This window comes from Lemur catta, chromosome 10, assembly GCF_020740605.2.
Source record: "Lemur catta isolate mLemCat1 chromosome 10, mLemCat1.pri, whole genome shotgun sequence".
Taxonomy (NCBI): domain Eukaryota; kingdom Metazoa; phylum Chordata; class Mammalia; order Primates; family Lemuridae; genus Lemur; species Lemur catta.
Genome location: NC_059137.1, coordinates 28,760,229 through 28,832,317, shown reverse-complemented (window position 1 = coordinate 28,832,317; position 72,089 = coordinate 28,760,229). Strand labels below are relative to the sequence as shown.

Sequence of the window (72,089 nt, the reverse complement as noted above, 5' to 3'; positions counted from 1 at the left end):
TTAAATAATAAACATGCCTAAGTACTTTTTCTTTTCAATGGAGCCATATAAGTAAAGCAAATTAAATATCAGAATAGGAGGTCATCTTGTTAGTATGGAAACAGACAGTGATGTAAATTGTATGATTTTAATTGCCCATGGGACCAAATAATGCTAGCCTGATGCATCTAAGTTTCCTCAAAATGAGAAACACAAATAGACATTTGTGCTGGTTCACCAGGGAAACTTCTTATAGGCAGAATATTGTAAATGTGCTGTGATTTTTCTATTGTTTGGACCCTGCTTTACAACTTGCTTCAGACCATCACCCTGTTATCACAAAACCTTGCTTAGTTTGACATTGCAGTCATGCATTATAAGGTATGCAGACAGTATACCCTTCATTAAATTTTTAGTATTTTCTAAAGTCTTTGATAATAGACAGCCTCATAGATTATGTAATTTCTGCAACAGGATGATCTCATCCATTGCATTTGCATTCTCCCTAATTTCATTTTTAGGGAGTAATCTTTCAATTGGGAAAGACAACATTGCATTAATATTCTGATAACATTTAGCTACATTAAAGGGCTGATTTGAAGGTCAGATCATCTAAGCGTAAGTGCTCTAAAAAATTATTATCTAAAAATAAGAAGGCATTTTTATTTTTGATTAGTACCACACCCATCTTCTATGAGAGAAAGTTTATGGCCACAATATTAATTAGCAAATGCTTTGTGATCTTGATTCATTTGGTTATTCTATACCATCTATTTCAATATCTTCAGTAAATAAAATTAAATTACAATGTTTATCACTTGGAGAAAATTGTTAAATTTCAAAGATAAGAAATAGTTTGTGTCAAACAACATTTAATCTTACAAAAGTCTCTGCATATGATATTAACCTAGTACTTTTCTGAGCAGATGAATTACCATTAATAGCTCTTAAATTTTCACTTTTTTAACCCAAGAGCTGTCCATAATATTTTTAATTCCTATTTACTGAAAAAAAATTCAAGAAATTCTCCTTGTATTTTAATTTTTTTACACTGTGTATTTCTTCCCATTGTGCTATTCTGACATCAGATCTTAGCTAACCTATATGATGATTTAGAATTCAAATACGTAAAGAACAGAATATAAATTTAATAGGGTTAGGCATGAGTGCAAGAATAACTGCAGTTCATATGTAAAGTTATGAATCAACTTTTCATAGATAATAAAGATTTAAAATGATAAAAACTTGCAGTGACAAAATGGAGAACTTTTTTCTTACTTAGAAAACTGGATTCCCCAGGCTTTCTGAAGCAAGAATATTGAAAAGTTGCCAAATAGTTAAAAAGTAACTTCAGAAATCAAGAATCATTTATGAAGTTGAATGGTAAGATCTTTATCTAAACTAGGAGAAATGATGGAAGCACAGGAGCACTCCAAAACTGGAAATATGGTAAAATGATCAAAAATATTTAGCAAATAATTTTTGCAATATTAACTGTGGACCTCAGTAGCAACCTGAGATATAAAAAGTGCTATGAGCAATATCATCTGTACCTCAGTGAATAAAGCTGACATCAAAGATGTCTCTAAGGTTTTGATCCCTTACTGAAAGCAGTAAGCTTAACTACTGTGCTGTGCTGTTGCTTTAGGTCAGAAAGCTTGAACTTCTTGATTTCAGATATTCTGAATGTGAAGTCATATTAATAAAAATGTAGAAAGTTATTCTTGTCATGTTTCCTATCAAACCTCATGAGAAATATTATGCACAAATATAAATGCTTCCTCCTAGTAAAGTGAAGCTGTGGAAATAACTTTTCCTATTATCATATTGTATTATAGCTGGCTTCACATATGGGATTATATGCCTGTGGGCACATCTATACACAAAGTGTCAGAAGAGCCTGATCCAAGTTCTTAGAGCTACATGAGGCCATTATTTCTAACCTGAGCAGAGTGGTAGGAAGTAAAGCGCAGTTAATAAAAAACCAATTTAACTCCCTTTTATTGCCTTCCAGATAAATTGAAACCTAGACTGCTGAGCATGAATGTCTTATAAGTCTCTTCTAAAAATTGTAAATAATATTCTGCACTTGAATAGGACAAACTTGAAACATGTAGTTGCATTTATGGAATGTGTAGCTTTAAACACACAGGAACAAATTGTATGTGATTATATGTGACTAGGTCAAGGGATTATTTAAACTCAAATTTCCAAGATATATGCATATTTTTGGTCACATAACTGAAACTTTTTTCTTGGTCTTTTGGTGTGATTTGTTCCCATATATTTGCAGTCTTAAATTTGAAGAAAAGAAATACATTTCCCTGTTGATAAAGAGTAATATTAGGTCAAGGAATTAGAAATAAGACATAATCAAGTCCAGTAAATAGAACTTAGGCTAAAAGTCTGGAGAACTGGACTTAAATACCACTCCTACAATAAGTAGTTGTTTGAAAAATAATTTACTGAAATAAACTTCACTAATCATCACATGTGTTAAATTAAGATAAAGTGTGAAAATATTTTGAAACTCAAGTATAAGATTTTTTTTATTCCTCAAACCCTTAGCATTTCAGTGCTCATAACCTTTTCTTTTAATTTTTTTCCTATTACCAACACAGGTAAATATACATTGATATTCAATTCATTAAAATGTTTTATAATATGTAATGTATTGTTTAAAAAGAAGACTACCAAACCAAAAAGTACTATTAATATATGTATTTCTGACAACTGCAACATAATGCAAATAGTTTTTCTGAAAGGATAAGAATCCATTTTTAAGAAAATAAATCTTCTTTTCCTCTTCCAGGCTAGCCCCATTGTTTATAAGTTACCCTGGGCCTTCTGAGTAAATGTGAGAAGACACAGGAAAACAGAGGGAATCCAATAAGAAAGAGCTAGCAGAAAACAAGGTGGCCGCAGTGGCATTCTGCAGAGATTTACACTTTCTAAGAGGTTAGGGAATGAAATTAATCTGTTGAAAAACAAATCCATTTGCCAATGCCCCTCGAGTTCTGCTGCCCAAAGAAAAGGAAATAAGATGTGTCGAGATGTGAACCGCCATATTGATGCTACATTCTATATAAAAATGTATAGTAATTTTAAAATTAGTTAACATTTCATAACAGAAGGAGTGTATGGAGATTGAGTCAGAAAGACTTGTGTTGTGTTTATGTCCCAGATCAGTCTCTTAGCAGTTGTCACTTAACCGTTCTGTCTCCACAGCTTCATCTTTAAAATGTGGATATTAACACAAATAATTTTTAAGACTGTGAGACCCTAGAATGAGGGCAAATCAAAAAGTTTTGTAAATGGTTATATTATTTTGAAATACTACTTGTTTGATTACATATAGCTCATTTTTAAAATATTGATTAATTCACAGATATTACATAGCATTATATGTCAAATGCATCATTTTTAATTTAAAGATTGATCCAAACACAGCCAACTAAAACACCCATTATTTCAAACTATGTGAGGAAGGTGTTTCCACATCTCACAACTGGTGAAGATAAGGCTTGAATCCTCCAGGTCTTCTACAGCAAAGATTATTTCTCCACTTAGAGCATCGCACTTCCCCAGAGGTGCTGTTTTACTAGCTGTTTCAGACAGGTGTGGAACAAAAACAAAGCCAGTGATGAGGCCCGGGGCCTGCCAGTCTCTCCAGGTCCAGAATTAGGCAAAAGTAGTCAGGAACTCTAGCTCTATGGAATGATAAGAATGGCAGATACTCCATGTCTAATAGGAAACTACAACCAGTCTCATTACAGTTAGCCAAGAGAATGGGCAAAATTCACCCATGTGGGCTTATAGAAAACCGGAAGAAGCAAAAATGACTTTATATCTGTACAAGAGCCAAGCCAACCACAGCCCACTGACTCCTAAACTGAGCCAATAACATTAATTTTGGTTTTGATTTAGTGGCCTTAAGAGGCAATGTCAAAACCCAGAAATCACTAGAAAGAGTAGTTCCACTTCCATAGGCAACACAGAAAGCCAAAAATTATGTTGCTTACACTGTAACAACAAGAAAAAGCCAGATAATCTACAAAATTATAAGTATTCTTGAACTCGTCAGATTGCTGAGGTCTCAAGACAACCAAGTGGCTTGAAATCTAGGGAAAGACTGCTCACTCCAAACAGACTATAAGCATTAGGTGCCCTGAAGCAAACCACAAGGAAGAGATGTCACATGTCAGACAAATAGAGAAGATTTCAGCTAAAATATTTAACAAATTGCTAAATGTCTAATGTTGGATAGGGAAATTGAACCCTACCCCAGGAACCTAACCTCTACCTCAAAGCACAAGATAACCCTATAGGAATTAAAGCTGATGCTACACTGAAGGTATTTATAGTAACAATAATAACAACAACAGAAAATAGCTCAATTCCTGACTAACTACACTCACCAAACACACAAAAGACCTAGCAAAAGAACAAGTGTGCCTATTTCCAGGCATAAATACTATATATGCCAATATCTACTATTCTATACTCAGTGGCAAGTGTTTGATAAAAAATTATGCAAAAAAGAAGAAAATAACTCACTGTCAAAAGACAAAACAGTCGATAGAACAGTACTGAAAAAATGACTCCATTATAGAAACTATCAGAGAGGAAATTCAAATCAGCTATGGGAAATACGGAAAAGGTGAATGTCATGTGAACACATGGAGAGTTTCAGCAGAGAAAGTAAACCCATAAGAAAGACATGATTGATCTCCTGGAAATAAAAAGTGTGCTAACAGAGATTTTTAAAATGCCCTTGATGGGCTTAACAGTAGACCAGACACGGCCTAGCATCTACGACTATTTCAAGTTCAATATGTTGGGGAGCCCTAAATGATACATACCCGCTGCAGTTTCCCATCCATCACCTTTGCCATTGTGAATTTATATGATTCCTATCCTGTTGTTGTTGCTGTTGAATTGGAGTCTCAGGAAGGAGAAAGATTACTGTACATTTTTAGCCATTTTTCTATTGTACTTAATATGTACATGTAGAAATATATGTATATAATATTATATGTAGTATATTTTATATGTTATTAATAGGGCAGCATTTGTAGTAAGAATTATTTTATGGAATTCAGGTGCAGGAGGGTTGAAATGAGCTAGGTCTTTATTCATCCTACAAATTAAAAAACCTTACCTTGGTTAATATATCTTGGCTGGTTAGTCTTATGTATTCATTACCATTTTTTTAATCTTTCTTTTTGATTATGTTTTGTTTCTTCCGTATAGAATTGATATTGCTTCCTTACTTTATGAAATTCTAGTATCATAAATTATCAAACTTTGATAGTAATTCCATCTCTTTACTGTGAATTTGTGAATGCTGCTAATTAAGTCAAAACTTAAAATTGTTGAGGTCAGTAAATAGCATGAGAGATTATCAACATCTGGATTGAAAATCTAAGACCTTTGAATCGAAGTGTTTAGTTTTTAACTTGATGTAAATCTTAGTAAATAAAAACCCTAGGCCATTTGCACAAGTGACATGTCTCAGAACAAATTGATGGCATATGTATGATAAACTGTTTGTATGCATAAAAGTGCCTGATATTTACTGGAATTAGGTATAGCATATGTCACATTAGCATTTGGCAAGTAAAAGACCACGTGAATTATGGTAGAAAATAAATAGTCTACAGGGTTTTAATAGAATATGTGTATACACCAGAGACTTCAGAAAACTATTAAATATTGAAATGTATATACTGACATTGTACCTGGCGGATATATTCAGAATGAATGGGCCAAAGTAAAAATCAATGATTCATAGAGATGGGATTTTTCTTCTTTGTAAATCCCAGAAATGTGTGCTTCGCCAAAAGTATATGGACCAATGTTTCTTAAGGATTTGCAGAACATGTTAGAAAAAAATACAGCTATCTATATAAATTTAAAAAGAACTTCATTAATTATCTGATGTAAAGACTCATAATACACACAAATACCCCATTCTCTTTATCATCAGAAATTTAAAATTCACCGAGTATCAACAATGTTCTCCATACGGCTGAAGTAAGTTAATGTCAAATTGGGATAACATAAAGGTTAGATTAGCTGCAGGGAGATAATATAGTAGTTGAAAGAATGCAGAATACAGACTACAGAAAATAGAGGCTTTTATCTAAATTTCATCACTATATAATTGAGCACATTCATACAAATCTCTTAGCTTCTTTGATATTCACTCAAACAATCAAAGTACATATATAATGGCTATTTATACAATTATAGCAACATTTGTATCAGTAATGGTCAGAGATATATGGAATTGGAAAAAGAAAATAGAAGTAAATTCACTATAGAAAATTACACTAAGATCTTGGATTCTGACCTGTCTAAAGAATGGATCTGGTTGTCGGTAAAAGGGATAACAAGCATAGTACCAACCACCCCCTCCAACTCTTTGAAGCAGCTGTGTAAATAAATTGCACTTTCCACCTTAGCTCTAGCTCATTTGCCAGAGTTGAAACCTGAGCAAAGAAAACCAGTACACTTGGCAAAATACAGAGCCCTCTGGCAAGGTGGGGGAATAGTTAAGCTGAACCAAGCAGATCCTTGCTTTAGGAAACATGAATTAAAAGATCAGAGTTACGTGAGGGGTAGGGAACTGAACTGAGCAGCAAAAACATTATGAAAAATCAATATTCTCAGCTTTGTTAGACAATGAGCACAGTACATAATCAAAGTAAATGAGAACAAGATAAAAAATACAAAGAATTATTCTTTAAAAAGAAAGAAAATATATAGAATATATGAGAGAAGAAATCCCATACACTGCTGCTGGAAATGTAAAATGATAAAATCATTTTGAAAAATTGACAGTTTCTGCAAAGTTGAATATCTGCTTTCCCTATAAGCCAGCAATTTCACAATTAGTATGTATGTGTGTGTGTGTGTATATATTGTATATACATGAGAAACGAGTGCATTTGGCCACAAAAAGACACGTACAAGAATGGTCATAGCAGCTTTATTCAAAGTAGTTAATACTGGATGCCTTTCAAGAGGAAAATAGATAAATTGTGGTATATTCATAAAGTGAAATACTATACATAAATTTAAAAAAATAATGAATTACTTTTTGTATATACAAAAACATAGGTAAATCTTATAGATAATACATTCTATGGAAAAAAGCCAGAGACATATAAGTATAACTTCAGTATGATTCCATTTATATTAAGTTCAAAAACAGACAAAATGAATTAATGATTATAAAAGTAAAAAATGGTATATTCTGGAAAGAGACACAAATACATCTAATAAATGTTGAAAATATCCTTTATATGTTCTAGGGAGTGGGTACACGGGTTTAAATATATGTTAAAATTATCATAATTAACATTTGAGATCAGTGTACTTTATGTGCCAATTGAAAAAAAAGTTCCAAAATAGCAAATAAATAACTCAGTCTAACCCTCCCTTTGATACCAACCAGAAAAATTAGAAAAAATACATGAAAGAACACCTATTTGAAGGTATGGGAGAACTAGCAAGCCACTGAAGAATTTGGAGGCCAAGATCCAAGAGAAAAAGGAAAACTAGGATCTGTGATCCTGCCAATTAAGATTGCTTTTCTCCTAGATCTATCTGGCTAGTCAGGTATAAGTTATTATCTGCTGCACAAATTCTTATAGCAACTGCTGAAAATATGAGATACTGAACAGAGTTTTGACAGGCTAAGTTAACAAAAATTGGAATTCAGGATTTAAATAATCAAAGAGGTACGTGTTAGAAATAAAACACTCTCATGGAACTGTGGAATTGAAGGTTCTATATCACACAGTGTGGAAACTCCTAAATATTCTCAAAAGAATGTGAAATTCACTTATCATAAATCCTCGAACCTGAGATCCTGTTGGTTGTCATATATTACTCAGCTAACTGGAACCTACAGGGAAAGGAAGGCTAATGGCCTCAAATTTATTTCTGCATAACAAAAATTCTCAAATATACTATTTGATTTAGGAATTGAATGTCTGTTAGAAAATACCCTGCCCTCAGGAAAATGTAAGAAACAAGTATTTAATCTCTAAGGGAGACTTTGAAAGTAGAGTCCTTTTTAAAATTCCTCACTGTGAAAATATTTTTTTCTTCAGGTTTACCAAAACAGCCAAGGAAGCTACAGAAAACTTACTCTATGGGAATGGTGAATTTCACCATAAAGCTACATTTAAATTTCAACTGTATCTATCTATTCCCTTTTGTGATTCAGCATGAGAAATGCTAGTATATTTCTTTATACACATCCCAGCTCATTAAATAATGTAAGGCCTTTTCTAAGATCATCTAAAATAAAAGTACAAATGTAGAAAAAGTTAAAGAGAGATAATTAGAAGATACACAGTATATAAAGCAAGAGGTAAAGAACTATACACTTGCTATAAATAAATTTGAAACCATTTACTCAGAATAAAAATAGGATATTATTGCTAAAAAATGGATGTTATAATGAAAGACATCATGCAAAGAAACTGAAGAGTGTATAATGAGCAAGCCCAATATATTTTAATTAAGATGCATTAAATCAGTGATTTAGTTCCTTGGTCTTAATATGTGTGGGGAAAAAATTTTATTCTTGGGTAATCATCTACCAGGTGAAGTTTTTGCTAGCACATATGATGATAGGAAACTGTCTGTAATACCAAGAGACAAGGCAAATTCCAATTGTATAGCTTTTCATGTGATACATGTAGGAAAAATAACATCTCATCTAGAAAAATGCCTGGCACATTCTAGACATTCAATAATTTTTATTTCTATAAAGAGATAAATGTCATGGAATTCTTAGTTTAGTTATTATAAAGGGGCTTACATATTTTAAAATTGACACCTTTTCTTTACCTGTTGATGGATACACACAACAAATAATGTAAAACTGAAATGTAATATTGAATGTTGGATCCAAGTAGACTTTGGAAATGTCCTACAATGATAGGAATGATTAATGTATATTCTCTGTATTTGCTTAATTTTTTTCTGCCTTTCTTGGTACAAATTCTTGTATTTCACAAAAGAATTAATTCTGAAGATATTGAGGGAAACATAGAAAGTAAAGAGAATTCAGTATTAAGTGGAGGCTATGTCAAGTATTAAATAAAATTGCGTCTTCTAGTTCCAGATATCTATGCTGACTAATCATCTCCAAAACTTAAGTGTTTACAGCAATAAGAATCATCGATTTTGCTCACAAATCTGCAATTGGGGCATGACCCATTGAAGATGATTGATTCATTTGGATTGTCACCATTTCTTGGGCCACAGCTGGGATAATTTCAATGGCTAGGTGTTAGAACAGCTGGCAGCTGGCAAACATCTTTCCTTCACATAATTACAGGGCCACTTCACATGATCTCTCCAAGTGGTTTTTCCAGCATGGTAATCTCATGAGTTATTACATAGTGGTTCTGAGAGACAAGAGTTATTGTCACAAGAGGCCTCACAAAAAACTGCATATCTTCTAATAATCTACTTCAGAAGCCCTAGAACATCACCCCCACCCAAGTTTATGACCAAGTTGCTAAGGCCAGCCTGTATTCAAGGGAAGAGATATTAGCCTCCACCTCTCAATGGGAGAAGATGCAAATAATTTTTAGCCATCTTTAATCTATCGCATCTCTTAATGGGTTATTTGTACAGTCCTCAGTCTCTCATTTTCTGGAAATTGCTCCATTCTTGTCCTAAATGTTAGTCCCCCATTTCAAATGCCCTGAAGGTAACATTAACTCTCCCAACACCCCTTCACACATTATTCTTCTGGCCACAGTCACTTAGACCAAGACTAGACCCTTGACCCCAGCTGAAGCAATTAGAGATATTTCTCTGAAAATATAAAATTTTAAAATAAAGAGGTTAATCCCTCTCCAGGAGGCTCCAATCTCTTAAGTGACTGAGAAACAATCAGCATCTGAGTACTTCTTTCTGGTAACTCCTTGGATGTCACCATCATTTTTGGATTGTGTGAGACACCAAGTAATATTTGTAATAAATTCTAATTAGTGACTTACAGCTAATTTTAATGGATTTGTTTCTTTAAAAAGAGTCTGCCTAGCTGACAAAATATCTATATAGAAAAACAAAACTGGTAAAACTGAAGTAAAATTTAAAAATCAGTCAATAGATACCTAGCAGTCCAAATAAATTTATTTTTACAAATTGAGAGACCTGGTGTTTTTATTACCTTTAAATAATGATGCTACCTTTTAGTGACTACAGGTTGATCTTGTGGTTTCAAGTCTCTTAAGAAACAAACTCTTTGTCCTTATGCTTAGATTTTATGCTTTTATAACCTTAACCACAGAAGCAATATAATGTTTTGTTGTAATAGGTGACATAAGTCTTGAATCCAGAAATAATAAAGATGACTGAGTATACAGTGGCCTATGCTATTAAATAAGACTTACAAAAGTTCCTTTGAGTTTGAATGTGTTATTTCAATAATAGAGGTCTGTTGTAGGTCTGATGCGAGGAAAAGGAAAAGGAGAAAAGGTAACTGATTTGGAAACAATAATGAAAACAAACAAACAAAAAAAGGAAAAGCACACAACATGGCCAGTGAGAGTAAGCATGAAAGAATCTTAGCTATAAATATGAATGTTAATTAACATTTTCCACTAGCCTTTATTAAGAATGCTTATAAAGATTTAAAGACAACATCATCTTTTCATCATATATATTTTTCCAGATGTTCCGGGTAGAAAAGGAATATTTCCAAGTGACTGGTCCCTTTATGTTAGAAAAAAGAAAGATCTCCTCCACCCTAAATAACTAGTAGAACATAGTCAGACATCAGACTAAAAGTACTTGATGGCCACAGTAGTATGTGGCTTATCATTATGCTGTATTTTTCCTCCTACTCATCCTGATAGTCAAAAACCCTAGATCATATTCAGGCAAGAAATTAAAACACAAAAGCAACAATGAAAATAAAAATTGGACATCTAGACTTGGGTATGGGAGGAAGATAATTTCAGTGGAATCCAGATTTATCCCAAACACACTCTTTTCTAGTGTAAATGTTCTCAAAATGTTAACTATCTCCTAGAAGTCTTATGGCTATATTGATTTTAAAAAGAGAGCCACTCAAAAGCACAAATAACAAGGGCGAAATAAAGTAAGCTAAAACTATGTCTTTATTTCTTCATGCCCTTCAGTCTTAAAACTACCTAATCAGAATCCCTTGACAGGAACATTTTAACAGTAAACTAGGGAAAGTATAGGCTAGATATCACAAGAAAAAAAAAAAGCAATACAGAAGCTAAGAGCTAACTTTTCTGATAAATTACAGAGACTGTACTCTGTTTTATTATATTCAGACTTACAAATTAAAACCTTAGGTCATATTTCTCATTTTCACCTTTTCTATATTTCCAGGAGGACTATCTGGCATTTCCCTTCATTTTGTCTTATTAATAGTAATGAGTCAAAGTGAAAGAATTGGATTTTGAATTTCTTATTACTGTTAATGGTAACACTGGGGGAGAGCATTTTCTATGTCTAATGATGTCAGCTTGTTTAGTTTTTGGAAGACATGGTTCCAATGTTCCAATGAAATCAAAAAAGCATCTTTGAAAAATAATTTTGTCAGGTTAATGTGAAACTTTCTCACACAGTAAACTACTGTATTTCCTCCAGCTCTCCAAATCAAATTTAACTGCTGTATACCCTGTAGCATTTTGGTCTTACTTCTCAGAGCACTTTTTGTTCTTTATTACAGTTTCTCATGAACATGAACACTTCACTCACAAGATTATAAACCACTGACAGCTACAAAAAGTCTTATTCATCTTTGTCCACCACACTACAGTAAGTACACAAAATAAATATTTTTGAAAGGCATAAAATAATGTTAACAATAATTATGTAGTATTTTAAAATTCCTTGTGGGGAAAAATACAGTAATCTATACAGCTTATTTGCTAGCATCTAACATATTACATACTTAGTTATAGCATATGATTCAGTACACTGTGGAACTGGGAGAAGATATTGACCCTCAGAGACATGTAAAAGAGTTATTGCACACTGAAATATTAAAGATCAGATCACGAATCTTATTTTTTCCAAGTAAATATGAATCAAACCACCCAGAGAAGATAACAAAAACACTAAACATAATGATGTTGAGGAACAAGAGCATATGAAATAAAGTCATAGGTAATTGCTTTAGACTGGAAACTTTGCAGTCTTATTTTAACTAAAAATCAGCAAATGAGTACCCAGGGGAGAAAGCTTTGTGATCATGGGGTACCTACTAGAGGGCCCAGAGCCCATGAGTAAGTCAAATGCTGAGATTGGACCAATGTGATCATAGTTCAGCAGAGAATGAAGACCTAACTTACTCAAGAAATTGGGAATAACACCAATTGGGTATTGGACAGATGTGGGGGGTGGGGGAGGGGATGGGTGTATACCTACATAATGAGTGCGATGTGCATTGTCTGGGGAATGGACACGCTTGAAGCTCTGACTTGGGGGGATGTAGGGGGCATGGGCAATATACATAACCTGAAATTTTGTACCCCCATAATAAGCTGAAATAAAAAAAAAAAGAAATTGGGGCTAGAAGATAAAAAGGGGGTAAAACATCACAATGCATATGGGAGAGAATGTAACCTCCATTTCCTGTGAAGATGTCTCTAAATTAAAAGGGCCTTCAAAAACCAAAACAAAACAAAATACTTAACTGTCTTTTTAATATGCATTATTATGACTAGAGATAATTAGATTGGGAAAAATGCCAAAATATGACCTGCAAGTTCTAGTCTTTTTCCACTGGTGCATAGAGATAGGAAAATTAAGGACCATCTTTTAACAAGATCATATGAATTCTTTGTCTGTTGCATATGTGGGTATAGTGAAACTGGACTGAAAACTTGTGTTGTTATTACTTGATACTTTTTAGAAGAACAAATTAGCAATAATATCCTCACTAATTAGCCCAATTAAGGAATGATTATTCAAGTTTGAAGATAAAATCTTCCCCACTGCATAAAATTTGAAAAATCTGTTTTTCACACAATATTAGTTGGATGACTTTTGCAATGCATTTGCACTTGTAGTTGATATACAAGGTCCACCCCATTTTACCTCCCACGAACATGAAAGTAACATTGTCCCATAAGAATAAAATATAAAATCAAAACAATTAATCAGAGCACAACTATGCAAAGTATACCTCAAAAGAAAATGGCACTAAAGCCAACTAAACTTGGTAGGAAATTGACTTAAAGATTTGTGGTAGAAAATGAATGGACGTTAACACTGAAAGCATAAATAAAGAAAGCACTATACAGACAAATTCTGACATTGTCCATCCATTCTTTTTCCAAATTTCCACACTAATATGCTGACAACTTTCAAAATTATTACAATTACGAGATGGACATATCTGGATATCAAGACTGATGCCATTAAACTTAACATCCCAAAAAGGCAACCTGATTTGACCTAACAACATGTATTTGGCACATGCAGTTTCTAAAATTAAACCTAAGTTCACAAAAAAATTTTTTTTTCACATAAATCTAAATTTTGGACTTCTCTTAAAAATCAGATCTGGCAACACTGATACAGTATTTCTGCATGACATGACTTAGGAGTATCTGTAGAGTGGCCGACTCCTTTAGATGGGTGTATAGGTCATACACCCTACAGTTTGTCAGTCCCATCCCAGCATTCATATACGAAGCTAACTTCACTAATTTACTTTATCTGTTTGGCCCATTAGACATTGAATTTCAAATATTTTAAACCAATCTGAGCTACTAGAGGCTTTTGTATAGTTCCTATGAACAAGGACAAATTACCAGCAATTATTTCAATTTAAGTCTTGATAAGACAGGGGCATAGTGGATAGCCATGGTCAATAACCTTTTTGTAGGCCCTTGAGTAATTTATGAGAAAGCCAACAAACACATAGATATGTGTTCAAACAGTGTCCCTTAAATGAAAAATTTAATCTTTATGGTAACTCAAGGATGTTGAGGTATAAAATAGTTGATAGACAATAATTCTAAGTGATTTCTCTTTTAATAATAACTTCCTATTTTATGTATCATGATCTCTCTTTGTAATAGATGTGTTTAACAAGGAAGTGATGTGAGAAGAAAATAAAGATTCCTTTTTATTCTCTTTATAATCAGAACAGATTTTTCACAGAAAATTATATGAAAAACTAATTTTGATTAAATAGAATATGAAAGCATTCAAAAATATTTTACTAATGAGTGTGGAGGGACAAATGACAGATTTACTTTATTTTGGGGGGCTGGAAGTGAGTTTGGGGATATGAGATTCTTAGACAATCCATAGTGAAGATTTGTTTTACTAATAGTAGGAATTGTTTCAACTTATTGAGAAAAGATAGGACTAAATAGTGAAGGAAAGGATATTTTAATGTTCTGAATAGGGATTCCAAATCATTACTTTGATTTTCTTCTGGTCATACAGTCTGTCTTAGTCAGCTTAGAGTGCTACAACAAAATATCATAGACTGGATGGCTTAAACAACAGACATTTATTTCTCACAATTCCAGAGGCTGGAAAATCCAAGATAAAGGTGCTAGCAGATTCAACTCTTGGTAAGAGCCCTCTTCCTGGCTTGCGGACGGCTCCCTTCTCACTGTCATCTTCACAAGACACAGGAAGACAGACCTGGTGTCTCTTCATCTTCCTATAAAGGCACTAATCACCTCATGGGGGCTTCCCCCTCATGATCTCATCTAAACCTAATTACCTTCCAAAAGCCCCACCTCCTAATACTATCACATTGGGGGTTTGGGCTTCAACTTATGAATTTTGGGGGGGCCACAAACATTCAGTCCATAACACAGTCTTATAGAAGCCCTACCCCTGAGGTAAGTAGAGTACTCAATAGTTGTGATTCTTAGTCCTCATAATATAATCATTTATTTGCAGGAGGGGCACTTTTACACACCCTGTCACTTTTACATTTTACCTGGGCAGAAATGAGAATGTGGGTTGAGTTTTACGGCAACTATATATTTAGCTATCAACCAATCCACTAAGAGTGGCACAGCAAGTTTAACTACACCATTCCACCATGAAGCACACAAATATGCTCTGTAGTGTTAATGTCTAAGTTCTTGTATTGATTCTATCTAATAGCTCTGTAGATTCTCACTACCTTGGACTCGGGAGTCTCCATTCCAAAAATGACAAAATTAAGTACAGTTCTGTCCCAGATATCAGAGTTTTGTCTTGGCAGAATTGCCAGAAATGTAAAAGAACAAAAATAAGAGAACATAAATGTATCAGCATTCTAAAAGAAACTCATATTCCTCATAACTTGAATCCAAAAAGTTCATTCAATTTATAACTTAAATATTTCTGGTAAAATCATTATTAAATATAGCTTTTGGGGGAAAATATTTTCACTTAGATTCCATAAAGTATTAACTAGTTTATTTTTTTAAGTTCCTATTTAAAATGGTACTACATAGCATTTAACTATGATCAATCTTCCAAGAGTACTCCACAGTTCATATATTACATTATTTGGAAACTTATCCAATATCTATTGAGCTGAGTAAGCCAATCAATGCAGTCTTATTCTCACAACCAACTTCCATGGAATTTTGCCTTGCTCAAGGAAGCAGCCACTTTGTAAACTACATTACCCTGCTTCCTCGGCTTACATGATTCCACCAGTGGGAAGGCACCTGGCTCCAAAGTCACCAATCCGTGTAGTTTGAACAAAACTCAAAAGCAAATGAGTTGACCTAGAACAAGACCATGTCCAAAAAAAGATGATGATGCTAAAATTGTCCCATAAGATTCTCTTTCTGGAATGCAAACGTAAAACAAAAATAGAATCATGGAACTGTTAGCTAAAGACAAATGGAAAAGGTACAGAGAGACTGTGAAACAGTAAGGCCCATGAGGGTCCCTGAAAGAGTCATTCTGACTAAGCTCTTTGTACTTGTGTCTTTATCTGTAAAAACTAAATGGATTTATTAAAAATAATGTCTACTTTATGGGTCTGTTTTGATAATGAAATAATACTTGCAAAGCTCTTAGCAAAGAATCTGTCATATTGTAAGTTCTCATAAAAGTTCAGTGCTGCTCCCATCAAGTTATATTGTAATTGTTTTTAACTGTCTGTTTCCACCACTAGGCCATGGGCTTCTTGAGGGCAGAAACTGCCTTATTCATTTTTGTATCCTGATTTACTAGCATAGCATCTAGCACAATGCTTAGCACAGTGCACATATTTCAGTAATTGTTAATTAGATGAGTGAAATAGATTTTTTTCTCCTTTCATCAATCTTCCTTTTTCCCTTCACACCCACCCATTCATTTCATCACATTTGAGGACCTTAAGAAAACCGGCATATTCCAGTAACAAATTGAGGTTTAGTTCATTTTTAAATGGTGTAAGAATCACCCTGACTCTGACTTATTTTCTATAACAAAAATTACATAAATTTTAAGTATTCCCAATCTGATTTCACAATTAATGTAACTGAGTCATCCAGCTACCCAGAATAGAGTATAGAGGACAAATAAGGTATAGGCAAGCATAGTATTAATGAGAAGGGAAAGAATACCTCTACCTATCGTTTAGATTCCCAGTAAGGATTTGGCAAACCACAAAATTTTATAATTTTAGTTCTAGAAAGACTTTTAGAGTTTATCAGTTCATAACTTTGGCTTTATAGATGAGGAAACTGAGATTCAGATAGGAGAAATAATTTACAATTCATCAGAGAGCTCGGTAGTGACAGAGCTGGGACTTAAATATGTAATTCCTAATAGCTGTAATGGTCCTTCTTCTATACCACACCGAACAGTACTATATTATTCATGCTTATAACATAAACTAATGTAGGATATTTACACTATTTTAACAGTAAGAAAGTGAAGACTCATGGCATTAGATTTAACTTTATTAGAGGTAAGCAGCTGTCTAATATATCCTTTGGGAGGAAACAATCCCAGCAGTAATGATGTTGTCTTCATCACTGTCTATAAATGTATTAAATTATTAATGAATATCACGGATGCCAACCAGAATGAAAAACTAATAGCTTATAGTGCTATCATTTATTTGATTTACACATATTGTCAAAGACCACCTTTATGGAGAAACCTATAGTAATTAAGCACTTGTCAGAATAGCTAAATGTCACTATAAAATAAACTAGCAATTCAAACCCCTTGGGACAATTTTCGTATGTCACCAGTTCTCCTGGGAAGGGAAATTTTTGAAGCACCATTTTGCAAAATGTAGCCAATGTTGCAGGTTAATAGAATCAATAGATTTTGCTTATAGAGCTAAGATTAATGGGCTAGGCAAAAACCCAAGCTATAATAGGAAATAGCAAGTAACTAAATTTTAGGGATAGTATGATTAAGAATGGATTATATTAGTGGAGGGTCAAAGTCATAATTAAATACCTAATCTAAAACCCTTTCCTTTCTTTTCTTCCTCTTCCAATTCCCTCTCTATCATCTCCTTTTTCTTTTTTCTTTTCTCTTTGTCTTTATTTTTGATTAAAAAAAAAAACTCAAGCATTACTTAACTACTTGTGGTGCTTTGTGCACTCTCTGTGTCCCTTCCCTTTCTACATCTCACAACCAACCCTACTAAAAGATCATTAATTTTATGAAATAAAAATGTTTCTTTTAGTCATTTTTATCATTTTATAATTTATTTCATATTTTAGCCCATTTGAGAGTTTTGTTTAATGAGCCTTCGTAGCTAATTTCCTCTAGTTCTAAAGCTATTTTTATAAATTTCCAGAAATACTGATTTTGTTGAAATTTAAAATAATACAATATTATTAACTATGGCCACCATATTGTACATTAGATCTCTAAAACTCATTCATCTTATAACTGAAAGTTCATATCTTCTGACCAACATTTCACCATTTCCTCCACCCCTCAGCCCCTGGCAACCACTCTTATATTCTCTGCTTCTATGATTTCAATGTTTTTAAATTCTGTATGTAAGTGAGATCAAACCATATTTGTATTTCTATGTCTGGCTTATTTTCCTTAGCATAACATCCTCCAGGTTCATTTACATTATTGCAAATTTCAGAATTTCCTTCATCTTTAAGGCTAAATAATATGCCATTTTATATATATATATATATATATATATATATACACACATACACACACATATATATGCACACATACACACAATTTTCTTTATCCATTAATCCATCAGTGGACATTTAGGTTGTTTTCATATCTTGGTTATTGTGAAAAATATTGCAGTGAACATGGGGTGCAGATATCTCTTTGAGATACTGATTTCATTTCCTTTGTATATATACTGTGAAGTGGAATTGCTTATCACATGGTTCTATTTTTAATTTTTTGAGGAACTTCCATACTGTTTTCCATAATGGCTATAGCAATCTACATTCCCATCAACAGTGTACAATGGTTCCCTTTTCTCCACACTCTCACCAACATTTAGCTCTTTTCTTTTTGATAATACCAGTCCTAACAGATGTGAGATGATATCTCATTGTGATTTTGATTTACATTTCCCTGATGATTAGTGATGTTGAGCATCTTTTCATATACCTGTTAGCCATCTGTATGCCTTTTTTGGAGAAATGTCTATTCCAAGTCCATTGCCTATTTTTAGCTGGTTATTTTTATGTTTTTGTTTGTTTTCTACTGAAAATTCCTTGTATATTTTGGACATTAACCCCTTATAAAATACATGATTTACAATTGAACAAAAAAGTTAACAATCTTCCTTTGAATAATGTCTATCTCTATTAAAATATAACAATGATGTCATGCTACTATGTTTCATACTACAATTAAATGTTTCTTTTTAAATGCATGTAGGTCTTACAATTTAAGCTTTATTCTGCCTCTAAATGTTTAATTACTTAACAGATGAGTCAAAGGGATCCTGCTTCTTGCCATGATGGAGTAACTGGTAGTTGATTACCGTCCTGCCAGAAACAACTATAAAACAATACAAAGTATGTGAAACAATGGTTTCTAAACACTGGACAACAGTGAAAGGAGGGTAACACATGAAATAAACTCCAGCTTTGTCTTCTTTTTCTGCATGGGGCATATTTCCAAACCATAATGCAGGGAGTCAAGTCCAACTGTATCATTGAAAATACAAAAATTGAAATAGCTGGAATTTGCAGAACAGAAAGCCACAGATGAGTCTGAATGGGGATTTTCTAAAGGTCTTTGGCCAATGGCTGGACTGTCTAGGCATGGGAATAGGCTCCATGAGGCTTATCAGAGGACCGCTAGCTCTGGGGCTGAGAAGTAAATGGAGATGCACAGAGGTTGTGTGTTCTAAGACACATTGAAGTTGCAGTCCAGTCATAGTGAGGTAACGTCACTGAAAACCTCAGACTTTCAGTTCAGATTGAAGAAACCCCTTACTTTAAAAATAAGTAGCATATTACAGAAAAATGGCCATAAGATAAAGGGCAAAACTAAAACATGCCTGCTATAATAAAGAACAAAGCCAACCCTGCCAGATCAAGAGGATCCATTAGGAATCTTATTTCCCTACCAGAAAAATTCATTACCTATTTAAATTAGTCAATGAAATCCAAACTCCAAGCAACATATTACTTATAATAGTCAGTATATAATAGAACATTAATAGACATGAAAACAAGCCAAAAACATAAGTCAGTCAGAAAAAAGAGCATGCAATAGAAACTGATCCTATGATGATTCCAGAAGTTATAATTAGCAGAAAATAACCTTAAAACAGCTTTTATAAACATATTCAAATATTTAAAGGAAAAGAGCATAATGAATGAACAAGTACAGGATATCATATTATAAATGGAAACAATATAAACTAATCAAATGGAAATTTAAGAACAGTGCAACATCTGAAAACCAACATCTATCACTGTCCTTAATATAAAATATTGAATGTTTTTCTACTAAAACCATTATCAAGAAAAGGATACTTATGATCATATCTTCTATTAACCTTATGAGGGAAATCCTAGCCATTACAATAAGAAAAGTAAAAGAAATAAAAAATCATAAAATTTGAGAAATAAGACGTGCAATTATATATTTTAGCAGATGCCATCATCATTTACATTGCAAATACTATGGAATCTAAAAGAAAAGCCTATTAGAATAAGTCAATTAAAAAAGGCTAAGGAACACAATAATAATATATAAAAATTAAATATATTTCCACATTTAGAACAATTAGAAATTGAAATTTTCAAAGACAATATCATTTACGGTAGCATCTAAAACATTGGGCACAAGACAATCCTAACAAAAGATGCACAGTATCTATTCACTAAACTACAGAAATTCTGAGAGACCCTAAAAAAATCAAACAATGTAGAAAGGTACCATGCTCATGGAATAAAAGTCTTAATATTGTTAAAATATAAATTCTTCCAAAATGAAATTACAGAGTCAATGCTCTCCCAAACAAAGTTTCAGTAAGCTTTTTGAAGAAACTGACAAGACCATTCTAAAATGTGTACAGGAATTCAAAATGAATACATTTCTATATCTACTATAAGGCTGCAGAAATCTAGAAATCTAATGTGCTATTGATAATAGGATAAATATATAAATGAAAAAGAATAGAAAAATAGACCTACTTATATTATCAGTTTGTTTCTATTTACTTAAATTGGTATGTTTAATTACTTTTGATGTTTTAAAAATATAAAGAAACATATTTCTATATTTCTTTCTGATATAGAGAAAAATAAAGAAACTATTTTAATCTTTAGACTAAGGCCATTCTTAAGACAATTTTGCATTTTTCTCCTTCATAACATCATTTTTCAAAAATCAATTTCTTTTCAAATCACCAAAAGAAATTAAATATCTTAAAAAGTATCTAAGTATCCTATCAAAATTCCTTCTATAAAGTTTAGATAAACATTAAAACATACTAGAGTATGGAAAAATATTAATAACATGACAAGTGTGGTACCACATACACAATTGGTTAAGTCAAACATTAGATAGAAATTTAGTTCAAGTCAAACACTCCGTACCTTCTGATAAATTTCATTATTAGGAGAATTTTGATCACTCTATAATGTAAAATTTCAAAACAAGCTAAACTCCCCTAACATAGTTCAACCTAGAAGGTTGAGCTTCAGGCATGAATCTCCACTAACACCATGTCTAAAATCTAATTTCTACTCTCAGAGAAAATAAAGCATCCCAGTGTGATACTGAGTCCTATCAAACATTCATCACCACCCAGTATCAGATACAGTCATCCAAAGCCAGAATATTCTTCCCACACTAGCACATGTATCATACCCACCACCAGATGAAATTGGCAGGCTTATATTGTTGGCTGCTGCATTCAGCTTCTGGTCCAGTATTGGAGCAGAGATTTTCCATTTCACACAGTGATTTTTCCTTGTGCATTAGAATGAGCACATCTCTGTCTGCAATTTTTATTTATCACTTTATTTCAAACAAAGAAAATTCTGGCTCAATGTGACTTCTTGAGGATATTGCATAGGGAGTGAGAAACAAGCCCTCTTCAAGAGAAAGCCGAAGAAAAATAATAGATAACTAAACTGGAGTTCTCTAACCAAGTCCTTTGCCAATTTCAGAAGACCAAATGCAGCAGAGATGCTGGCTAATTAAATTCTAACACCTCATGGTCTGTGAGAAAGTCCAAGAAGCTCCAAAGGGTGAAGTAATTTTATAAAGCTGCCAAAAACAAAGCCTAGATCCTAAGGCCTGGTTATATTCATACAGTGTGGTTGAGGTATTTTTCTTGTAGGTCACGTAGGCAAAATGTTACTACATATTAATTTTTTAACCTCCTTTGAGACTTCCTCTTTGACTCATGATTATTTTAAAGTATGATGCTTGGTTTCCAAGTATTTGGAGATTTTCCTGTTGTCCTTATCTTATTGATTTCTAATTTGATTTCATTATGGGCAGAGGACATATTCCACGTGATTTCAATTCTTTTAAATTTAGAAAGGTTTGCTTTACAGTCCAGAATATGGTTTATATTGGTAAATGTCCCATGGATGCTTGAATATACATATGCACACATGTGTACATATATATATATATACAAAAAACATTATAATATATATGTGTGTGTATGTGCATATATATATGTAATCCAATTGTATCTTATTGGTAATACTATCTTCACTGATTTTGTCTAAAAGTTTTATTGATTCCATAGAGTGGTTGGAGTGTGAAGTCACCAACTATAATTGTAGATTTGTCTATTTCTCCTTTCAGCTGCATCAGTTTTTGCTTCACAAACTTAACATCTTTATGTATCCTTGTGGACTGATCCTTCTGTAATTAGGTAACAATCCTCTTTGTCTCTAGCAATTTTTTGCCCTGAAGTTTAATTTATCTGATATTAATGTAAATACTTTGTTTCTTAAAACTAATTTTTGCATAGTATACACTTCCATCTTTTTTACTTTCAAACTGTTCATATTGTTATATTTCAAATCAGTTTCTTGTATACAAAAGATTGTTGGGCCGGGCACGGTGGCTCACGCCTGTAATCCTAGCACTCTGGGAGGCCAAGGCGGGTGGGTTGCTCGAGGTCAGGAGTTCGAGACCAGCCTGAGCAAGAGCAAGACCCCATCTCTACTAAAAATAGAAAGAAATTATCTGACCAACTAAAATATATATGGAAAAAAATTAGCCGGGCATGGTGGTGCATTCCTGTAGTCCCAGCTACTCGGGAGGCTGAGGCAGTAGGATTGCTTAAGCCCAGGAGTTTAAGGTTGCTGTGGGCTAGGCTGACGCCACAGCACTCACTCTAGCCAGGGCAACAAAGTTACACACTGTCTCAAAAAAAAAAAAAAAAAGATTGTTGGATTATGATTATCATCCACTGTCTTTAAGCCATTTAAAATTAAAGGTAATTATTTACATTTTAGTACTGAAGTCTCCATTTTATTAACTGTTTTATTTGTTTCCTCTGTGTATCATTCCACTGTTTTTCTTACCTTAACTGAACACTTTTTAGGATTTTATCTTGATTTATTTATAGTGTTTTTTGATATATAACTTTGTATAGTTTTCTTAGTGGTTGCTCTAGACATTACAATAGGCACACATAACAAAGTCTACTTATATCAATGTTTTACCACTTTGAGTGAAGTGCAGAAACTTTACTTCCATTTAGGTCTCTTTAACACTCTCATTTTTTAATATGATAAACCCACACCCAACATCATACTGAACGGGGAAAAGCTGAAAGCATTCTCCCTAAGCACTGGAACAAGATAAGAGTGCCCACTGTCACCTCTCCTATTCAACATAGTACTGGAAGTCCTAGCCATAGCAATCAGGCAAGAGAAGGAAATAAAGGGCATCCAAATCAGGAAAGAGGATGGCACACCATCCATGTTTGCCAATGACATAATCTTGTATCTAGAAAACCCTAAAGACTCTACCAAAAGACCCCCCAAATTGACGAATAAATTCAATAAAGGCTCAGGTTACAAAATCAATGTACACAAATCAATAGCATTTATATATGCTAATAACAATCAAGCTGAGAGTCAACTCAAGAACTTAATACCATTTTTAAACATAATTGTCTTAAGTACTTACATGCATTGAGCACCACATCATATTGTGTTGTAATTCCTGCATCAACCATCACAAATGGCTTAAGTAACTCATGAGAAGAAGGAAAATCTATTATAATTACCAGCATCTTTACCCATTCTGATGTACTTTTTTAAAGTTCCAAGCCTTCTTCTGTTATCACTTCCTTTCTATTGAGAGAACTTGCCGTAGCTATTCTTTAAGCATAGGTCTGCTAGTAGCAAATTCTCTTAGTTCCCCTTTATCTGAGAATATTTCTATTTCCATTTCATCCCTGAAGAATATTTTCACCAGATACAAAGTTTGTGCTTAGCAGTTCTTATCTCCCAACTCCAATATGTGAAATGTTGTTCCACTGCTTTTTGACTTCAATCGATTCCAATGACAAACATGCTGTCATGTGAATTGTCCTCCTAAAAGTAATGTGTTTTTTTCTGTTTGGCTGCTTTCAAGGATTTTTCTTTGTCTTAATTAGAATTTTAATTACTATGTGTATTGGCATAGATTTATTTGGATTTGTTTTATTTGTCGCACAATTATCTTCTGTTATTCGAGGGTTTATGTCTTATGTGAGTTTTCTATTGGTTCTGTAACAAATTACCACAAACTTAATAGCTTAAAATGATACAAATTTATTATCACACAGCTCTTTATATTAGAAGTCTGATATGGGTGTCACTGGGCTAATGTCATAGTGTTCTTCCTTCCTTTCTGAAAGCTCTAGAGGAGAATCCATTTTCTTGCCTTTTCCAGCTTGCAGAGGCTGTCCATATTCCACAGCTTGTGACTCCCTCGTCCACCTTCAAAGCCAACAATTTTGCATTCCTCTGACCATTCTTTCATAGTCTCACCTCCCCTTGACTCTGAACTCAGCTAGAAAAGGGTCTCTGATTTTGAGGACTCATGTGATTTGATTGATCCCACCTGGATAAACCAGTATAATTTTTCCATCTTAAGGCTCTTAATCATATTTGCATAGTGCTTTTTGCCACATAAAATAACACGTAAGGAACAGTTTCCAGGGATTAGGACATGGGCATCCTCTGTGAGGTTGCAGACATTATTTTGCCTACCAAGAGGCTTTTTTTCAAATGTAGGCAGTTTTCAGGCATTATTTCTTCAAATACTTTTTTAGAATCACTTTCTCCCCTCCTTTGATTCCAATGATACAAATGTTTGCTTTCATTATTGTACCAAAGAACTCTGACACTCTTGGTTTTTTTAAGTCTATTTTCTCTCCCTTGTTCAGATTAGACATATTCTATTGATCTGTCCTCATTGCCACTGATTTTATCATCTGTCACCTCCGTTTTGCTACTGATCCCATCAAGTGAGGTTTTATTTTTGTTTTTGTAGTTTTCAGGCCTATAATTTCCATTTGGTTCCTTTTCATAAATTCTATTTATTTCTTGAGATTTTCTTATTTTTCATTTTTGGCAAGAGAATTTTAATTTTTTTTGAACCATTTTTATGATGGCACTCAGTAGAGAGTTATACTCACACGTGTAAAGGAAGAATATGTCAACAAAAAGACAAAAAAGAACATGATTTATTTCACCTTACTACTTTTCCCACTAAACTGCTATCTCTTTCTTCCTGGGTGAACAGTGCCAGCCAGAACTATAAGTAGAAGCATATCAAAGTGTTAATATATCTGTCAGCCGACCTTAGGAACCCTTTGTTATCCTGACTAAGTGTAGCTCTAGTCTATGACCTCATCTTCATCACCCAAGCTGGCAGTCAAAAGTTAGATTTCAGACCCTCTGCTCACACAATAGTTTATCCTTTGGGCTATTAATCTCAAACATTATCATTTATTATTTATTCTATCCAATTTCAAGAAATAGATTGCCTTTCTACAGAGGGGAAACAGAACATTTAAAATAAAAATATCATGGGCAGCATTCCACAATACAATTGTAGTAGTTGTTTATAGTAATAAATCCTGTGTAAAGCCAGTCACTATAATAAATCCAGATATTGGAGATATAATTGCTGTCATAATTACAGAATTGATGGGTAAAGGGTATTTTGAGCTATCATAAGAAAATCATCCTTGTACAAATAACAGCAGCTGTTCAAACTTCTATGCTCCTAAAGTCTTTAAGCCATACCTCACCAGTATTTATATAAACATAAACACTTTGTTTTGATTATTTTTTTCAGCATGACTGATAATTTACTAAATTTACAAATTCAGGCACACAAATGACCATAATTGGGAAACTATATATTGCAGAGGAAGCCAAAAAATATTTCATTACAATTCAAAACGTAGCACTAAAGAAAAATCTAGACTTTGATCCTCATTCTGTCTGGATAGAGAGCTTCAAGTACAAGTTGTAATCTGATTCTCCCTGTAAGCACATTCAGCATGAATTCTGTAGGCATACTGGGCTTACTGAATGTATTACCTGCTTTGATGGTTAATTTTGGGTGTCAACTTGAGTGGATAAAGGAACGCCTAAAAAACTGGTAAAGCATTACTTTTGCGTGTGTCTGTGAGGGTGTTTCCAGAGGAAACTGGCATGTGAATCAGTGGACTGATAGAGGAAGATCCACCCTCAATGTGAGTGGGCACCATCTAATCAGTTGTAGGTCCGGATAGAACTGAGAGAGAGAGAGAAAAAAAATTTCTCCTTCTTCTCTTGGACATGAGGGACACAGGATTCAACCTGAAAGAGCTCCTAATGGCCAAATCTGGAACAATTTGAGCACTAATGTAAATAATATTGAATTACAACCCAAAATATAAAATAAATATCCACAAGTTTATACTCATATAAACATATGATTGAATAACTAAATAAGCGAAGAACAGACTAATCATCCCTACAGAAGAATTCCAAACACTATATGGAAATACTCGTCCTCCAGGAGTGAAGTTTAATCCCACCATAAACCCAAGGATGGGCTAGATAGATTTAATGACTCTGTTCCAAGGAATGGAGGAGAGAAAGAGGAAAATAGCAACTTTACAGTGGAGAAAACTGGCAAACACTACCTTACCGTATGATCAAGCAATATCATCAGTAATGTCATGTAGATACCATGTACTCCCTGTCATTATGCGATGAGAAGGACATTTTACATCCTCAAGATTATAAAGTCATGAAAACAAGGAGGACTAAGATACTGTCACAGACCAGAGAAAACTGAAAAAGCATGCAACATAGTACCTTTGTTGAATCCTAGAACATAAAGTGGACATTAATGGAGTATCTGGTGAAATTCAAATAAAGTCTGGAGTTTAGTTAATAATGATGTAGCAATTTTGGTCATTTCAACCAGAAAGACTCAGAGGCTTCAGTCTAAATATTTCAGTTATTTCCAACCACAAATGTGCCTGAATAGAAGCAGGAAAAAGACTTTGATATTAGCTTTCTCTTCTCATCACCTTCTTTTTCTCCCTACTTTCACCAATTTTTTACTCATTTCTCTAGACAGAAGAAATAAGGATAGCATTGTTCAAAGAAGGCAGTTCAAGCTTTCTCAGTGAAAAAGTATATGGAGGAGGGAAACACTTATTCCAATTAAATGTAGTGAAAATTGAACAGTTTCTTCACCACTGGCTCCTTCCTCAACATCTATTCATGGGTAGATGGACATTCATGTACAGATAAATTAATTGCATAAATTGTTTGAAAATGGCCACACTGTACTTTTAAGAATCAAGTCACACCCACACCAATAGCTATTTCTGTAGGAACCATTTAAGTACATGGAATAACATGATATACTTTTTACAATAAATAAATAAAAAGCTCAAAAACAGAAAGCCAATGAGGAGTTTATACTTAAAGAAATTTAGTTCTCTTGAAAGAGAATTATTAAAGTACTGAAAATTCTACATTAAGCTCATGTTACATGTAGAAAGCAATCTCTGGTGCTCCCAATATACTGTTAAAGATAAAACTAATGAAATTTTCATTTAAGGCTTAGCCTCATTATGCTTGAAATATCATACTTTCCTCAACTATTAATATTCCATTTATGAAAAAGTAAATTAAAATACTTCAATCTACTGATATATTTTATATAACCTTTTTCTTGAATTATTATGTATTTAAAAGCATAATTACAGCCAAGTTAATGCAAGCCTAACTATCTCTGAAACTTTGTTAATATGTTTGCTTACCTCAAATAACTCACTCTCATTAGTGACTATAACCATAATGCAGCTATAAACATTCATATGAATGTGTTTGTACCTTCAATAAATTATAGTTCTGTGCACATACATAGCCAATACACTTTCATTTTTACACATAAGTGGTTTCTTAAAAAGTAATATTATTTTCTTTTTCTTTGTCTCAGCGTTTCTGCTCTAAAATTCAGTCATGGATGATAAAATGATAACTAACACAAGTCCCTTTTTTTCTCTCCTGAAAACAAATCTTCAAGCTGAATGGAGAGAGAAATTAATGGATGTAAGGAACTGAGAAAAAAAAAGGAGAAACAAAAACAACAATACCTGACAGCTGACAACCGACAGCTGGCTTGGCAGCCAACAGGTAAGTTGTGTGTTTTGCTGAACATAAGCAATTTCACAGAATATCAACATCAGGTAAGATTGAACAAGACAAAAACAAGGACACTATGCCACCACATTCCCTTGCCAGAGCCAGTATGAGTGAGTAATGCTCCCTGACCAATGACAGCCCTACGTTATTTGTCCCACTTCTTAAATTAACATTATTAATATATTCAATCCCCAAATAGCCCCCATTTCTGACAACGCAATGAAGTGCAGATATGCAAATCATCCAGTGCATATCCAGATCCTATAACAAAACCATCTTCACTCCATCTCACTGAGATTATTTTCACCAGAGGATGCAGTTTTCCTTGCTGCAACAAGTTAAGAAAACTTAGTTTGCTTGACTACAAGTGTATTTTTGGTGGTCTTTGGGCATTGGGCTTTAATAGGTGAAACTTAAAAGCTGTGGCAGTGTCATTGGAAGGTAGAAGTTCTTGTTATATTTTGTTGGTGGTGGGGTGGGGGCGGCATGGAGGCTGACATGTGTATGTTGACCATGTTAGGAGGAAGACCAAAAGAGAATTATGTACGTGGATAAAGTATAGGTTGTATGACAGACTGCTCTTTTCCCTATATTGCCCTAACTTTCATATCGCTCTTATTACCAACATTTTCCTCTGCCTTCACCTTTCTGAGAACCAAAAAAACAATGACATCAGCATCATTATTGTTTAGTCCATTAATGACACCCCCCCTGTTTGCCTTCTAAGAGTGAGACATATGATGTCCAAATAAAAATTTTAAAAAATAGGAGTTTTTGTTTGTTTGTTTTTGTTTTGTTTTTACTGATAAAGGCTAGATTAAAGGTTGTGATTAAAGCATATGATCAGATTGGCTTGCTAATGCTCTCTGTTCACTCTCCAAGATTTGACTTTAGGGCAGCTTAACTGAGGAAAAGTTTGATTTTTAGTATACATATAATGATTTATGATTTCTTCCTTGTACTGGGGCAAAATAAAGAATAAAAAACAGAGGACAGGCCGGGCGCGGTGGCTCACGCCTGTAATCCTAGCTCTGGGAGGCCGAGGTGGGTGGATCGCTCGAGGTCAGGAGTTCGAGACCAGCCTGAGCAAGAGTGAGACCCCGTCTCTACTAAAAATAGAAAGAAATTATCTGGCCAACTGAAAAATATATATACAAAAAAATTAGCCGGGCATGGTGGCTCATGCCTGTAGTCCCAGCTACTAGGGAGGCTGAGGCAGGAGGATCGCTTAAGCCCAGGAGTCTGAGGTTGCTGTGAGCTAGGCTGATGCCACGGCACTCACTCTAGTCCGGGCAACAAAGTGACACTCTGTCTCAAAAAAAAAAAAAAAAAAACAGAGGACATATTCCTTGTGCTGACAAATGTTCTAGTAGATTATTATATCATCACTCAGTTCAGAAATGTAGACCTATAACATCACACAATAATCTAATAGCTTATTCCAGAAGAGCTTCTTTAATGGCGAGCTCTGTATATGAAAACATGTGTAGTACATTTTAGTAGATCCTTTTAATACTCTCCATTGAATTTTATCCATCTAATCCACTGAGCTTATTCATTAAACCTATGATCATACACAACTGTACTACCTCCTCAGCAGGGATAAGGGAAGTCTCATTTCTGTCTTCATGTAGCAGCTCCACAATATCAACTACTGTTCTTTTGTGGATACTCTTTACACCTCTGATGGTCAGAATTGATTTTGTCCATCAGAAGGCACTGAAATGGATAAGAACAATGTACTTAATTAATTAACTCCAGTGTCACACTATTTGAAGCTGAAAATTCATTCCCTTTTCTAATTACATCCAGCCACATTGTTTTACACAGGTCACCAGAGGCTCTGCAATGATATAAAATGACAATATTAATATGCTCCAGTAATAAAGTACAACAACATCAAGATGTCCCAGGATTGAATATAAACTCCTCCCATGATTAAATTTCTGGGAAAATTTAAATTCAAATATACTGCCTTTGTGGTTAAGTGCACAGACTCCAAACCATACCACCTGATTTCAAATCCTAGTTTTTATATGTACTAGGTTTGCGATACTGGATGAGTTAATTAAGCTCTCTGTGCTTCAGTTTCCTAATCTGACAAATGAGAATAACAGATTTACAGGGCTGTTGTGAGAACTAAATGAATTAATATATGTGTAGCTCTTAAAAACATGGCAAGCAGATAAGAAGTGCTTTATTAAAATTATTGTTTTTATTATTGTACATGTTATTTAAACTCAAACATTCTTAAAGTCCAGAAATTAGATTTTAGTGGAAAAAATCACTTCTTGTCACCCCCAATTTCTTATTCTGTTGAGTGTCAGCTAATGTGGTTCTCCATCTCCAGATGCTTGAGGAAGCCAGTTCAGTGGCCTCATCCTGGATGTTTTTATTGGAAAGGCTATTGTTTACTTAGCACCTCTGAAGTTAACTCATTCCCACCCAAAGTTTCTGATGTGGCTATAATTTATAAACAGTACAATTAGCAATTTTGAATATGATTTGTTGAGTTCTGAGAATTGTTCAGTTTTATAGTCACCACCATGATCATGATATAGAACATTTCCATCACCCCCAAAAGTCTCTTTATGCCCCATTTTAGTCAATATTCTCAGCTCAAACTCTGGATTCTGGTGACTACCAGTCTGCTTTCTATCACTATGGTTTTGCATTTTCTGCAATTTCATGTAAATGTAATCACACATTCTGTCAGTCTTCTCTCTCTGGCTTCTTTCACTTAGCAAAATGCTTTTGAGACTCACCTATTTTCTTGAATGCCTCAGTAGTTCATTTCTTCATATTACTAAGTAGTAGTTTATTGTATGGACACACCAATCTTTTTCATTTCATGAAAAAAATGGAAAATGACAGATATTCTGGAATAAGAGGACGAAGCTACTCAAACTTTTTGTCTGGCTCTTCGGAGGGCTGAGGGGATCAATGTCTTATATCTGTAACCCTTCTTTGAATACAAATTTCTTGCTCAGAACAACTACATTTCTGCCAGCATTAAAACAAACCCTGATCCTGTACTGTATGCTCATCTTCTACAACTTACTCAAAGGTGTTCTGCATTTTATCCTCACTGCACTAACTACAAGTGCCTCCAAACCTCCTTGTTTTTATGGATGTAGTTCCCTTTGTCAGGAATTCCCTCCCCTTCCTTGTCAGTCTACCAAATTCCTCCCTGCTTATTATCCTGTATAGCTCAGCTGAGACAGCACCTCTCCTGTCATGTCCTTCCTGATCTCTTCAAGCAGAATTAATTACTTCTTTCTTAGTGTCCCCAAAGCACCATAAATATGACTCCATTATATCTCCCTTTTTTTTTTTTGAGATAGGATCTCAGTCTGTCTCCCAGGCTAGGGTACAGTGGCTTGATCATAGCTCACTGCAACCTCCAACTCCAGGGCTCAAGTGATCCTCCTCCCTCAACATCCTGAGTAGCTGGGATTACAGGCACACACTACCACACCTTGCTAATTTTTGTTTATTATTTTTTATAGAGACGGGATCTCACCATATTGCCCAGTCTCAAACTCCTGGGCTCTAGCGATCATCCCACTCTGCCTCCCAAAGTGCTAGGATTACAGGCATGAGCCACTGCACCCAGGCTATATCACTCATTTAATGATAATTTATGACCAGATTCAAGTTTGTCTCTTATGGAAAAGACAGTGTTGTTCTACCTTTTTTCCCCAACTATAAGTTCAAGGAAGTAAATATTCCATAAATGTTAAGAAATAAAATTAATAAATGAATACATGAAAGCATCCTCCTGTATATATACAACTGTCATAGATAATGAAAGTACATGAACACAATTCACTGCTTTAATTGCCTGGAAATCTCCTTCTTTGCACCCCATCAGTTTTCAGTGTGACAAGAAGTCTGTTAATGCTCTGATAAATCTTGCTGAATTTTAAAGAAACAACTACTGTCCACTGAAAAGTGTACTTAATTATTCACAGTGCACAGGAGTTCCTGTGACATGACTAGCAACAAGCTCCTGGCCCTTCAGATGGGAAAGATGCATTCGTAATTAAAATGTGACCCATGCTGTATCTTGCTGCCAGATTTCCTTGATTAGTCACTGGAGATGAAATTCTAATTATGACATTTGAAGAAATAAAATTCTCTAGGGAAAGCAGCCTCCAAAGGCAGACTGTATGTCGACAGCTGTTGTGGAAATTACTTATTTTAACCTTTGCCATAAAAATTGTAAAACAGAACCAGCTTTAGCAGACGTTTTGGGAGATGGATTTGTAGGTGTGTTTGGGGGATTAGCCTAAAGCCAAGACAGCATCATTTTGCAACAGAAGTTCCATTAAAGTTTCTTAAATTTCAGTGAACTTCTGTTCAGGAAGTCCTTTTAAATTCTGATGAGCTGACATTTGAATGTTTCTGTAGCAGATGGCTATCAGCTAAAAGAAGTACACAATATTTTATTCTTACTAACTGAAACCAAATTTAGAAGTCAGGATAGATTTTTTTTTAATTAAAACTCTTAGAAGCTTGGGTCATACATTTCCTATGTTAAAAAATGGAAATTTAAACTGACTTGGACTGAAACTCAAGTTTCCAGGTGTAGTGTTTCTGTGGGTTTCAAGACCGCCAATAGATGCAAGCTTCTCCAAGCTACCTACGATTAGAATATATTTAAGGATCATTATATTTAATTAAATACTATTTACTAATACTCTACAAAACACCAGCATGATAAACTATCTGACAGTTGGTTTATCTATCAATTATTCTTCTAGAAATCTCCACTTAAGAACTTTCTTTTTTTTTTTTTTTTTTTTTTAGTAGATAGCTAGTCTGTGCTGAATCTTCTATATCTGAAGGAGATTTAGGAGAAGAATTGGTCAAGGTTCCTAACCCAAAGGGGATTTCACAAACCTGGTGGAAAGATAAAGTCAATGGAGAATCACATATTTAACAGAAAAGAAACATTTAAAAAGAAACATTACAAAGAAAGAAAAAATACCTTGCTAAATCTCAGTATTTATAGATGATGACTGAGGATGGAGACATTAAGTCCTTTACTCAAAGATTTACATCTTAATTAGGAGCAGAGTTTAAAATGTGTTTCTATTAGTTATTCTCATAGTATTATTTTGATTTATATATTCTAGTGGTTCTTTCTGATTGAATCATTACTGATACAAAATCAAATTTTTATAACATCACAGCCTACATTCCTTCTGAAAAATACTTTTCCCTATTTTTGGTGGTGTTTTACCATATTAATGAAAAGCTAGATTAGGATGTACTGAAGACTTTATAATTTTCTCTTTCAAAATGACCTTCTCTCCAAAACAGAGTCAAGAAGCCTCATAAGCTTTTGCCTCACTCAACTGTGTCATCATCAACCACTAGTAAATAACTCCAGACAAGTAAAGTGCTAGCTGTTTCAGAGCTTGATGAATAGCTTTATGGGCTCCTTTTCACAGCTGTCATTGTTCTGACAAAGTGATTGAATACAATTCTTGCACCATACCAATGGGAGCTGCCCACAAAGGACGCCACGTATTTCAGAGTGCTTCTGGTAGCATGCTTCCAAGACAACGCTGCAGTGTTGAAACCAGCAACCAGTTACTCTAAGGGGAAAGTAAACTGACCTCCTAGAACCACACTTTTCAAAAGAGGCATAGATCAAAACTCATCTCTTCAAATGGCATGCATATATCTCCATAGAATTAGATAATATATGACCTCTGAAATGTAATCACACCAAATGGTTGTTGAGCAATGTTTTAATTCATTCCAATTAAGAACTTAAAAATTTAAGAAGGGGAGTGCAGCATTAAACAACATCTTCCTTTCCATTCAAAAGGTTATCTGTCAATCTTGTCTTGTTTTTCTCTGCAGCTGGGTTAGGTCTGTATAGCTCAATCTATCAGTTCCCCCAGTTAACTGTAAACTTTTTCCTGTTGCAGTTTCTGTGCTCATCCTGACATATATGCAAGTAGATCAGTATCCTCAAGCTCTCACCACCCCCTTCCTGGTTTGGCCTAGTACAGCTTAAATCAAACCCTCCAAGAGGAAGACTACATTGTGCCAGCCACGGTTGCTGGCTCACCACATTGCTCTTTGAGATCTCTTCACTAACAATGAAATTCAGGTTTAATGTCTCAGCAGATAATCCCTGAGAATCTAATTGCTCTCTTGGTCATAACTTTCTCCTTTACCTTTTGTTGTTTCAATTCATAAGACTAAAGTTCTGCCCTGGTCCTTCCTCCTAAACTCCAGCTAAGTATTGCTTAGTACTCTAGTTCCCTCTCCAGGACTATATGCTCTGCCTTGCCAGGTGCTGCCCAATTCAGTGGCCCATCTTTCAAAGTGGGTCATGGTAAGCATGGACTCATGGACATAAACTTCTTAAATCTTAAGTACTGATTCTACCTATATTTCCTGTTTTGTTGCTTTCTCCCTCCAGCACCACAGGTGCTAGATTCATGCCTGAGAATTTTATGCCACAATAGAGACCCACAATCACCTGACCAATTCTTCCAATCACTGTCCCTGTCTTACTATGTATACATATCTTGAATGGACTCAATCCATGACTTTACAACTAAATAACTAAACTACTTTGAAAAGACATGTAGAGAAGATGAATATTAAGAAATACACAATTTTGAGGTGGATACAATCTATAATATAATTCAGTACTATATTCCTTTTATTGAGCATCCATGCACAGACTCACATCTGAAATAGTAGACAGTCACATAGCTTATAACTATACCAAGTCAGTATTTCCCAGGCCATACCAACCTAAAGTATAAATAAGGGCATTTTACCAATCTATTTGGCTTCATCACCATGTGCTCTGCAGCAATTTAATCCACATTCAGATACTTCCCCTGTGGTTCAGAGTTCCCAGTAACCTTGTTTACTACAATAGCACATACTGTTTTCCTCTTCCTCTGCTCTAGCTCACTATGGTGCTATATCTTGTCAATAACTATTTAAAAGCTTTAGTCCTATATTGATGTCTGCTGGTACCCACTAATGCCAGTGCCAACAAAAGCCCTAGGTGTTCGTGTTAAGGCAGCCAATGACAGAGGTTAAGAGTATCTGCATCCATGCTAATGGTGACAAAGCCTGCTATATGCTTGCTTTAGTAAAAGTCAGTTCTCATGTTTACCTGTCAATCTTTTCTTTTCTTTTGGAAACACTGCCTCTCTCCTGAAAAGAAATGCTTCTATTCTAGCACTAAACATGAGTTCTGAAAGGTTGTACATTCTTAAAAGCATCCCCAACTCCCTATTCTGTGGCTACATGATTTTCTTGGTGGTGGTTACCTAACTCAAACTAACCCTCTATTTGGATTCTGTAATTTGACACTAGATTAAGCAAGGTTCAGTTTTTCCTGAGAAACAGGTGATGAGGCCCTGGAGATTTCAACAGCCACACTGTCTGTCATGTAGAACACTCCCAATTTGCATCATGGGAGAATGAAGTATAATAGGAAGAGAGAAAGAAGAAGACAGAAGAGGCCTAGAGAGATACTGGCCTCATTAATTTCCTTGGTAAGAGCTGTACCCAATGTCCAGTTTCACTTCTGCCTTCCCTGCAGTTACTTAACCATTCACTGAGATACCTTGGGCACCTTTCTGATAAATTCCCCCAATTTCCTAAGCTAACTCAAATAGGTTTCTGTCAGGTTCATCAGAGAAGAGAGAGAGAAACAGAGACAGAGGGAGAAAAAGGAGAAGAGCGTGGAAAGAGGTAAGGAGGGGAAGGGAGGTGCTATAGTTGCATGTTTGTTCCCCAAACCTCATGTTGAAATTTAATTTCCAGTGTTAGACCTAACAGGAGGTGTCTGGCTCATGAGGGTGGATCCTTCATTAATATATTAACACCTTCCCTGGTGGGGGCGGGAAGCTTAGTGAGTTTTCAATCTATTAGTTCCTGGGAAAATTCCTCAGAGAGCTAGTTGTTAAATAGAGCCTGGCACCACCCCTTTCTCTCTTGCCATGTGATCTCAGTACATGTGCTTCTTGTATAGCCTGCAAAACCATGAGCCAAATAAACCTCTTTTCTTTATAAATTACTTAGCCTTAAATACTCCTTGATAGCAACACTAAATGGACTAAGACAGGAAGAAAGAAGGAAGGATGGGAAGGAAGGAAAAAGAGAGAGAGAATGAAAAAAAGAGAGGAAAGAAAAGGAAGGGAGGGAGGGAGGAGGAAAAGCATGCAAAGGGTTCCCTGTTTCTACTAATGGCAGGAGGAGGCTTTACTGTCTATTAGTATCAGCTCTGAGCCCCCTTGTTGCTAGATGTAGGACATACCTAAAATCTGAACTATGAGCTTTTTTTCCTGATTTTTTTTCATTATTAAAGCCTCAATATTAATACCGTTAAACACTGGACTCTCATTTTCCAGCTAACTCTTTTTCTTAAATGTTCTTATGCAGGTATTTTAATTTTCCTCACTTTAGGTTTCAATTATGAATCCATGCAAGCTGTGATATATTCAGAATCATGTACTTTGTTTTCTACCGTCCCAAACTAGCCCAATGACCACACCAAATTTCTGTGCCTTCATGCTCTCTTACCTTAGAATGAGTTGCCTCCCAAAAGGCTTTTAAGCTTCTAATAAAAATTCCTAGAATCTCTGTCCAGTCAATAAATCTGGGTTACCTGGTCAGCCATACAGAACTACATGGAATAGAATAGAACCAAGCACAGCCGTACAGAAGAGGTGGTAGTGGAGATGAGTCATGAAGAATGAATTTTATTTTGAACCTGCAGATAAAATCTGTGATTTACTAGTTTCAAAGAAGTGTTAAGAATGTGTAACACTCCTTCAGTGAGTCTCAGAATCACCTCCTAGAAAAACAACAAAAAAGTATATTTTAAACCTGCCTAGCTAGAAAAAATTCAATAAAACTTTCTGCATTGTTTTATTCACTTCATTTGAGGTTTATCCTAGTTTCACAATAAATAATTTGTTTTGCCAGGAAAAATAATAAAATAAAAACTCTCAATTGGCTGATTTCTGCTAAACCTAGAAGTTTTATCAGCATTATAGATTTCCTGTAACATTCTTCGCATATGCTGTTTCACTGCATCTTTATTTCATTTGCTAGAGCAGAAAGTGGAATATAGATCTACCTGTAGCTCTAGGAATGGATGGACAAGTGAAAATAATCTGTCATTGTGTCTTTTGTGAATGAAACATTGATATAAAACAGGACAGGCAAAGCCCTGAAAAGAACCGTGCAAATTGGGTCAGATTATAAAATTTATTGCAAAACATACATCCAATGGCTTTTCAGGAAAAAAGTCAAGAAATGGAAGTAAGAATTTCACCTTCCTAGCTGAGTGTAGACAATTGTAATCAGCCATTTCTCCAATGTCTTCTTCATCTTCTCACTTGGTGTCATCCAGTTTTTTCTCTGCTTTTCAGTTCCCCAATGCACTTTGCTCTTTTATATTTCCATGATTTTGCACTCTTTGTTTCTTATCCCCAGAATGCCTTTCCCCATTTTTCTTCAGAGAAATCCTCACTCATGGAGTCCTTCCTCTGTGTAGTCTTCCTGATGTTCCTACCCAGTAGGTAAAGTGTAACAACACTTTTTCTGTCTGTGTTCACAGGGCATGTTGATCATACTTCCATCGCAGAATTTATTAAACTGCCTATGGGCATCTCTCAATCATTAGCCTTCAAGCTCTTTCAAGGCAGAGACAATATTCTCAGTTCAATTAATTCTGAACATTTCTAACCCCTATTTCAATACATGCAATATCCTCAAATCCTCCAGTTTGTTGGAATCAACTTGTCCTTGTTAACAAATAAAATTGGTTCCATCCTACATGAAAAGAGAAAATCAGCATCTCCTGCCAAGGATTTTTAGAGTAGGGGAGGAACTTGTTTGTCTTATTAGTACGTCCTGCTCTGATTTTTTTCTTCCAATCAATTCTTCATCTCTTTTCTTCCTTTTTCCTCCCATGTGTGCTGCCCATTTGCAGCACTATATCCTGCTGGACGATGCTCTTACACATTTACTCCCCAAAATGCACTGTTTCAAGTCTAGATGTAGCTACTCTATTAAACAATTGAGGTAGGGGAATGTTAAACGACTTCACTTCAAATATCAACACACGGATGATTTATATTAATATAACTAATTCTTCCTAGTGCCTGGACCATTCCCACTACCCCCATGGAAATTCCACTAGTCATCTCTTCCAGTTAGGTCCAGCCTCCTACTTTACTTTTGAATGTCATCTGTTCCTTGGTTTAATTATTTCTCCTCCCTAGTTTAAGCATCCTCCACCCCCAAAATTTTTGTTCACTTTTAGCAGAGAATACTGTATTCTGGGCTCTTTGGCTTCCTCCTGGCTCTATCTTTAGAAGTACCAACCCACTGTCACAGTTGCCTACTGAGATATTTTACTTTACAAAGACAGTTTCTCTTCCAAGGGGCATTCTAAAACCAGATTCTATTATGAATCAGCTTCATTACCCTCCAACAACACAAACAATGTTTATCTGATTCTCAGACCCTGTGCTAGGCTCAAGGAATACAATAGCAAATAAAACATAGTCCTGCTTACAATGATTTGATAACTTTGCAGGGTTCTATCCATTTTTGATGACCACAGTAAGTGGCACATAGGAGGAGTATTAATATAATAAAAGGCAATATAGGAAATAAGAAAACATTGGAGTCCTCTTTTCAGGTGGTTAAAATTAATGTAGATTTTATCTAGGATTATGTGAAATGTGATTAAAAGCAGAATAGTATTGTTGATGAACTTTACAGTTCATCAACAACTTTAACCTAACCTCTAATTCACTAATTCTTTTTTCCACCAATCCTTCTAGACAAAAATATAACTTCATGAATATATAGTAGCTTTGGAATTTGAAATATTTTTAGTAGTGAGTTACACATCAATGAATGGAACTACAGAAAAGACAGTATTCTTGAGAGGTATTTAAAACCCTTATTAAACAATTAACTGAAATCATTTTAAAAGTTTCTTAGGAAGGAATTAAGAAGCATAGACTAAATGTCCTTGTAACAAAAAGAGTCTGAAAGCTGGCCACATAAAACGTAAGCTGATACTTGTATTTTTAATAATAGTGTAAATCACTTCCCAAAAGTCTTTATTTTTTTGAAAAGAGACTGTACTGAAAATGAATGAAGTTATAAATGAACTAAATAGATTTAAAATGTTTAATGATATCCAGTGTAACTATATTTTTGAGAAAAGACACATAGATTTCTATTACATGTATTTCATTAAGAGTTTTCATTATCACTGCCATCATACTAATTGGTTTTTTAGTATCTGTCACCCTTAACAGTAATTTGGAATTCTTACTTGAAAACTGCAGGCATGCCTTTGTCCTAGCTGTACTGTTCATCCAAAGGATACAGCATCGAGCTTTCTTAATTCTCCTTTTTTCTAAAACATGATTACAGGACATGGAGGTCTATTTACCAAAAAGCTAATGAAGCTTAAGCCTCAGGTCCCCTCAACTGAAGGAGCCCTTTCCAAGGCCATTGGAGGGGCCCTAGCATTGGATTCACACGGTCATATGTTTTTAATAAAGTTTTCAAAAGTAGGATATTCTAGCTATAGGTAAGAATTCCACTCCTATTGTCTTTTCCTTCATTACAACCTTTCTACCTCTGGAATAACCAGAACATTTTTGGAGTCTGGATAAAAGGATTTTGTATTAGTTTGGGTTTGGTGTTATGTATGTGTGTATGCAGGTGTATACACATGCATACACACATACACACACACACACACACACACATATATATATATATATGTATGTACTTCATAATGTAGAGCCACTTCTGTTCATAGTTAAGATATTAATAACTGTCCATTGGTATAGAAATGGATTCCAGAATATTGCTACTGCCCAGTGTGCCAACTTACCCTGATTGTGTCACGAAGATCCAGAAGCAGAATGATATTATAATATGAATATGATCCATGATACCCAGCACCGGAAGCATAACAGTGTGGAGAGCAAAAAATGAACTGAAATATCTGGAGCCAGAATTGAGTCTGTAGAAAACTCTTCCAGTCATAATTTATGTAAAATTTTAAACAGAAGATTAATTGTCATCAAAGCCCATTTCAAACAGAAGTTCTCTCTTACTGTGAATGAACTTTATATAAAATAAATTCTATATAAAAATTTTAAATAAAATTTATATAAAATTATATAAACTTTCAGTTTATATAATTATGAACACATTAATTGTTTATTTATTGATGGAAATCATGCAAAATACAATTTTTTAGAAGCCCCATGTTTGTAAAGCACAAATCTGCAGTAATACAGGAAACAATGAGTACATTATAAGAGTTCATATATGAAAGAAACTCAATAAAGGTTTTCCAAACTTTGACAACAACAAAATCTTTAGAGCATCATCAATGATAAGTTTTGAAGCTGAAACTTTCTAAATTTTATTAATAATAAAGACATTTTTGAATGACCATGCTAGAAGAAAGGCTTATTGTCTATTCTCCCAAGAGAAGATATTGTTATAAAATTATTGTGATCAAAGAAGATACAGACAAAAACATTCAGAAAAAGACATGGTAAAGGTGCAGAGGTAGTTAACTCATAATTTTTTTATTTTGTGGAGGATTTATTATTTTAAGCCTTTGAAAATTTGTCAATTATTGTGATTTCTTTGCTCTTTCAAAATAAATTTTAACTTTCTTATTTAATTTCATATGTAGTCATAATTTATATTCTTTTATTTAAAGAGGGCCCCTAAATTTTATAAGTTGCAGGGCCCACAAAATCTTGATTTGCTGCAAGGACAGTGTAAGGAACTACAAATATCTCCTCTTTGCTAAATCCCAATTTTCTTCCCACATTCAGACTAGGTCCACACATACTTAGTTCTCCCTTCTTTTGTAATGTAAAGCAGCTGCCACCAATTCTGTCCCTATCCTTTTGTAATCCTATTCCCAGAAACTTTCAATCAAGTGAGACATTCAACCATGACTGGTCCCAATGTTGTATTTTAGCTAAAGAAACCCTCAAGCACATATCCAGGCCAATAAAATTACACATATCTCATTAAATCTAAGATGCTTCTATGACATAGGCATAATAAAAACACCTGAAAGAGCTACAAAGCTTTTATGTAGGAGCAGCTATGTACACGTTACTCTCTGCTGCACAAAACTTCACAGCTCTTGAGTGAGAGAAGAAAGTAAAAATCAGGATTGATTTGTCCCATCTTAAAGGTTCACCTTTGTGTCCTTTTAACATTCTTGTCTCCTAAAACACCAGAAAGATAAGTATACAGCTTGCTCACATTAAAAGGGAAAATCATGGCAAACTTATAGAGGAAAATAAAAATAGGAACTGTAAGGAGTCTGTTTAAGAAATTTTATATAGTTCTTAAAGTCACTTAGTCCTGATCAAAATAACCAGACACCCATACTAGATATAAACTGAAACTCAGTGTTTATCTGCTCCTCTGTTCAACCTAAACCAGATATGAAAACATTCCTTCCTTCTTTTTTCTTGGTTCATGCCCCATTTTATACATCAAAGCTCTTTATTAATACCATCCTCATCCTGCCTGAAACCCACCTCAACAAGACCCCAAAAGAAGCCACTAGAGGTCAGAAAATAGTTATGACTAATATTAAATGCCTATTTTTACTTTTTTTCTCATTTGATTTCTTACTGCAAAACAAATTTTGGCTCATTATAGATAACTTTTAAAATATGGAAAAAACAGATCCAGAATACAGACATAATCTCAACACTTAAATTTAACTACTTTTCATATTTTAAATCTCCTTTTTGACTCTTACATCTATCTACATTTTTGACAAAACTCGAATAAGGTATATAATTTTATAATCTAAATTAATGTTACATAAACATTTTCTTATGTCATTGTTTTTGAAAACCACAATTTTATAGGAAGCATTAATTCCATATTGATATTTATCTAACTCTCCCCTTATTAACATTGGTCTATGTTTTCCATTATTATAATCATATTATTATAATATTAATTTTCTTTTAATTAAATATTTGACCAAATTTTTTAGAATTAACTTATAAAAGTGAAATAACTTAGTCAAATTTTTAAGATCTTCAACCTTTAATATTAAAAATTATATATTATGAACATCTATAAGATTGCTCTAACTTAGAGTAGCACTTGCTGTGGATGAATGTACCTGTCATTATCTTCTCTCCCACAAATGGTATATTTTTTAGCCAATTTGCCAATTTGATGGCAACTTTGTACTTGGTTCTCATTTTGTTGATTATTACATTGTCTATGTGTGAGACTGAGCATTTTCCTAATATTTTTTGCCCAATTTATATTTCTTCTTGAATTGCTAGTTTATGCTGTGATCCTATTTTTTTCTATTAAATATTCACTGGAATTTTAAAAATTGATTTAAAACACTTCTAAAATGATTACAAATATCAGCTCTGTCAGGTTTCATCAATATTTGTGTGAGATGATGAGAAATTAGGATAATAGGCTCAGGGATGGACAGTGGGATGCCATTTTAATTCGGAACTTCTATTTTATAGGATTATTTGCTTCTCCACATTCTTTTGATGAGATAATACCTATGCCAATGGAAATTGGCTTTTTTTTCCATTCATAGGATGAGTTCCTTTTGGTATTTCCTCACTCTATTTTCCTACAGAGTCACAGGTAGTGAGAAATTTTAAAATAAGAACAAAACAGACTAAATCAATCTCAACTAAACACTTTTCCGAAAGGACTATATTTACCCTTTTCAATAAGCCAAACATAAACAGACTTTCACCTAGAAAATAAATTACTTATTTTTTCTTATACTTCAACTGCATCAGTTCCTTGGAATTCTTTTGGGGGATTATTCACACTTTCTGTAGATAGGAATAAAGGTTCTTGAAAATCACAAAGAAACAATTCTTATTAGAGAATCATGTTAAAAGAATCAAGTAGACTTCAATTATCAAATTATGTTCATATTATTTCAGAAGGGTTCTAAGTACTGTTAATAAATTATTGTTTATCTCATAGTAAACAGAGTTGTCCATAATTAGAATTGTAGCTTCTAAAAGTGTCACCTGTCCAGCAGGTATCTAAAGTGTCCATTGGGGGAAGCTGACAAGATTCAGGAGTTGTAAGTTTTTGTTTTCAAGATAGCCTATTGCACTCTGGAGCACAGAGGACAAAAATGTAGCACACACAGACATCAGTCTCCTGGGATGTTGCACTTAAAAAACTGCATGGCTGGAAGAACACTCCTCTCTCTTCTGCATGGCAAGGAGCATGAGTCCAAGATTTTCATTTTTAACTATATGATATGGTTATATTTTGTCCACCTCCAGGTCTATTCTGCCATCTCAGCATTCTATCAAAAAAGTTAAATGAACACTAAGCTGTAGCAAAAATGTATGCGTGGTGGGTTTAATTACCAAATTTATCCTGTTTTAGAGAAGACTATCTACTTTTTAAGGTAGTAGTCTACAGAAGATAAGTCTCAAAAAATTTCTTCACCTCTTAGTAAACACTCATTCTAAAGTATATCCTACGGCTTTACACAGTCCTTCTTAACCATTTCTACCATTTCAAACCATACGGACTGTATGGCTACTTGTGACATTATTTGGAGATACTAAAGACCAGTTACGACAGTCCACAAGTAGCACTAGAACTCCTCCCCTAAATCAGGGCTTGAGAGAGCCATGTCCTAGGGTGCTGACTAAAATACTGAGAACCATTCTGCCTGCCCCATTATGTGAGAAATAGATTGTTCTACCTTGTATGGCCTCACATCATATTACCATGACACTAATGCCATCTTGGCTGCCCAACACAGTTGAGAATGATTCTGTAGTCTCAAACTAACCTGACCCACCTACACTAAGAATAACCTACATTAATGAGCTGAAAACTCTTAATCTGGTGCAGTTTCACTGGCTTTTTGATCTAATGTGGTTGATACATTCTGTATCTTTATTGTTAGCTTAATTCTCACCCCTCCATTGCCCTAAGTGTGAATAAGTTGCAGGCAAAGTTGTAGAATACAGTCTACTACTAATAATTCCCCCTCAACCTGGCAAGTTTGTTCCTTTGTTATCATACCATGGAGTGCTTGTAACAAAGAATCCTGAAAAACCTCAGAGGCCAGGTGAACACTCCCTAGATATAGGTCATATGGAGACAAAGTATAATAGAACACAAAAGGCCAGCTGTTCACATAAGAAGGAAGATGGGACACTTTGTCCAGTCTGGAAAAGAAAAATGTCATGGATTGTTCCAAGGTATACCAGTCAGTGCTTATCTTCCCCATCGGTGGGCACAGGAGTCATGAAGCTGAACAAGACACACATTTACAGCTGCAGCAAGGAAGCAGACAAAAGTTTAACCAGCCTGCAGCATTGTTTCCAAGTTTCCTTGAGTAACCAGAGAGACCTTTAATTGGCAAAAGGAAATATCCTGCTAAGCAGCTTGTCTTCAAATTAGTTGACTGTTTCGTCAGCTGGTACTGGGTGGTGTTAAAAGACTGGGAATTGTCAAGCAGATTGTTAGGAGATGCTAGAATGGCTCCCAGCTCTCCTTTTGTTGCATCCAGAAGCCTGACTGGTTATAGAAAGAGGGTAAATTAGTGAGATATACCTCAAAGAAACTGTGGCAGCCTTAATGGCAATTCTGCACTATCCTCTCCTCAAACCTAGCATCTTATGATTTCCGGAGTTCTTTTACCAGGTGAGGAGGTATCAAGTGCCCATCACCACCATACTTTCCCATCTCCACAGTCCTAGAGCAGTCAAAAAATACTTATTTTCTTCCTAACCAGGGTGAGGACAACCAGCAAAGTGCCATTAGACAAGACCCAACATTTCATTAAATAGGATGGAGGTAATGATTATGACCACCAATGCCAACCAGATGATACAGCAATGACCACCTCTTGGCACATAATGAATTCCAATCTTCCTAATCATTCAAAAGAATCAGAGAAGAGGATAAAAAAAACAACAATGTGGGAAGGAACTGGAGTAGTCCAGGCATCATCCCACCCTTCCTACACCCGGAAGGACACAGATGTACTCTTGTAGAAAATGGCTGTGTACAAAGCCATGTATAGCATTAGACAAGTAGAATGCACAGCTCACTAGTAACATTTGAACTTTCTATTAATAAGGGGCCTAGAGTAACCCTCAGATCCAATGTTCAGTGGTCAAGCACTGGGTTGCTTTGGTGTAAAGGGTGTTCTGTTTTATGACTGGATGAAGTTTGAGTATCCCAATATTAAAAAGGAATAATTCCTTAAATATGTGAATCATGAGTGGGATTTCTGTATCAGGAATCATATGGCAAAGCTGTAACAAGAATGCATTACAGTAGAAATCAGTATATATGTTAGGCCATACTGGATGTTAATGACCCAATGACTTCAATATGCCAATTTGGGGCTAGGCCAACCCCAGAGGATGCCACCTCAGACTTCCATTCATCTCCACAGCTAGGGGGTAAACTGGTTTTGTTTGTTTGTTTGATGTTAGTCAATTCTTCATTGATGTATAATCTGTCTCAGGCAAACAGAGTATGTATGATACACTTACTGAGTTTTATGTTTGGTACACACATGCATCCATTGGGCAACAGGGGTAGCCCCAAATTGATTGGCCTATTCATTCTAGATTACAATGACTACTCAGGAAATATTTGTTATATGAATAACCTTTTCATTGGAATGAGCCCCTCCCAAAGTCTCAAAGTTAAATAATCTCAGAAGAGAACACCCAAAGACCTCCTTGAATAAATTCCAAGTTTCAACCATCACTTTTGTTGTCTGACTTAGACTGAGAAGTTGAGAGTTATAGGAAAATACAGTTGAATTATAATAAGGAATATCAGGAGACAATGTACATAATTAAGGACTCAGTAATATGTTGAGGAGGACAATATTTGGGGACATATGGACCTTAGGGTAGCTCTCAAATCACATGCTGCCTAATGCAGAGGTAAATACTTCCTCATACTTAAAGTTATCTTTAAAAAACACATGATTTTCCAGAACCTTCTAGTAAGCCATAAGAAGGAGAATACAAATAGGGGGTCATTCAAAGAAGATAAATATGCTTATAGTAAATCTCATTTTGCTTACTGAGTACTTTATGTCTTTCTGGACTGTTGACACTGCAGTATTTTGTCTGGTGCATGCCCTTCGGGGAAAAGAAAAAATAGAGTTCAACCAGTTAGGCTATAAATTCAAAATTAATATAAAAATGAATTATTCATCCATATTTATAGCTTGGGTATAAGTATCTGGCCTCTGCCATCATAGCTGTTTTTCCTATATGAATTAATAACGGATAAGAATCTAGTTGCTTTCAAATGCCAAGCCTTTTTGCTTGTTTTTTTTTTAAACCTCAAATTAAAACTTAAAAAAAACTATTGCAAGGCCAGTGTATCATACATCATTTCTGATACCCTGGGGCTGTAAGATCTCAAAATTCATCATCTCTAATGCCATTAGGCTGCAATGTTATTAATGTCTGTGAAGGAGATAACAATTAGCTTTGATGCAGTGTCTTTCTCCTGACTAGAAGTGGTCACTGAATATGAGATTTATAAGAATATACAACATATACAGGCAAAAACTCTCTGAATGTTAGTCCTAAAAATGAAAATAAACAACTTTAGAATTGTCATTTGTAATACTGTATAACTGAGAACTTTGTACAGTGAGGTAACTCATGATTCATAAACACCTTATCCTCAGGAATTTAAATCACAGTCATTTTCAAAGAGTAAAATAGTTATAAAATTCTGGTTAATTGTATCTGCTTCCTTATTTACCTAATGGACAAAGTGTAATGGCAAGAATTTGTGCTTTGGATCCAGCTAGACCTCTATTTAATCAGATCTCTCACCAACTAGATGTATTGTTATGGTCAAGTGATATCATCTCTAATACAATTTTTATCAAATGAAAAAAATTGACTCTAATGATTAACTTTAAGATAATTTATGCAGATTATATATAACATAGCAATTAAATGTGCTTATTATAGCCACAGCTCAGTTTCCCATTTTGCAAGAACCTACTCTGTTCTTTCTATTTCTACTTCCACAAAATAGGGATATGTGCATTTTCTCAGTCTCCTAAAAGGTATTAACTTCATCTTCAAATCTTTCTATTTCCAAGCTTTAAGTCTTATCTATGGCTTAAATAATATCACCTTGCATTACTTCCTTAGTTTTAATCATCCTAAATACTTTTCATAGGAAGGTAGAATATAAAAAATAAATTAATAAACATGGTCTTGCTTAGCTCAAGGAAAGTTGCTATCAGGAATACGAGATAGTACATTTTTTGACTTCATGTTTTGTCACTTGCCAAAACTTAAAATATCAGTACTAGATAACTGAATAATCTTAGAGTTTTCATATACATTTCTCAACTCATTCTTTAACTTTGCACATTTGCTTGTTTTATTTGTTCCAGAAGTTCTGTCTGATACAGACTCAGTGACTATTTAGCCCTTCTTGGAAATTAACATATTTATATAATTTTATTTTTTACCCAGTTTATTAAGATATAATTGACAAATAATTTATAGTTGTATATATTTATGGTGTACAATGTCAAGTTCTGCTACATTGTGAAATAATTAAATAAAGCTAATTAACATATCCATCACCTCATATTCTTGTCATTTTCTTCTGGTGAGAACATTTAAGATCTACTTTCTTAGAAATTTCTAAGTATAACATAAGTTATTATTAACTATAGTCACCATGCTATGCAACAGATCTCTGGAATTTATTAATCCCAACTGAAACTTTGTGCCTTTTGACCGACACCTCCCCATTTCTCATCCCACCCCCAGCGCCTAGTAACCACCATAATTTTATTCTCTGCTTTAATGAGCTCAATTTTTTTTTCATTCCACAAAAAGGTGAGAACATGGACTTATCTATGATCTGGCTTATTTCATTTAACATAATGTTCTCCAGGTTCATCCACGTTGCTGCAAAGTATAGGATTTCCTTCTTTTATAAGGCTAAATAGAATGACATAGTGTATACATATCACATTTTCTTTATCTATTCATCTGTCAATGGACACTTAGGTTGATTCCACATCTTGGCTATTGTGAATAATACTGTAATGAACATAAGTGTGCAGATATCTCTTGAACATATTTATTTCATTTCCTTTGAATATACACCCAGAATTGGAACTGCTGGATCATATGGTAGTGCTTTTAATTTTTTGAGGAACCTCCAAATTGTTTTCCATTATTACTGTACTAACTTACACTCTAACCAACCATGTATATGGGTTCCCTTTTTCCATACACCCTCCAACACTTATCTTTTAACTTTTTGATAAAATCAATTTATATAGGTATGATGTGATAGTCCATTGTGGTTTTAATTTGCATTTCTCTGATGGTTAGTGAAGCTGAACATTTTTTCATATACCTATTGGCCTTTTGTACATCTTCTTTTGAGAAATGTCCACATAAGTCTTTTGCCCATTTTTAGGCTGGTTATTTGTTTTATCATTATTAAGTTGTTTGAGTTCTTTACACATTTTAGATATTAACAGCTTATCAGATGTATGGTTTGCAATTATTTTATTCCCTTTTTTTATTTATTTTTTTATTTTTTTATTTTTTTGAGACAGAGTCTCACTTTGTTGCCCGGGCTAGAGTGAGTGCTGTGGCATCAGCCTAGCTCACAGCAACCTCAAACTCCTGGGCTTAAGCGATCCTACTGTCTCAGCCTCCTGAGTAGCTGGGACTACAGGCATGCACCACCATGCCCGGCTAATTTTTTCTATAGATATTTTTAGCTGTCCAGATAATTTTTATTTCTATTTTTAGTAGAGACGGGTCTCGCTCAGGCTGGTCTGGAACTCCTGACCTTGAGCGATCCACCCGCCTCGGCCTCCCAGAGGGCTAGGATTACAGGCGTGAGCCACCGCGCCCAGCCTATTTTATTCCCTTTTGTATGTTGTCTGTTCACTCCATTGATTGTTTCCTTAGCTGTGTGGAAGTTTTTTTAGTTTGACACAATCCCATTTGTATATTTTTGCTTTTTGTTGACTGACTATGCTTCGGGAGTCATATCCAAAAAAAAAAATCATTGCCCACACCAATGTCAAGAGGCTTCCACTGTTTTCTTCTAGTAGTTTTATAGTTTCAGGCCTTATGTTTAAGTCTTTAATTCATGAGTTTATTTTTGTATATACTTTTGAGATAAGTGTCCAATTTCATTCTTTTGCATGCCGATATACAATTTTCCCAAAATCATTTATTGAAGAAACTGTTCTTTCCCATTGAGTGTTCTCACCACATTTGTTGAAGATCAATTGACTGTAAACATGTGAATTTATTTCTGGGCTCTTACCCTGGTGCTGTGCCTGGTCTGGAGCCTGGGGCCAATGGGGCCAGCTGGATGCTAGGGGTGGGCCAGGAGGCTGGGTCCAAGGGTGCTGGCTTGCTGCCTGGAGCTGGTCTAGAGCCATGGGTGGGCCTGGAGCCTAAATCTAAGAGGGTAAGCCTAGGAACTGGGCCTCTTGGCACCAGCCTAGCTCTTGGGTGGACCTGGAGGTCTGGCACTGAGTTTCAGTGAAGCAAGCCTGGTGCTGGGGTTCATGGCAAAGCCTGGTACTTACTTCTCTCTTTTTCCCCTACATGGGGGTAGTTCTCTCCTCTCTGCACTATCCTGTCAGGGCTTGGGGGAGGGGTGATACAGGTAATATAAAACTGTCCTTCTTACCCTCTTCAATTTGTCATTTCTTATTTCTGTGCTACACCCAAGTGTTGTAATCTCTCACCTGGATTTGTTAGCTCTTGGAAGGTATTTCTGAGTGTGGATAGTTGCCCATATTGATGTTTCTGTGAAGGACTGAGCACCAGAAAGTCATATTTCATCATTCTGCTGATATCACCAAGCAAAATAAATAAAAATAGAACAATTCCAAATGACAACAAAATCAGACAATGTGACTGAATTGGGAGCAACAAATTGATAGACAGCCAGTCTTAGTCAAAATCTAGTGTGATGGCTGAGTACAGTGGCTCATGTCTATAATCCCAGTATTTTGGGAGGCTGAAGTGGGAGGATCACTTGAGGCCAGCAGTTCAAGACCAGCTTGGGAAACGTAGTGAGACCTAGTCTCTGCAAAAACTAAAAATAAACAAAAAACAAAGTCTGCTGTACTAAAACAAAAACAAAAAGCAAACTTTAAATGCCCTTACACAGAGAATGTATTCTCCAGGCTACCAGAACCTCCACCAGTTTTTGGTATACTTATTTCTGGCTTGATCACACATTTTTGTGGCCCGCTGACCCCTATGGGCTCTTTACATGAAAAATCTATAATCTTATCACTAATCACTGAATAAAGCTAAATATGAAGAAATGCACTTTAATGGAGATCAATTTTTTTGAACTATCCTCTGCAAAAACCTGTTTCTTCATCACCGTGATGGTCTCTATAAAGAGAGCAGAGTGCATGGCATCTTGGGACCTAGAAGGGTATGGCAAATAACATGGAAAAGTAGAAAGGCTCCACTGCATTGTTGTGAGAAAGAAGAACAAAAGAGAGTGGGACAAGAAGAGAGAGTCCTATTTCAGGTTCTTTTCAGAGTACATAACAGAAATGTCAAGTGTGGGAGCAACAAGTCTCTAAGAGAAGACCTACACATGAAATGAGGTTGTAGCAGAATAATGATGGAGGGAGAGAACTAGAGAAATGAACTAGAGACATCTTTATAAAAATTCACTAATGAAACCATCTGGCCCCAGAATTTTGTGTGTGTGTGTGTGTGTGTGCGTGTGTGCATCTGCGTGTGCATGCTTTCTCTAGTAACAGATTCTATCATTTTAATAAATATAGAACAATTCAGTTTTCCTGTTTCTCCCTCTGTCAATTATGGTAAGTTGCACTTGACAAAGAATTTGTTTATCTTAAGTGTAAAGTTATCAGTATAAAGTTGTTAATAATATTCTCCTTTTAATCTTTTAATGTCTGTTGGATCTCTAACAATATCCACTTTTAAATTTCTTATATTGGCAACTTCTGAACTTTCTCATTTTTCTTGATCAATTTAAGTTGGGGTTATGACTTTTTTTGATCTTTCCAAAGAGCCAAATTTTAACTTTGTTAATTTTCTCTATTTTATATTTCATAGATTTCTGCTCTCATCTTTACTAATTCCTTCCTTCCACTTTGAGTTTCCTTAGCACTTCCTTTTCTAGTTTCTTAAAATAGAAGTTTAGATCATCTTTGAGTAAACTTTTTTTCTTTCTTGTAGAGACAGGGTCTCACCATGTTGCACAGGCTGGTCTCAAACTCCTGGCCTGAAGCAATCCCCCCACCTCGACCTCCCAAAGCGTTGGGATTACAGGTATGAACCACCATGCCCAGCCAAGTAAACTTTTTGTTAAAAGGCCAAACAGTAGATATTTTAGGCTTTGCAGAATGGTGATATTTTATTTATGTATATAATATATATTTTGAGGCTATTCCATATGTAATATATACCAATTTAAAATTTATTCTTTTAAAATGTAAAAACTATTCATATTTCATGAGCTATAAAAAGAGTCCCCACCAGGATTTTTCCCATAGGCCATAATTTGCTGACCTCTGCTTTATTTAGGTCACTAATTTTATACCCTCTTTTTCTAATATAAGCATTAAAAGATAAAATTTTCCTTCTGGGCACTGCCTTAGCTGAATCTCAAAAATAGTAATATATTTTCATTATCATTCATTTTGAAATTTTAATTACATTTTTGATTTCTCCTTTCACCATGTTTTTTCTAGAAGTTGTTTAATTTCTAAATATTTGGGATATATATATATAATTGTTACTGATTTTTAATTTAAGTCTATTGTGGTCACTTATATACTCTTTCAGATTTCAATCATTTGTAACTTACTGAGATTGTTTTTCTGGCTCCACATATGTCCTATCTTGCCGAACATACCCTATGCACTTCTAAAGAATGTGCATTTGGTAGTTAAATGTATAGTTTTCTATAAATGTCATTTTGGTCAGCATAGTGAAAGATATTCTGTGTCTTTACTTTTATATTGTCTGGTGGTTTTATCAGTTTCTAAAAGAGTGGTATTAATATCCTAAAATATATTTGTACACTTATCTATTTTTCTCTTTTTATCTTTCAAGTTTTAATTTATGTGTTTTGAGTCTCTCTTTTTAGGTACATACACATTTTATGTCTCCCTGCTGAATTAACCCATTTATCATTATGAAATAGCTGTCTGTTTATCTCTGGTAATACATTTTGTCTTCATCATCTGATATGATGCTTATTATTTACAAGATATTTCTTTTTGCATCCTTTTTTTATAATTTCAACTTCTGTATATCTTTATATTTAAAGTTTATCACTTCTCAACAGCATATATTTAGATCTTGCTGGTTTTTTCCTTTTCATTCATATGCTATTAATTGTAAAGTAATTATTCAATTTACCTTTAATGTAATTATAGATATAGATGGATTCATATATTTATAGATATGGGTAAATTTATATCTATCATTTTACTAGTTGTTTCCTGTTTATCCGTTACTTGTTTCTGACCTACATTCAGGTTAATTCAATATTTTTTAGAGTTCTCTTTTATCGTTTACCTCTCTGCTATGCCTCACGGAGTTAGTTTTTAATGGTTTTTTTTCTCAATTTTTCCTAAAGTAATTAGAGTTAACATACCTCACGTAAGTGTAACAAACTTGAAATCCCCCTACTTTATGCTATGGTTGCCACATGTATTATACTACATATGTTAGTAACTGCCAATATGTTATAATATTTGCTTTAAATAATCATATGTATTTTAAATAAATAAATAGAAAAAAATAGTCTTATACATTCACCCATATATTTACAATTTCTGGTACCAACCTTTCCTGAAGAGAAAATTTCTATCTGGTGTCATTTTCCTACAGCCTAAAAAACATTCTTCGGCATTTCTTCTAATGCAGGTGTGCTGGTAAAAAATTCCATTCGTTTTAATTTATCTGAAAATGTCTTCATTTTATTTTCATTCTTGAAGCTATTTCATAGGATATAAAATTCTGTTTTCTGGCCTCTAATGTTTCCAATGAGAAATCAGAAGTTATATGCATTGTTACTGCCCTGTATGTAAGATCTGCTCTCTAGATTTTCTATTGATTTTTGTTTTTCAGCAATTTCCCTTTGATGTGCCTAAGTATGATTTTCCTTGTTTTTATATTGCTTGTGGTTTAATTATTATATGAAATCTATAAATTAACATTTTTCACCAAGTAGGAAAATTTCGGCAATTATTTTTCTAAGTATTTTTTTCCATTCTATTTCTTCTTTCCTTCTAGAGCTTCAATCACACCAATATTAGATATTTGATATTATTATACAGATCACTGAGAAGTCATTCTTTTTTATCAACCTTTTTTCACTCTCTTTTTCAGATTGTATAATTTCTGATGATCTATGTTCAAGTTCACTGACTCTTTGGTCATCTTCAGTAAGACCTCCAAGTTTACTTTTTTTTCAGGTACAAAATTTATATTTGGTTATGTTTTATAGTTTCTATTTCCCTGTTGAGTTTCCCTGCAATTTCACTCATTACAAGTACATATTCCTTTACATTCTTGAACATATTTACAATAGCTGCTTTAAAATTTTTGTCTGCTATTTCTAGCATCTGTGTCACATCAAGTATGGTCTCCACTGACTGCATTTATCTTTGAATATAGGTCATGATTTTTCATTTTTGCTTAAATAGGTTGCCAATTATCCCAACATCATGTATTAACTAAAACATATTTCATCTACTGAGTGGATGTATTATTATGACAGCATAAATTCATAGCTATAACAAGGTTTACTACAGGTATATAATTGTCAAAAATACTTGGTATTTATATATTCCATATTTAAAAAATAAGAAAAAGGAAGCTGCATCAGTCATAAAATGGGATTTAGGCACAGTTCTAACACTAAATATGTGAACATGCACAAATCCATGTCCCTCTTTAGGCCTCTTTTTTCTCCATCAACAAATTGAACCAAATATTATAACTGATTTTCTCTTCAGAATTGTTAAGGCAAATGATCATTTAATACCATATATCATTTTATGAATTCTTACCATGCCTCATGTTAAAAATACACATATTAAAACCTATATGCTTCACTTTACTATTGATTTTCCATTGTTTGAAATATAATCTTACATTTTCTATAATAAAAAAAAGTTATACCAGGAATTTGACCCCACAAAGTTATCCTGAAAAATATTCAGTAAAAATAGAGCATTTAGCCACACTGAGAAAATCAAATCTATTTGGTTTTTTTGTTTGGGGGGTTTTTATTTTATTATTTTTTTTATTTCAGCATATTACGGGAGTACAAATATTTAGGTTACATGTGTTGCCTTTGCCCCACCCAAGTCAAAGCTTCAAGCGTGTCCATCCCCCAGATGGTGCGCTCCACACCCATTAGGTGTGAATATACCCATCCCCTCCCCTTGCCCCTCCCACCTGCCCAAAACCCAGTGAATGTTACTACTATATGTGTGCATAAGTATTGATCAGTTAATACCAATTGGATGGTGAGTACATGTGGTGCTTGTTTTTCCATTCTTGTGATACTTCACTTAGTAGAATGGGCTCTAGCTCCATCCAGGATAATACAAGAGGTGCTAGATCACCACTGTATTTTGTGGCTGAGTAGAACTCCATGGTATCCATATACCACATTTTATTAATCCACTCATGTATTGATGGGCACTTGGGTTGTTTCCATATCTTTGCAATTGTGAATTGTGCTGCTATAAACATTCTAGTGCAGATGTCTTTTTTATAGAATGTCTTTTTTTCCTTTTTTTTCCTAATGGGATTGCTGGATCAAATGGTAGTTCTATTTGTAGCTCTTTGAGGTACCTCCATACTACTTTCCACAGAGGTTGTACTAGTTTGCAGTCCCACCAGCAGTGTATGAGTATTCTTCTTTAGCCTTTTCACTCAGCCTCTAAGATAAAAATGACAAATACTTTGTGCCTGGACTATAATTCTCATCTCCCAACCTATTGGCAGACGTTAATCATTGATTATGACCCACTCTCCTATTGAGTCTGAACATATCTTTAAAATATTCCCCAATACGGTATTCCAGGAAGCTACTACCAATCTATAAGACTTGAAGATTTAGATGAAAGCCTTTGTCAGGTATGATGTTGAAATTATTATCTCTATTTTACTCTTGGTGAAACTGAGACTTACAAGTGGAGAAAAAAGGCTTTGAAATTAGAAAGTGTAAACCACCACTTTATGGTTATCTGATTATCAAAATAGAAGAAGGACAAAGAGAAGGACTAGAGGGGCAGTGTGAAGAAGGAGGGGAAAGGGAAGAGGAGAAATTATTAAAAGTAGATAAAACTGGAGCACCAACCTTTACATTTTTTATTTTATTGTGTTCAGTGTTTCCCCAAGCCTCAAAAGTTATCCATATACCAAACTGCAAGGATGACTGACTAGAAAAAGTTCAGCAAGACCATGAACATAGGTGTATGGTTTACATGGCAGATAAATGCGCATGCTAGACATGGATGCCCTTAAATCACTAAAATCAATCACTTGCTATGAATCCTAGCTTAATAAGCACATTTTTAAAAGTAATTGTTTCTTCTCTATACTTATATGTAGGAACAGTAAAAAACTATAAGTTTCTTACTGAACATCTAAATTTTATATTATAAAATAATTATCAGTCCTATTTTTTAAAAAATTATTTTTTGAGCCAGTGTCTTTCTCTGTTTCCTTAGCTAGAGTGCAATGACATCATCATAGCTCAATGCAGCCTCAAATGATCCTCCTGCCTCAGTCTCCTGAGTAGCAGGGGCTACAGGTGTATACCACCATGCCCTGCTAACTTTCTTTTTGTTTTTTTTTGTAGAGAATGGTCTCAATATGTTGCTTAAGCTGGTTTCAAACTCCTACCCTCAAATGATCCTCCCACCTCAGCCTCCCAAAGTGCTACAGGCATGAGCCACAGCACCCAGCATTATTTAAATTTATTTTTTTTATTTCAGAATATTACAGAGATACAAACACTTTGGTTACATATATCGCCTTTGCACCGCCCGAGTCAGAGCTACAAGTGTGCCCATCCCCCATTGCACACTGCATCCATTAGATATGAATTTACTCATCCCCTCCTCCCCCCCACCTGCCTGACACCCAATGACAATTACTTCCACATGTACACATAAGTGTTGCTCAATCAGTACCAATTTAATGTTGAGTACACGTGATGCTCATTTTTCCACGCTTCTGATACTTCACTTAGAAGAATGGGCTCAAGCTCCATCCAGAATGGAGGAAAATATTTGCATGCTATACATCCGATAAAGGGCTAATAACTAGAATCTATATAGAACTCAGGAAAATCAGCAAGAAAAAAGCAAACAACACCATTAAAAAGTGGGCAAAGGACATGAACAGAAACTTTTCAAAAGAAGACAGATTAATGGCCAAAAAACATATGAAAAAATGCTCAACATCTCTAATCATGAGGCAAATGCAAATCAAAACCACAATGAGATATCAGTTAACTTCAGTGAAAATGGCTTATTTAATATTTTAAAAGTGTGCATGTTTATCAATGAGAGAGAGAGAGTGTGTGTGAAAGAGAGAATGGGTTTGACCAAAACATTCTACTCAGTGTTTCCATCAAAAAAGACATTATAGGCTGGGCGCAGTGGCTCACGCCTGTAATCCTAGCACTCTGGGAGGCCAAAGTGGGTGGATCGCTCGAGGTCAGGAGTTCGAGACCAGCCTGAGCAAGAGCGAGACCCCATCTCTACTAAGAAACAAATTAGCTGGCCAACTAAAATATATATAGAAAAAATTAGCCGGGCATGGTGGCACATGCCTGTAGTCCCAGCCACTCGGGTGGCTGAGGCAGAAGGGTCGCTTAAGCCCAGGAGTTTGAGGTTGCTGTGAGCTAGGCTGATGCCATGGCACTCACTCTAGCCAGGGCAACAAAGCGAGACTCTGTCTCAAAAAAAAAAAAAAAAAAAAAAAAAGACATTATAGAGGCCCTGTTACAGTAACTTGTGAAGAAAAAGTACAAGAACAACTGGATTTTTTATCTGCAAGTTAATGGCTAGACATTTAATGAACATTTTAAACAGTTTTACTCTAGTATTTATATCAAATCAACATGTTATTATCCAATTGTGTAATCAAAGATTTAAAAGAGTAAAGGAAATTTCTTGTTAAAAGGTATCACTTATTTTTTGGCACAATATATTTATCTCCAAAGCATTATTTCCAAGTTGTAATGCTATGTTATTGTGTGCATTTATGTGATTTTGTGCATGAAATTAAAATAAAAACTCATTTTAAGTGAATATTTTGCCTTTAATTCTGGACTTGCTGTTAAATATATGTTAATAAAATATACTTATCACTTGAGATAAAGCAATCACCAACGTGATAATTTTTCTTTATAAGGCTTTTGTATCCATGAGTGTTAATTATTCATGCAAATAACTGATTTCTCTGGGAAAATATCCTCACCAACTTAAGATATTTACTCTTCCCTACAAAAATATTCATTTTGGACATCAGTAAACCTAAGAAAAATAAAATAGTTGAATTTTTCCATATATGCATGCCACAAGGTCAGTTTTACCTACCAATCTCAGAACAAGATGTAGACAGCAATTTAATTTAATATTGCTTAGTCCAGACAAAATTTATAAAACAACTTATAAATTGCTGTTCCCTTAAGGCAACCAAGAACTTAATCTTGGAGAGTGAAAAGAAATCTCTGTTTAATTTATTATGAAATCCATACACTTGTTAGAAAGGTGCAGACCAGACCAATTTTTATGAGTGTTTATTTGGAAAATGCATCTAAAAATTGACCAAATCGGTAGAAATATATTAACATTGACCAACTGAGTTTTATCAATTCAATATTATCAAAAGTTGACTGTAGATTTATCTAATCTGCAAAACCACTGCAAGAGGGAATGTTATCCATTGACATGTTTATGAAAGCATCCAAGAATTATGTGGGTAAGATGGTGAGGTACTCTATTTTGTTCTGATTTTCAAAGTAATGGGATTTGCTATTTTAGTGCAGAAGGAAACCTCTGTGCCTTTTGGCATTTGACTGAACTTTAAATACTAAATCTATCCTGGCATTGCTGAGCCTGTATTCTCTGTATCTGTATTCTCAAAGCCATCTCTACGTTGGAACAGTGAAAAAGTAAAATCTGTGATTAAGAAAATTGGAAGGTCTACTACTGCCCTCCTCCGTCACAGTTAATAATATTAAACTCACGCGTCTGAATTGGTAATTTACTTATTAATCGGAGCTTATCCTAAAGTTTGCAATATTCATGAAAAGATCTGCTAAGCAGATTGATTATTTTAAAAGAATTACTAAGGTAAGTGTTTAAATTACTTCAGAAATCAAGTTATTTTCCAATTTTCAAAAATATATACTGTTGGATGCAAGGTACTAAATTGCCAGTCATTAATCAGCTGGTCTCAAATATTTATTTCTTCTTTTTTGTAAGACTGATGTTCACATATAGATAAATACAGAATTACCACCAGGAAATATGGTAATACTGACATTCCTATATAAACATTGTTATCAAAGCCAAATTTTTCATAAAATAATTGTATCAGTTTAAAACATGTCCATGATGACCAATAAATGATTATTATAGATGATAGTATTCAATGTCCAAAACATGTAGTTATGTCAATGCATTTTTCTCTACTTATGCCATTTGGATTAATAGAATATTTCTGAAAGGACTACGGTAATATGTAGAAAAAAAGGCAAAGATTTTCATTCCCTTGCTGTAGTAATTCCATTTTTGGAAATTTCTCCTAAGGAAATAATTCAACAAAAACACAAAAATATGTTCCCAGAAAATATTCAGTGTAGCATTATCTATAACAGAATAAATGTTCAACAATAGGAAAAGGTTTGCTAAATTATGATACATTAACACACTGGGATATTACATAGCTATGAAAAATGATTATTATGAACACTAAGAGGAGACAACTATTTGTAATACAATTTCAAGTAGCAAAAAAGAAACCATAGATTGTGATTTATACTTGACATAAACTGTGTAAAATAAGCTATTTGCAAATAGCAACAGGAAAGTAATAAGCAAAAATGAAAAACACCTGCTACATTAGTATGGAAAGTCATAGGTAATTGCTTCTCGTTTTTTTCGTTGTATTTTGTTCTGTAGCACTGTAGGGTGAATATGGTTAACATTTTAGTGTATATTTTCAAAAAGCTACAAAAGAGGATTTCAAATGTTTACAACACAAGGAAATAATAAATATTCAAGGTGATGAATGATAACTACCCTGATTTGATCATTACACATTGTATACATGTATCAAAATATCATTCTGTATCCCAATAAATAGGTACAATTATTACTTGTCAACTAAAAATAAAAGGAAAAGATGGGGAATATGACAATAAAAACACCAGTAATAAATGCCACGTGAAAAGCCACAGCAGTCAAAAAAGCTGAAACGCTTAAAGATTTTTTTTTAAATAGACTTTATTGCTACATTCACACTAAATGGAGCAGTAAGTACAGAGAATTCCCATACTCTCTGCCCCAACAGACGCATAGCCTCCCCTGCCATCAACATCCCTTCCGGAGTGGTGAATTTGTTATTAATACAATCTATGAACCTACGAGGACACATCATTATCATCCAAAGTTCATAGTTTACATTAGGGATCACTCTTGGTGTTGTGCATTCTATGAGTTTTGACAAATGTATAATAATATGTTCCCACCATTATAGTACTATACAAAACAGTTTCATGACTCCTTAAATTCCATGAGCTCTGCCTATTTATTCTTCCCTCACTCCCTCCCCCATAAGTCTTGGCAAGCACTTTTTTTTTAACTTTTATTTTTATTTTTAATTATCATGGGTACACAATAGTTGTATATCTTTATAGTATACATGTGATGTTTTGATACAGGTATGCAATGTGAATTAATCACCTCAGGCATTTCTCATTTATTTGTGTTAGGAATGTTTTGATTCCACTCTTTTAGTTATTTTAAAGTTAACCCTAAGTTATCGTTGATTATAGTCACTTTCTTGTGCTACCAACTTTTTTTTTTTAACCTTTGCTAGTTTATTGTAAAGCATAAAACTCAGGAATAGCCAAATGGAAGAGAGGCACAAGACCATCAAACAAAACCCACTTATCTTTTTGCTGTTTTTTTCTTACTGTTTTTTATTAAGAGTTCTCTGTATATTTTAGACAACAGTCCTTCGCTTTTAAAATTTTGAGACTGACAGGAGCATGTGTCTTTGCTAAAACAACAATGTAGTTTAACCTCTTAAAGAATATATCTGCTATGATTATCTAGCAAAGTGGTTGCATGCAAAAAGGGGCTATTAGAAGATGTGGTAACATTACCAGCTCTAACCTAACTTAGTTGGTAAATTTTCATAATACACTTTATATGTGAATTAATCCCATAGATATATGAGTTCAATAATTGGTGATAATGAGCACTCAAACCCACAAGTTTCATACAAGTTACAGTGTACTAAGAAATGCTATGAGATTCAGCTGTTAGAAAATGATTTGTGAGCACTGCTTTCCATGTCTCTCAGTTTTACACATGACATGTTGTGACGGTGGCTGTGGGTACACATCTGTCAAAGACAAAAATCTGACAGATCTTGGAAATCCTGCATGCGGATTTAAAACTTCTTATACTTCTAGCCACATATATCAGGACTCTCAACACAATCATCTCACATAGTTGAAAAAAAAATCTCTAGTATTTCACATCAGGTTTCTACTATCAAGTTTTTAAATGTAATTTCTTAAGAAACCACAAACACCATATTACTACACCATTATACAATAATGAATAATGAATGATAAATAATAAAAAATCATCACATATGTACAGCTGTTTTGCAATCATGCAATGAGGACCAATTGGAAAGCAACTCAATCATAAATATCTTATTTCATAGGACTAAGAAGGATTGATAATAGCAGACTGGGGAGAACCTAATATACCACTTTAAAAGTTTTATAATTTATAAATAGCGAGTTTGGATGAAACCATACCTCTTAGCATTAATATTAAATCAAAACCTTATTTAAAATTCATTCATTTAAGGAAATACACTGAGGCCTATTCACTGTGTTAACTACTGTGCTAACTACTACTATATATAGATAACAGATAAAATAATAACCACAACACTGTGCACTGTAACTATCACAAAAAATGTAAAAAAAAAAAATAAAGGAAAGACAGATTCAGAACACACAGCAGAAGTAAACAGTGGAAATCTAATATACAGCAAACTGAAAAACACCTTCCAAGACCGAATTCCATATGAAATGAAAATATTACTCATAAATAAATATGAGAAAGAAAGCAAAACAGTTTCAGAAAAACAGTGCCATGATAATTTGTCACAAGTTGACTCTACCAAGTAAAAATCTAAACTTATTAAACAGAGATCTTCAGGAAGAAGCCAAAGGATTCCATGGGGATTAATTACTTGAAATTTGCTAAGACGGTAGGTCTTAAGTATCCTCATATCTCTCTCTCTCTTTCTCTCTCTCTCTCTCACATACACATACACACACACACACACACACACACACACACGCACGCACACACAGGGTAACTATGTGTGTTGATGGCAGTGTTGATTAACTTAATTGTATTAATTATTATACAAATTATATGTATAGCAAATAATCACATGGTATGCCTTAAATTTTTAAGCATGAGTGAAAATTTTGATTCGGTCTTTTAAAAAACGCTTAAAGATAGTGAAGATTTTATTATTTCTATTCCAACAACATTTTTTCAACATGTTTTATATGCTAGGTATTTCAGTACTAAAACCTAGGCATTCCCTAGTAGAAAACAAAAAGAACAAATTAAAATAAGGCCATGCTCAAAAAAGAAGTGCAGGAAGAAATGAAGAGCCATGAAAATGAATATATATCGGCAAATTTAAAGGCACATTAATTATATATAGCAATAATAATTTTATGTTTAAAAATATACAGAGAGATTTTAAATGTTCAACAATGTTATCACATAAATCAGGAGCAGGGATCAATGGAGTTAAAATCTTCTAAGTAACTTGTATAAGCAGATAGTAAAAGTATTAAATAATATTAAACTTTGATAAGGCAAGGATATGGGTTAGTGTGTAATCCCTAAACAGAAATACTGTGTTTTTTCTAAAATATAAAAAGGGAACTATTAATATAAAATATAACCAACCTCAAAATTGGCAAGAAATGAAACAGGAACAGAGATCTACAGAAGAAACAGAATCTATATATATAACAGTAGATTTAAAATCAAATATATCAATAACTGAATTACAATTAAATAAAGTGTATTCTAGTTAAAAGATGAAATTTGTCATACTAAGGTTAAAGAAAGAACACTTAAATGTTACATTAACGAGAGACATATTTACCACCAAATAAACAGAAAGGTTGACACCAAAAGGATAGAAAAAATAAAGCTTGCAAATGATAACTGAAAAGAAGCAGATTTAGCCACACAAATGTCTGTCAAAATACACTTTAAGGCAAAAGGCATTACTAGAGATAAAAAAGGGTTATAATTAATGAGAAAAGTTGTATTAGGAATATATAACAATTCTAAATTTGTCCTCAAAGTAGATGAAGAAAAACATGGATCCCAACAATAATGAGGGATTATAATATATGCATTTGCAGAACCCATAATATATCAGCAGGACAAAAATTGCTAAGAATAGTAAAGATTTGACCAACACAATTATCAAAATTCACCTTACTGAACATGTTCTTTTTTTCAATCACACAGGAAACATTTAATTTAAGGATTTTAATTTCAGGACTTTCTTAATTTAAGAAAACACTTAAAAGTTGCTCATTTTGGGGTGTTAAAAGAAGACTCTTTGATGTAGGCATTTAAGGCTATGAACTTTCCCCTTGCACTGCTTTTGCTATATCCCATAGATTTTAAAAGCTTGTGTCCCCTTGGTCGTTCAGTTCAAGGAATCTTTTGATTTCCATCTTAATTTTATCCTTGACCCAAGGATCATTCGGCAGCAGGTTGTTTAACTTCTATGACTTTGTGTAGATTGGAGTGTTTCTCTTGGAATTGATTTCTAGTTTTATTCCACTGATTCCACTGTGGTCTGAGAAGATTTATGGTGTGATTTTGATTTTTTTTAATTTACTTAGATTTGTTTTGTGGCATAAGCTATGATGAGGGTCCTAGAGAGAGAGCAGAAAAGCCACCGTTTTGGTGAAGGTTACAATCTAATAGAGGAGACAAATGTTAAAGAAATAAATTACATAATTTCAGGTAACAATAAATGCAGTAAGAAAAGATATAATGGGTTAAGCAGATAGACACTGCCAGATTGGGGACGTAGAGCAATCAGACAAGACTTCATTGAGGGGAACTCTGCAGAGAGCACTGCAGGCAGAAGGAAAAGCAAGTGCAAAGGGACTGAGGAGAGAGCATCCTTGTGAAGCCAAGGGATGTAGCTAAAGCAGATGGAGCCAGGAGAGAATGTAGGAAAGGGACAAACCAAAGAGTTCGCCATTGTCAGATGATGTAGGACTTCAGATTTTATATTAAGGCAATGGGAAGTCATGGACCAGGTTATTGACTGTCCACAGAATGGAAAGAAGTGTTAAGATTCAGGATATATTTTCAAGGTAGAGCTAACAGGATTCAAAAATTAAAGATTGTATGCAGTGTGTGAGGGGAAAAGAAGAATAAAGTAACAAGACATGTATGTTGCATGAAGATGGTTTTTAGATGTGATTCCTGTTTAAATCCATAGACTTTGAGTCTTGAAGGTTACCCTCCTTAATGTGGATGGGCCTCACCCAAATAGTTACAGACAAAGACTGAAATTTCCCAAAGAAAGTGGAATTCTGCCTCCATAGTGCAACATAGAAATTCTGCCTGAATTTTCAGCCCTTGGACTCAAAACTGCAACATCAATTCCCACTTGTATCTCCAGACTGCTGGCTTGCACCATGGATTTCGAGTTTGCCAGCCACACAATCATTGGGCCAATTCCTTAAAATCTTTCTCTCTTTGTCTGTCTGTCTATCTGTCTGTCTCTCTCTCTCTCCATCTCTCTCTCTCTCCATATATATATGTAATATATTTCTCTATATATATCTATATGTATACACACACAAATATATATACACACAGGCCTATAGTCCCTGCTACTCAGGAGGCTGAGACAGGAGGATCATTTGACCAAGCTTAAAATGTATATTACAATCATAAAATTCAACATTATTAATGGGAAGGAATAAATTTAGAAAATTAAAACTAAGTCTGAAGAGGATAGATTATCTTAACTTGATAACAGAAGCTAGAAAAATCTAGAGTAAATATTATACTTAACAGTAATAAGATGGAAACTTTACTTTAAAATTGGAGATAAAAATGTTGTCTATTACCAATTCTATACAACATTGTTATAGAGGTTCTAGCCAGTTGAATGAGCCAAGAAAAAGACATAAAATTTATAAAACCTGGAAAAGGGTAGGCAAAACTGTTATTCTCAGATGATAGGATTATGTAAAAAGAAAATCTAAAAGAATCTATTAATAAACACTCAAATTAACAAGATCATGTAGCAAGTTTGTTGGATCAACTCAATATTAAAAAATCAATTGCATTTCTATATATCAGCATCAAACAGAAGATAATAATTCTAAATATGGCTTATTTACAATAGAATAAAACATATCAAATACTTGGGAAAATATCTAATAAAAAGGTATACTATGTCTTTGAGGAAAATAACAAAACTTAATTTTAAGGCTTAACTAAAGAAAGATATATATAAATTTTTCATGAATTAGAAGATTCAGGCCCTGCACAGTGGTTCATGCCTGTAATCCTAGCACTCTGGGAGGCCAAAGCAGGAGGATCACTTGAGCTCAGGAGCTCAAGACCAGCCTGAGCAAGAGCAAGACTGAAAATAGAAAAAATTAGCCAGGCATGGTGGTGCGCACCTATAGTCCCAGCTACTCGAGAGGCTGAAGCAAGAGGATTGCTTGAGCCCAAGAGTTTAAGGTTGCTGCAAGTTAGGCTGACGCCACAGCACTCTAGGCCAGGTGACAGATTCAATATTTTAAAGATATCCCTTCTCTCCAAATTGGTCTATAGAATTAAGGGGTGTCCAATTGATACACCAATTGGAGCTGGTAAAACTAGACAAGGTGAATCTAATTCTATATAGAAATGTAAAGAGCCAAAAATGGCCAAGACTATTTATTCAATAATGTTAGGACCCCTAGGATCCTTTTTTTTTTTTTTATGATTTCTGTGAATCCTTCTGTCCCTCAAGTTCACTTTTACTTCCAGCAGCCAGCACCTACAAATTCTTTATTTGGAAGACTATCCTTGTGCCAGAGCTCAGAGAGGAGAGTAGGGACAGCCATTAAGCAATGTCCAAGGTGGCAGGACATGAAAGTCCAGCTTCCTTGCCAGTGCAGACTTACCATTAGACAATCATGCATAGCGCTCAGGGCCCACAATACTTTTCAGGGCCACAAAAAGTCTTTAATTTTAATTTATCTTAAAATCAGTAAAATCATATTAATTTAAAACTAATGAATATATAATAGTAAATCCAGTTTGAATTGTATTCATCTTTCTACCAATGCAGTCATAAAATAATATTTAACTAATTTTTAATAAAGGGCCCGAAAGGTGGTTTTACTAATAACCTATCTAACAGAGGAAAATAAACTATCAAACAGAAAGTAACAGAAATAAAGTCACAACACAATTACCCTTTGTTCAATTAAAACACGTGTGGCCTAACTTGTTATCTGAGTTCTTTCTCAGCCTTGAAAAAGTTCCCAAGTGGACAGCAGGAGCGCGAACTTCCCCCGCTTCCTCAAGAGGAGACAGTTCCAGATGCCTCCCGCTATCAAGAAGAAAGAAGAAACTAATTCCTGCTATCAATCTGCTACGTGAGAAACAGAAAAAGCCAACACAGGGGCTTCACAGCCGCTTTTGTTATCAGTCCCTGAAGCAGAGTGAAAAAAAGCCATTTCCACCTTTTAAAAGCACCAAGCAATTTTCCTCACCACGCAATATTTCTTTACTCCCTCTATGTGTCCTGGCTACTCTGTCTCTTTCTTTCTCTCTGTCTCCCTTTCTTTCTCAGGAAAATAAATAAATTTTTACTTTTGTATATCCTAATCACTGTCTGACAATTCTTTCTCGCCCCGCCCCCCCACCCCCGCTGCGTACAGACTTTACACCCTAGCAGGGCCCACAAATGTAAGGGTGCCTAAGATCCATGAAAGTCATAAGGCAACCTTATTCTTTGCCCTGGGTCTGGAAAACTAAACAATAAGTAGCAATGCAAAGTTTAACCCAGTGAGTTCGAACTGAAGCTATCCTCTACGCAGCGTTGTCTGATAATTGCTTCTCTCCTTCCTTGTCCTGTTTCTCTCACTCATTGACCAGTTTCCCAGCGAGCTTCTGCCAAACCCTAAGTAGAACAACACTCTTTAAGAAGAACCAGACAAAAGGATTTGCTGTAATAATAAAGATAAGTATAAACCAGTGAACAAGAGAAAAGAAATGAATCCAAAGACAGACTAATGCATACACGGATATGATTTTTTATAAACGAAGCACTCAGATCAGCGAAGCAGCATTCTTTCAGCCAATATGAACTGGAATATTAAATACTCATATTTGTCAAAAAGAAGCCTAAAAATCATATTGAAAATCAAAGGCCCAAGACTTTACTTGCAAAGAACAATCAATGTGAGGAATTCATGCTCTCGGATATCAAGACTTACTATTATTATGGCACAGTGAGTAAGACACTATAGGTTCAAGAATAGATAAATAGGCCTATAGAAGATACCAGAAACACATCTATGCATGCATAAAAACAGAATGTCTAACATAGCTGGCATTGCAAATCTTAGGTAAAAAGATGCAATATTTAATATGCTGTTAAGAAGATGTAATTAACATGAGGAAAAATGAAATAAAATTACACCTCATGCCAAATACAAAGGCAAATTGTTTTAAACTTCATGACAAAAACATAGGAGAAATTTTTATGACTTTAAGACAGGAAAGGATTTGTTATAAAAACTTAATAAGTACAAACAAGTAAAATATAAAATAAAATTTAACCAAAATAATAAATTTGAAACTTACTATGAGCGGCCGGGCCGCAGCAGAGCGGCGAGAGGGAGAGAGGCGGCAGCGCGCGGCTGAGCCCCGGCGGGGCGGGCGCGGCTTGCAGGCCCCAGAGGCTGTCGGGCCAAAGGAGGCCCCGCCCGTCCCTCATTGAATCCTTCATCCGGACACTCATCATCAGGTGTGCGGGCCTGGCGGTGCTTCGCTCCTTGGTCTCCGCCTCTTCCAGCCGCGCACTACTGCACCACCACCAACCACAGTGAGCCGCGCGGCGACAGAGACCTGGGTCAGGCCCACGTGACGGGGCCCGCGGCGTGGGCGCCTTGGCCGCGGTGGCCGCCATTTTTGGCCTGGAGGGCCTCATGGTGTCCCAGTTGTGTAAGGACGTCCACTTATGGCGCAGGTGGGCCACAGGCTCCGTCCTCCTTCCATCTCTTTCACCCTCTCCTGCAGGGGCTCCTGAGTTCTGTGATCCTCCTCAGGAACCAGGTCACACTCATCGGCTTCACCCTGATGTTCTGGTGCGAATTCACTGCCTCCTTTCTCTTCTTTTTGACCGACATCAGTGGCCTTCACATCAACAGCATCACCCATCCCTGGGAGCAACCAAGGAAATTTTAGGGCCCCCTCGCCCCCCGCCCCGGGACATCAGGTTCTACAAGAAAGTGTGGTCAACGGGTGGCCTCTGGTGGGCTAAGGTGAGAGACAATGACCTTGAAATTGCTGCCTCTTAGCTAATAACCTTTGGGGTGATCGGCCAGAAATGGCCCAGGGGCCTCTGCAGCTGGTCTGCAGGGCTGGAGGCCAGGAGGATGCCTCAGTGCCACAAGCTGCACAAGCTTAGCCAAATTATTAGGATGGGATGTTGATTATAAAGAAGAAAAACATTTTGAAATGTTTTTGAGTGTTCTTCCCTGGACTGGAATGGATTTGGAAGCAGCTTGAGTGGTGCCTGGGCTAGCTGCATAGCCAGGCACAGTTCACACCTGTTTTATTGACGCTGTGCTGGGAATGTGGGTTATGGGATCCCTGGGGCTCCCAGGCTTGCTAAGAGTGGGTCATTCTTGAAGCTAAGGGTCCAATCAGTGCCTAGGAATTTCTTCCACCAGTTCAAAGGGCCTTCATGCATATGTCCCTGGCTTTAACTTTGGCCATGTTAAGAAGGCAGAGTTCAAGATTTCCTCAGAATGTCTTGCATATAGTAGTTTTCAGATTGTTTGACTTGGTTTGACCCCTGCCCTTTGTGGGAACCTCTCAAACCCTAGATAACCCAAGCTCCTAGCAGCTGGCTTTCCCCTCTGGGTAATCTACCTGTCAGAATTCTGTCTTAGGGTGGGTTTCTTTTCTCCTTCTAGAAGAGTTCTTGAGCAAGCCCTCCCAGGAGCCCACCTGACTTCTAAATACACAGTCCACCCCAAGGATGGATAGATACATATATAGATAGATAGATAGATACTTAAAGATTAAATAAAACTTATTATTTATAAAACAACACATTAGAGGAAGTTTTAAAAAGGCAAGCCCAAAGTAGGAGGCAATAATTGCAACCATTGTTACCAATAGAAGAACAATGGTCAATATGTATATGAGAATCTCAGAAGCTATAATTTTGTTCATCTCTCCTAGTCTTTTTATGGCCAATATTTTAGTTCTGTTTCTTTTTGTGATCACATATGTTAGCTATTATTATCATTTTATATGGTATTTGTGGTTAGATTTTGTTTACCCATATAACTAATGAAATGAAAATTTAAAAAATTACTTGAAAAAGAGAAGCTAATACAAGAGACAAATGCTAGATAAAAAGATGAATGGGTAGAATTGAAGACTAATGTTTGTTATTAGGTTTTAAGAAACAAATGACTAGAAAACATAAGATTCCTTTTTCAGGGCTATCAGAGCAGAAGGACTTATAAATGATCAATTTTTTCTTTTGTGAAGTTAGAAACAAAGGATTACTTCAACTGACATCCAAAGAAAAGAAAAGTTACTAAAAAGGAGAGAGATTCGTAATGGGAAATGACTTTCAAAAATATAGCAATTTTTTAAGGAAATTTTAAGACTTCAAGAAAAGTAAACAAAGGAATAGTTAATCGAGAGAATAAAGAGTCAGAGCCAGCAGAGGTTATGATAGCCCATAAAGCAAGACATCCTTCTCTTCATTTAATTTATTAAATATTTTGATTACCTAATAGATGGGCACTAAATTAGGTCTTAAATAAAGAACAAAGAATACATTAGACATTGTCCCTGTACTATGGACAGGGAGAGTCTATTTGAGGAGTAAACAAATAAAGGTAATTATAACACTACATGATACCTCTTTAGAAATTATTAAAATGTGTATATTCAAATAAACAGATGAACTTCTTTAAACTTTAAATTTACAAAGTGGACAGTGTTGACTTTACTTTTATGATAATAACCAGTATTATCAAAGGTGATTATATAGACAGACAGTCTTATCCACTATTGGTGACATTGTAAATTGATGCCACCTTTCTGAAGGGAAATTTGACCCTGTCAAGGAAGTGTCTGGAATTTTACCTTCCTTGCAAACTAAACATTTAGCCTACAACATTTTCATGGAGATTGGCAGAAAATATGAGACTCCTATAGTCACAATATCGTTCCTTTCTTGTGCCAGCTCTCCAAGCCCGAATTTTCACAGAGTGAAGCACAGAAGGTCGAGTGACATGTAGATATGCCATGGATTGTAATACAAGATAGGAAACTCGTGCCTAATTATTATATGCTGAACAGTAATTTTGCCTGCCCATTGCTCTGGAGGGAGACATTATTTCTGTCTTCTAAGATTGTTTACTACACAATCATCTGTAAAAAATTATTTGGGGCTGGGCGTGGTGGCTCACGCCTGTAATCCTAGCACTCTGGGAGGCCGAGGCGGGTGGATCACTCGAGGTCAGGAGTTCGAGACCAACCTGAGCAAGAGTGAGACCCCGTCTCTACTAAAAAAATAGAAAGAAATTATCTGGCCAACTAAAATACATATAGAAAACATTAGCCAGGCATGGTGGTGCATGCCTGTAGTCCCAGCTACTCGGGAGGCTGAGGCAGTAGGATTGCTTAAGCCCAGGAGTTTGAGGTTGCTGTGAGCTGGGCTGACGCCACGGCACTCACTCTAGCCTGGGCAACAAAGTAAGACTCTGTTTCAAAAAAAAAAAACAAAAAAAAAAAAATTATTTGGAATAAAAGCGTAAGTGACTGGTTATAAGATATAGATAAATGGGAGAGATCCATGAAGAACTGTCTCCCAACAGATCTTAGGTATAAAAGTCTTAAAAATGTCTGATATTACACAAAGAATGGGATTATTAAATCAGACTCAAATGAATCAAAGATCTCAGTATGGAAATAACAATTTCAAGCATACAAATAATTTATTTCAAGGAACAGAGAGAAGTTTGAGATGACCAACACAGTTTCCCAGGTCCTTTCTTGTCATATTATGTTTGTAAAAATAGTATATAGTCACATTACTTGGAAAAAAGAGAACTGTTTGTCATGAAACATCTCAATTTCATACTCCAATATTTTCATAGCATATGACAAATTCCAGGGATCTGTTCCCCATAAATACAGGTTTGTTTTCCATAAGCAATTCTAGATAGACTGGATATACCCTGCTAAAAGCATTCCATAATAAAGATTCCCCTACTAGCAAGTACCATCAATGGATTTGTCAGCAGGTATGTTATTAACATATTTACTAGGAAGCAGATGAGGTAGGTGCTTTTATTATTTTCAATTTATTTAACTTCTTGGCACTTCTGCCGGGCGTGGTGGCTTACGCCTATAATCCTAGCACTCTGGGAGGCTGAGGCGGGAGGATCACTTGAGGCCAAGAGTTCGAGACCAGCCTGAGCAAGAGTGAGACCCCTGTCTCTATATTACAAAAAAACTTCTTGGCCCTTCAGTTCCCTTATCCATGAAATAAGAAAAATAAGAGCAGCTACCTCATATGATTATTATAAGGAATAAATGGGTCAATATGTATGGAAGTAAATCACTTAGAACAGGGCCATGCATATTGTAAAATCCTATAATAGTTAATGATATTATAAAATGATAAAGTCCTTTTTAGGGAAATGTTTAAAAATTTTGATATATCCATATGATAATATATATATTTTTTGCTTTTGAAAAATATTTAATGCAATAGGAAAATATTCATAATATATGGTTAAGTAAAACTAGATTGACTCAAGATTATATTCCCATATTATACCTATTTTGCAAAATACACACACATGCACACATGCACACAGATAAAAAATACTAAAGGAAAACTCTTCAAATATTAATGTGTATCATGAATAAGAGGAGATTATTCTTTCTTCTTTAATATATTTTAATATTTCTCATATTTTCTATAATAAGAATTTTTAAAGGATTAGACCCTATAACACTTTTATCATGAAAAAGTTAACACTGTTGAATAAGGTGAGTTTTTTAAATTACTTTATAAATTCCATTTGTAATGTATGTGAACCTGATGAACCCAGGTTGATTCAACTTTCGTTCAAAATCCTTTTCTGCTATTATAATAGTTCTCTTGAATTATAAAAAGGATCTATTTAAAATGAAAAATATTTGTATTATAATGGTGCTTCCACTTTTTAAATTTTTTGTCCCCCAAAACCAATGCCTTATTTACC

The 72,089-nt window shown here is 34.7% G+C and overlaps 1 pseudogene; it reads left to right on the top strand.

Annotated features, from left to right (window-relative positions):
• The first annotated feature begins 27,991 nt into the window (after positions 1 to 27,991).
• On the top strand, positions 27,992 to 68,031 carry LOC123645670 (annotated as a pseudogene).
• Positions 68,032 to 72,089: the final 4,058 nt, after the last annotated feature.